The following is a 72089-nucleotide window of genomic DNA, read 5'->3' on the forward strand; positions in this document are numbered from 1 at the left end:
TCTCTGAGGGTGGGCTTGCATGTCATTAAGATGGGCTCATTGTAGTGTCTGCAGCAACTTCTGCCAGCAGACTGCTGAGCTCCGATGATCAAAATACCATATGTTCCAAAATGCAGAGACAAATTTGATAGAACTAATCAAATTCATGCACCTACGCCTAAATGACTTCTGTCAGTTTTCTTCTTGTCAAAATGATGGTAGAGAGACAAGTTCCAGTTGTTTAGGGCAAATTTGTGGGGTGTTTCCTCAGTGTGCTGGAGAGAAGTTTTCACTGACACCCATCAACTGTTCTTTGCATCCAAAAGACATAATGGTGAGGTGGGACATGTACAAGGCCTTGCTTGCTGCAAAACTGTAAGCACTGATACCAAAGCAATTCTGAAAGGCAGCCTGCATTAGGAAATCTGAGGACTTCAGAAAGTTGAAGCAGGAACTGATGTCAGCTTCTGCTGTCTGCATAGGAAAATTCTTGTTTGGTTCTTTCCATTTCCCTCAGAATTTCAAAGGAAACATACATTCACTAAACCAAACATCCTTCATTTGCCTTCAGGTTTTAATGAAATTACTCTTTTCATTTTCTAAATTAGGTAGGAAAATGAGTTTAAAATATCAAGAATGACATTCCAGCAAAAAAATAAATAAATAAATAAATAAAATATTTCAATTGCTTTTGAGAAAAACCCCTCTGGCAATCATGTGTCCTTTAGCTTTTAAGGAAAACGCAGTGATTCTCACTGGCAGAAAGCAAACGGTCCTTTGTCTTATAGGTTTTGTTTAGGAAGCAGTTAATAACATCCTCAGTTCCACTAGATATGTTGACTAGATACATATTGTGTGTAAAGAGATAACAAAAGGTTGACAAAATAATGATTTTCTACAGAGTGCCTTGTCTGAGTTTTACTTGTCTGCTGTCAATATCAGCATGTGAGCAGATAAACATTACGGGGGCAGAGAAGACAGTGAGTGTCATTAGCCATCTACAGTTGGTTGCCATAGGCACACAGCATATGGGCAGGTGGGTCTGAAACCTGTTTCTGGCCACAACAGACCTCAGTGGGGAGGAAATGAATTCATAAGAACATAATGCCAGTATGGGAAAAAAAAGAAGGGATGGAATAATATGTATGTTCAACAGCATTTTGAGGGTCTGACACTGGCAAATCATTCAGGACCACCTCAAGAAATTTGCTTTACTTGAGAATAACCACATACCATCCAAAATTGTCTCTTCTGTGAACGTGGAAAAATTGGTCCTCTGTCTTGCAAGAGCTGCAGTTCAACTGAAATCATGTTTCTCCTCTGGAGAGCCATCTGGTCAATGTGGACAGATAATTTTGGTCTGATTAACCTTGACCACTTCTACTTTAGCTCTGTCCCAAAGCCTGTCAGTGCCATTGCCAAAATGCATATAATCCATGGAATACATGAAATTGGTCTGAAAAATGCAGTCAAGTGCATGTTATGAAAATATTCAGATTAATGTGGGCACTTTCTTAAACTGAAAAAAAATGAACACTTGCTGATCCATACAGAACAGAGGCCCATTGGTGTTACTGGTATGAATGAGGATTCGCAAGCTCAAATTTAATCAGTGTCCAGGGGACATCCAAAGGAATATTCAGAGGAATAGCACTACCTGCAAAATAGGTTTAAGGATGAAAACTAATTACAAACTGACTAAATAGATGAATGTGAAATCAGAAAACAAATGGCAGACTGAAGTGTAAATAGAAACACAGATTTCATATGCTTAAACATGTGCACGATACATGATTTTGAGAGGCAGATGAATTTGTGATTGAGCCAGATGTCTTCAGTATGCTTGCTGTGGTAGAAGAAATGTATCTAAATGTGGTAAAATAACTTAGAAATCTCATCCAAGAGTTTCTTTTATTTGAAATGATTTCTCATATGACAAACATATTAGCAAAGAAACATTAATTTGTCATCTTGTTATGATATTGAATAGATTACTGTACCAAAGTATGAGTCTAAAGCCAAAGAAAGTTAATGAATTTTAAATTTTTAACATAAATATGTATAGTACCCAATAAAACACACTTCTCAGAAAGAGAATGCAATTACTATTTAATTATTTGGACATACATTATTAAACATGAATCCATTTCCACTTCTGAGGCAGTTCACGGCCAAGTTTCACAATAGACTAAGGAATACTAAATGTTTCTAAAAATTAGTGTCTGCCCAAACTAATATCTTAAGAGTGAGTCACTGTAATGTATTTAGCCCAGAAAACATCAGCATTCCATTTCTGAAAATACATTTATATCACAGAGGACCAGAGTTCTGTCATTAAACTCACAGTGAACCATAATTAAATGTCTTATAAAATCTTTCACTTGATACAACATTTCACTGAATAAAATTTCCTATAGATTTCATTATTTTTTTCCCATCAATTATGTGGACATTTTTCCTAAATCAATCATTTCTACTCCACAGAACAAGATCCCCTAATTATTTTGTAAGGCAGAAATGATCCAGTTGAGGAATCAAATGGCAAAGCACCAAAAAAAAAAAAACCAAAGAACCAAACAACAGAAAAAAAACCACCCAAATCTCTTCTCAGCACTCATTTCAGAGCTGCCAGCGGTGAGCTGCACTTCTTACCATTAGTGGTTATTAGCTTGTGTCTTGTTTTTATTTAGTTGTATCTTCACAAAAGTCAACTACCCTGGCTTGGTATTTTCCATCCAGATAGTCATGTCCCGTTAGGTTTCTTGCTCATTTGTGCCTTGAGGAAGGTATCTCGCCTTAAGATGTTTGTAATACAATCTTCTGCAGTTGAAGTAGTCTGCTCTTGGCCCTTTGTAGTCACTGGAGAGAAATGGGAGATGATGGTCTGATCATCCTACATTGGCGGTCTACCTGATGAAGAGTCTCACTCCTCTCTAGACAACATTACGTGTAATGATTTGATCTCTACCAAGGAAACAAGAGTGACTATTTCAGTAAACGCTCACAGACAACATGTTATATATAGTAAGGACTATCTCAGTTTGTTTCCGTTACTACTTTACCTCCTAAATCTCTTTACAATTGCTGCAATACTTTTTCAAGCTTAGACTGCCTTGTCTGCAGAGAAGAAACAGTTTTATTTTATGTTTCACCAAGAAATAAACAAAATATAAATAAAACCACGAAACATCAGCTGGAGTTCATTGAAAATGAAACACTCGACTTAAAACGGAATACTAAAATGTCACCCTTTAAGCCTTTTTTTTTTTTTTTTAAAGACAGATTTCTAAACCAATAACAGCTTTAGAATCAAAAGGAATCATTTTCCCCTCAGAATGCCAAAATGAAATATTTGGTTTTCCTAAATGTTTAACATTTCCTTCACTTTTTTAGACAAATGGGGAATGTTCCTGTCTCGTCCTTCTTCTCCTCCTGGCTTTATTTTTCAGTCATCCTACTATCTGCCAGAATAAGCCTTGCCCATTTCTAACCATAGCACAATTAAGATAGAAGGTCTGTATCCCATCAACATGACAGAGAAAACACCCAATAATAACAAAGAGCCCTGAAGTCTTTTTGAGATCCTTTATTGGATCTGAAAAATGTTTCATCAATCTGGGGCCAGTTCTATCCACACTGTTGGCTCATTTTCTCCATTGGCCACATATCTCATTGCTTTGCTGAAAATGAGAAGCTAAACCTGCTTGCAAACTGGACTTGTATTGAAGAGCTTTCATTCTTCTCTATGTCAACCAGTAACTCTTCAGAAAAAGCGGATGAAGCTAAAGACTGGAAATTAGACAATCGAAGCCACGCTAACAGAAATGGCATGCAGATCCAGATTCCAAAGTCTGGGAGGATAAAAGATTAATGGATACTAACTAAAACTGGATGGGGGTAATGAGGACACGTTGGACGATGAACAGGACTAATACAAAGACAATGTAGTGGAAGCATTCTAAGTGATTATACATCAGCTTCTATCTGTCCATCCCTTACTCAATTACTGAAAATCTGAGTAGAAAAATTCTCACCCACTGCTCCTAGAGATCTGCATGAAGGCATAAATAATGCACTGGACATAAAGTTTGTGTCCTGTACACACATACCAGCAATTGCAGTGACTATGATCAAGGAGAAGAGGAATGGTATCTTACAAATGAGTATAATCCAAGCTACACAAAACACTAGTGTCTCCAACGACCACTGCTTTGAAATACAGAATCTTGGAAAAAGTTTTCTGCAGACATTTCTGGGTAAAAGAATCAAGGAATTGGAAAACATAATAAAATATATATTTTAGCTCAAGACTTGGAAGGTAGTAAAGGAAGAAAATGCAGCACTCCTTGCACTTAGGAATACTACTCAACAGTCAATATTATATACTCAAAATAGTGTGGTCAGGCATCTTCCAAGCTCTTTTTCTGAAGGTTTTATTATTCTCAGATCTGTCAGCAGGTCTGCTCAGCACAGCGCTTTTCAAGCTGTTCCAATTAAGAAGAGATAATTTGTTAAGGACCCGTTTTTTATCTGCTTATTCTTGGTGAAGTTTATTAGGAAAGAGGCACATGCAGCAACGGACTGGCAGGCAACAGGGGGACAGTGATGACAAAGACAGGTGGCTGTTTACAAGCTGCAGTCTATTCATCACTGGAGAAACTGCTGTTAAGGTCATTCTGCCCCTTGATTTAAATACAAGATCGATTATATTAAAACAGAGAACATTTCGAGCATTTATAGGTCGTAAGCATCAGAATAAGAATGTCTAAACAAGACAGACCTGTAATGTTGTCATAATTTATTAAAAACAAAAAAAAAAAGCTCTCATCTAACCTTATAAATACCACTTCTGCCCAGGGAGAAGTTTCTTTTGAAATGAGTGCAAACCCTGGCTGCTGGTTTTCAATAACCATACTGGAATGGCAAGGTATAATTTTTGTGGGAATTCGTGCTGATGTTCCTCAGTGTCTGGAGACCCGTGATGGCAATAAGGTTTAGGACTAAATGTTCTCTGCTTGTAAAATCATGATTAAATACATCATTAAACGTTCTGCTACAGGAATATGGCTCTTAAAAGTGCTTGTTTTAATTGGTATGGACCTCTTAGAAAATTAGTCATTTACTTTTCTAAACACATGCTTACCCAATGGTTACAGTGCAAGGAATTCCAGAAAGGTCTAGAATATTTTAAAAGTTACTTAAAACAAGGAAAACATAAAAACCCCACGAGTTTTACAAGCTCATCTCAATTGCAGTATTCTCTTACAAGTAGATAATGCCTTTTTTTTGACTGCTACACTGCCATGATGTTGGGGTTTTTTTGGTTGGTTGGTTGGTTGGTTTGTTTGTTTTGCCATACATCCCTACCTGTACTTTTGAGCAAAGAATTACCAACTAGCCCTACAATGTTTTTAAGAATTTTTCTCTTGCCTTACTGAAACTCCCCAGTATTTGAAAGAAGTCTTTGTACATAGACCGTGCCTTTCCTAATCAGTCAGAAAGCTTCAAACTATGGCCTTATCCTCCAACTCCTAGTCCATGAAACTATCCATTGCATGGCTGTGTGGTTAGCAGGGCATAAACAGATAAGCTTTGGTGAATAGGAATATTATGAATGGCATCTCCAATTCTAAACATGCATTTAGGTACAGTCAAATGTAATTTAAAAACACAGTTCCTCAATAAAGGACTGTTTCTTTTAGATGTTGCATTTGAGGGTGAGTTATGTTCCAGCCTGGCCTGTAAAAGGAAGGCTGGAATATGCCCAGATGGATGGATGGTCTAACTGAAAATAGCTACATTCTTATGCTGCTTTTTGAGAAATTAAGAATTCTTGTTCCTTACTTAGACTAAACACTGCTCAATATCTTCTACAGAGTGGTTGAGTGCTTCAAGTTTTCCATTTCTTATCTTCACCTTGATGTTTTGCTGCTGGGAAACTGAATACAGACTAATTGAAATTCCCAGAAGCTTGGGCAGGTGATTTTAATAGTCAAGGAAACACAGTAGAAACATTGAGGAACCTATGTTCCCCCTTTGGCACCATGATGTCCTTCTATCAGCACAAAGCCAGCTCCACAGGTAACACTGATGTTAGTCTTTACCTGGTGGCCACCTATACTTCCACACAGAAAGCATGCAGCAAGCTCTGATCTGTTTCCAGACTTGATGGTCCACAAGGTGAAGGCAGAAATTTGAATGCTGGAGGTGTTTAAGCTATGGGCCAAGTTTGTTCTGCACTCCCACAACTCCTCATTGGGATCCTACATGCAAAATCCCTCCTCTTTCTGGTTCTGTGTCTCTCAAGTTGGTATAATCATTCCTTGTATTTCAGATCCTGCTCTGTCAGGGCACAATTGGTGCAAAGCCTCTAATTAAACCTAGGTCTAGGAAATCCAGTCCACAGCACCTCCACAGCAGGGTGGCTGAAGACTGCAGAATGTCTACTGAAGTGTGACATGAATGAAGGATCTGCAGAAGCTCCATATGTAAAACACAAGGAAACTTAATTCTGTCTCAAGGTGCTACGTGTCACTTAAAAATACATAAGTACAGAATGGTCCAGTGGGTGAAGAACTCTTGGCCAGGAATGCTCATTTTTATCTGTGGTTGGTCTGACAATTTATGGGGTAAGCTTGAGCAAGTATTTTACCTCTACATTTTGTTGTAAATGTCCTGAAAAATTAATATATAAGAGCATTATACTACTATTACTACCATTGTTGTTTTGCATTTCTGTCTTTCCAGGCTAAGTATCCTTTTGGGTATGTAAATAACATTGAATAAATTATATTTCTTCCAGCATTCAGCCTTTAAAAAAAAAAAAAAAAAGCGATTTCAATTGCAACCAGTTCAAGAGGTGCAATAAAGTAGTTCTGGCTGGAAGCAATAATCAACTCAAAGATCATGAATGGAAGAATAAAATCAAATCTCTACTTGTGTAGATTTACTAGACTCACATGTACTTCAGGAGGGAGAAATAAGGTCTATATTACAGCAGATCTGTCACTGACATTCTTTTTGCTACAAGCCTTTGCATTTAATGAAGTTTTAATGATCTATTCATCTCTATTCAGTCATGAGGTTTATATGTTACTCTACACACTTATTTTATCCGCATGTATCTTCAAAAGCACCACGCTACCTTTATGCACCATCATTCCCATGCCTCTCATTTCTCTTCTGCTTCAGCATGAGTTAGAAGTAAAAGGTGAGAAGGGAGAATTGCATCATCTCTTGAAAGAGTTTCTGTGTATTGGAGACATCTCCTGAACACCTCAACTGCACCTGAGCTAATTGTAATATTAAATTTTATTTCCTGAAGCTGTGCTAGATATATTTAGGAGACTCCAAGAAGAGAATCCTCCAATCCTAAAGCAGACATCTGTACAGGGCAGGTGATTCACAGTTTGATTCACACTTTAAAATATCTCGGTCTCTCCAATGACTTCAATGACTGCATAAGGTTATTTGCTCCTCCCCTTGATGCTGAGATCTAAAAGTTGATGAGATAAAGTCCACAGGGCAGAATGCTACTGCTGGTTCAAGTTCATCTGACCAAGCAGTTATATCTGCAACACAGACATTTGCTACATGACTTGGAACTTCCTTCTGTGAGCAGAGAGAAAAAGGGGCTGGAAGTGCAAAGTTCATTTCATCATAAGGTAGATGGTCAGTTTATAACATCTGAATTGCATGTTAATGATAAGCCTGTGAGGGGACCTCAGTGCCACTAATTCAGCTGTAAAAGTCATCGCTAAAGATATACAACGTCAATTATGATTAATGTCACCTTTTGCAGTTTATCTTAAGCTAGGCAGCAAACATGTCTGAGAACGAGAGCAGCACTGGGGTGTGTTGATACCTCCTTTAACCCTTAGGAAGCAGATCCCCTTCTTTTTTGAATTTAAGTCTAAATCCATTTTAATAATTAAGCACAGAAAATAAATCTCCTTCTGAAGATAATTTCTCGACCAATGTTTCACTGTGATGTCTGTCCTTGATCTTCTTGGATAATTTATGCTCTAGGTGAACAACAAAGCATGAGAAGCTCTACGCTGAGGCATTGTTTTGCTTTTAATTCTATTAAACACCACATCTTGTGATTATTTGTGCAGGAGCTCTGCAAGATGTGGGAGGAATGAACAAGCAAATTCCTGGCTGTTAATCAACGCAGTGTAACTTGTTACTCATGAAGTGGCATTTTTTGAAGAGTGTCTTTGAATCTTTTCCACCGAGTTTCCCTTTCTCCATCTCTTCATAGGATCACAGAATCATTAAGGTTGGAAAAGACCTCTAAGATCATCAGCTCCAACTGTCAGCCCATCACTCGCATGCCCACTAAACGATGTCCCTCAGTGCCACCTCTACACGTTCGTGTGTTGTATTTATGTAGAGAAGCAATAAACTGGAAACTGGAGCCCTGGGTTCTGAAGAAAGCAAATGCTTCTAAACAGGAGTGTTCCTGAACAGAATAGGCTACCTGTTGGACAACGCTGTCTTAGATGGAAGCAAGGTGACAATAGTCTCCCTGCACATCATGACTTATTTCAGCTTGTTGGTTGAGCAGCTGAATGCTGCTTTGGAGCAGACTGCACAGTTTCCCTCTAGCGAATGAAGAATTCTCTGTCAAAGATGTTTGGATGTCTAGCTCATCTTTTAGTTTCCCCAGTTCCAAGAAACATTTTGCATAAAAGGTAGCTACCATCAGAATTGAGATTTATACTACAATGGCTCAGCTGCTGTAAAGATAACATACAGTTTGCTCTATAAGGTTTGATAAGTCATAAGTGATACTATAAAATTCAACAAAACAAATAGTTGCTCTGTTGAACTCTTCAAGATGATGAAATTATCAAGCTAAAATCTATAGAGATTTCCTTGTCAGTATTTCCAACAGTTTATTATTATCTTAACATCTGGACTATGAATGGGAATAATTAGAACCTACACACTACCTGTGAGATGTGGACATGTCTATGACAGGATGCTGAACAAAGCCCATAGATTTGATTAATTTAAGTAACCCTTTTATATAAAAATTAAATGAGGATATGAGGAGTATTTATATTACTAGGTTTAGCCTTATTCTACACTTTATTCAGGAGAATAATACTGTTTCTCTCTACCCAGTTCAGGTCATGTCTGACCTGATCCATCTCAGGTCATTTCTAGAAAATGACACCTGTGTCAGTGATCCAGTGCTGCTCCTTACCTCTCCAAAAAATTTATAAGCATCATTAATTTCAATCATTTCTATCTACAAATTGTTATATGATTATTTACTGTGATGTGTGTTTATTGCCATGATGCTGGCAAACATTGTAAACTCTACAATATATCTGTGCTATTCAAAACATTATCTGGCATATACTTGTCAGCAGCCATAGCAACACTGATAAATTTAAAATTAATGACTTTTACTTGGTTTGTATAAAAAGGTCAAGGACCAAACAGTGCAGAACACTAAAAGGAGGAGCAGATTTGAAGGATTAACCACTAACAGAGGCTACAGAATTCGATGGGGTGAACATTACCAGTCCTAAAAGCATTTGTCCCAGAACAAAACAGATACAGTAGAGCCTTGAAAGATAAAGTTGTGCTATCTTTTGAATATTTACTGGGAGGCATGCAATTATGGGTCCAATTCCCTCTTAATTTTTTCTCAACATGTGTATCATTTTATTTTTCTTGAAGTTACCCCAGTGACATTAAAACTGCTTCTGAATTGAGACGGTGGTCCACGGTGAGAACTGACTTGTCTCTACACAAAGAGAATTGCATTTATGTGGGAACACAGCATGACCTGTGCTGCACCTCCACCTTTACTGCTATTACTAATACGTGTATTAGTTTTATCAGAGAACTAAGTGTCCTATTATTATCTCATGCTCAGCAAGCAGTGACTGAAACACCAGGATAAGAGATCTGAGTGGTTTCAGTTTGGACATTAAACGTCTATTCTGAAGTCACCTAGATCAGCACCTAAGATGGCTGTAAGTCTAAGGAGCTAGAGAGGGCTGTGGCAAGGGGTCCTAGAGTTTCTCTATCACATTCTAAGAAAAGAAACCTGAGAGATGATTGTGTGTAGTATGGGCCAGGTCTGCCTCTTCTTCAAACACATTGGGCAGGAAGCATGCGTAACAACTGACTTCTCAGAACTTTTTGGTGTTACATGTAGATGCTGTGAAAGTCTGGAGATCATCTTTTCTGCAGTGGGTGTGACAGTGTGCTCAGATGCTTTCAAGGGAAGGCATGGTTAAAGCAGGCAAGGTTTCTAAGTATGCCTCTTCCATTGCTCCTTTGCTCTCTTCCTCCATTCCTCCATTCCTTCCTTCCTTCCTTCTTTTCATCTTTCCTTCTCCCTTCCCTCCCTCCCTGATTACTTTCCTTCCTTCCTCCCTTCCTCCCTTCTTTCCTTCCTTCCTTCCTTGGTTGCAGAACAGGTCTCATCTCACTCTTTCCCTGTTTCACCCCACCTGAATATTGCTCTTAGTGGCACCCAGAGTAGAGGTGGGCAATAACTCCAGCTATTTCCCACCACCTTCACAACATCTGTACTTTGCATAACCATGTTTGTGTTAGAAGAAGAGAAGCAGCTTGCGAATCTCTGACTCATTAGACTTTATCCTCTGCTCCCAAACACACACATAATGGATCACGTGATGAGAATAGACATCTGACATGCCAGACAGCGTGACAGATAGCATGTGCTATCATAAGCTTTCATTTCCCAGCCTCAGGAAATACTTGAACATTTATTTAAATCGCTGCTATCTCACATGCTTGACTATTTCAATTATAATCTTTTCTCAGACAAACAAATAAAAAAGATTATGGAAGTCACCTAGCCTTTTTTTTTTTTTTTTTTTTTTTTTTGCATAACATATGCTATTGCTGTTTCCTAAACTAGCTCTTTATCAATTAAGATTCATGGGAATGGGGAGCAAGAGGAAAATTAAAATATTAATGACAAGAAATATGAATTTGTAAGCCCAAAGATGCCTAGTTCCCAAAAATTAGTTCTTTCCAGTTGGAATCTATCTCCAATTTGTGCAGAAGGACAACATCATTCAAAAGGCTAGACTTCAGAAAGTCACTCTGGAACAAACTTTCCCTTTAATCTTGGTATCCTCAACAGTTTATTTTATTTTTATTTGCTTACTCTAATAAAATGACTGACTATAGAGGTACTTGTTTTTACACTATTGAAAGAGGGACTGTTGGTTTGAGGACCTTTTTTCTTTTAAGTTAGTAAACTAAAGAAATGGTCATTTTAAATGATTTTAATTTGTAAATTACTTTTAGGCATTTACTTTTCAATATCTAGCTATGAAATACTGTTATAAATGTTTTATCATATTGCATTCTGTTGGTTATTATGTTGATTATACGCAGAATAACTAACCTCAAATTACACTGCTATATTTAGGGCTGCAGGAAACTTAGAACTGATCATTTAGCTTGCTTAAAATACAAACTATTATCCATTTGACCAATTTAATCCTTATTTATGTATTTATTTGTTTGCTTGTTTAGGATGATACTAATTGCATGGATTTGGAGGATAAAGGGTAGACCTTAGAAACAAGAAAGCTTTTGACTGGATTTGCAAAAGTAAGTAAATTCTTTGAAGTGGGATCCAGGTGGGATATGAATTCCCAAGGTAATAAAGAACTCTTAAATTTCTCACTTAAGTTATTACCAGCCTACTTGAGAGTAGGCCCAGAGGAGCCCAGCTTATCAGTGTTCTTTCTTTGCAGGTGCTCATTCTTTTCTACTTAGTGGATTTGCAAATGTCCTACTCTTGGTGAGACCCCAGCAGCTTCCTTTCTCTCAGTCCTATTAACTTGTTCAGATCTGCAGGATGGGCTTTTCTCCAAATGTCTCTCTTGAGTGATTCATCCATTATGTGTTTTCCAAGGAACTTGGTACAAAATGTAATAAAACAATCTTCCTCTTTTATTTAATTATTCAAGGAAAATTGTTCTGTTAATGAACATGTTAATGTTAAAGAACTCAATCTGAAAAGAAAGAAAATATTTTGGCTATGACACTGGTGTGTGTGAGATGTTGGTTTGGCTTTCATTAGTCATAGGAGGTGGGAGATGAAGTTCAATTCTTTCCTCTGCCTGCCAGTTTATGAACTTCCAACTATCCGTATAAATATTACTAATAGCTGATAAAGTAGGAAGGGAGGTAATGTGCAAATCCAATACTGGTATCATTCCTTCTTCTGAAAAAAAAAAAACAAACAACCAAGGCATTACTTTGGTGACTGAGAGCTTGAGAGGAGACTATGCTTTAGGTCAGTCGTTTTCATTTTGTTTACTACAGGATCCAGACACAGAAATACACGCTATTCCCACCCTGGTGGCTGGGAGGAGAAGACCCCACTTGCTCCAGTAGATGGTTGTTGGTGGGCCCTACAGCCTTAGCCTACTCCAATAGCAGGCATTAATCTCCCATCACACCAGCCCCCCAGCAGCTGGTACTCTGTACACGACTCTGTAGGACCCTTTCATAGGATCACAGAGCTATTTCCCTAACTACCTCCCTTTCTTTTTATCCCTTGTTGCTGTGGAAAAGGTCCTTGACCAGACACCCTAAAAAGGAGCGGGCGTTCTCCTGCTAAATACCCCTACAGGATTAAGCTGGTAGATTTAGCAACTGAGAAATGCAGGCAGAGATCATAACAAAGGACAGAAGCAACAACTTATCCCTTTCTTTACTCCTCACGAGATAGTGGGTAAAGGAGTCCTGTCTGTGTGACACAGAGTTCTGGGGAGAAATTTGGGAAACAGTGTGCTTAGCAGGTAAGAACAGTGTGCTTAACAGTGTGCTAAGCAGAAAGAACAGAACGCACAACTCCTCGTAGCTTCTAAATCACTTTCAAAATATTGTTCCTGAAGTCACATTCATCTTCTCAGGAAGAAATAGAGGTAGAAGCCTATCTTCCATTTTCTATACAAAACTACCAGCACACGGAAAAGGGTTTAAAAGCTGTGTGCATCAACAGCTGTGAATTGTCCCTTTTCTCACCTGAACGCACCCGTTATTTACTGGCTGTGTGTAGCATCTGTAGTTCAATTAAGTGCCAAGAATCATTCACTGTGGTGGACTTCAAGTGCCCATTCTCACTGTTCTAAATGAGTTATGTGAATGCTCTGGGGTCTCTCTGCCAGCACTGAAAAGCTGACCTAAGTGTATCCAAAAAAAAAACAAAACTCCTAAGAAGTACTTTGCCAGTGAAATGAGCAAAATCTCTTCACTTTTGTTGCTGTTGGAAAAGCTTATTTATTTAAGGTATTTTCAATAAAAACTTCAGCTCTATTGTGAAATAGCACTCTCAGAATTAACACAAACACATGCTTTCATCCAAAATAAAAGGTTACCTCCTGTTTCTCAGAAATTTGATAGATGTTGCTAGAAGGGATTATGGTTTGAACAGAGATTAATATGATCTAGCAAAAGGAAAGCAGAGAAAATCTACCACAGAATGTCTTGGTAAGAGCTCCATTATGTTTATTTTGCTAAGAAATATGCCATCAGAATGCTTATATCTTTTTCAGCACATGTACCAAATTCAGCACAACCTCAATCTGTAGAGAGGCAGCTTGAGCTCATTACATCTTAAAGAAGACATCTAAAATACTACAAGTGAAGCACAACTTAAAATTCTGTGTTGTTAAAAAAAAAAAGCCATTTTGTTCATTGCCTTGATTGTATAGGCAAATAGATAGGCTAATTCATGTGCATTCCTATATTGCATGCACATCTGGAAGGACTCATTAGGCTTACATAGGCATCTTACACCACCTGAAATTGCCTTTTAGGTCCCATCCCCTACTTGTTAGCCTTATGTGGATGCTGAATTTAACCAAAGGTATATTCAGTGCCATTGGATTCATATTTTAGGCAACAAGTTTACAGTGAATTGAGATGAATTCTATGGGCAATCCTTAATATTTTAATATACTGTTTTAACGAGTTAGGATTTCTCTAACTTCTTGAAAACGGAGGCAAAGGGCAAAATTGTTTACATCTACCTCCTTTCAGAGAGGCTCTGTATGCCCCCAACCCTTTGATGGGTATCCATCTTTTTGAGGTTTTAGGCCCAACCAGTTCTTCTTAAATTTCCACAGTGAGGCATCTTGCCTTCCCAACCCTCATCACAAGGCTGCCTGTGACCTTACACCAGCCCTGAAGGAAGTGGGCTTCTTTATGCTTGCTGACACTGCTGCCTTAGGGGACCTCCTGATTAAAGTCCCAGGATGTGGGAAGTTCTGTGCATATTGAAGCCAGGGAGTCTGATTCAGAAACTCTATGATGATCTTCTCTCTAACTAAAGAAGTTTTAACATGAAACTCACCTTTTCCTAAGACCCAGTCATCCTGAAAACGTGGCATTGAACAGTCTCATTTTCGATGCGAACTAAGGGCTTCAATATGAAATAATTTGCAAGCCTTTATTTGTTGGTTTGTTTATTTTCCAAGAAGGGGAGAGAGCTTCTAGTGTATCATCCTTCCTGCTACCTAGGTAGTGGAATTTCAGCTTCACTGTGTCACCATTCACCTGTTTTTATTTGAAGTGCCAGAAGGCATTAATGCATTTCAAGCTGCCGAAGATGGCAGAGAATGACATCAGGCCATGCAATCTTTTTTCTATCTCTCTCTCACCAGATCTATTTTAAGTCATGAGTGAATTTTATGTTTATTATTTATTCCTTTTTTTTTTTTCTTTTATCAAATTATATCTGACATTCTAATTTTTAAATTAATGCTTGACAATATTCTGACATCAAATTTTACTTTATTAAGCAGCTCTTGAGGAAAAGTGGCATTAGCAGCAGCAGCAGGAAATCAGTGGAGATGCACTTATTACCCCCATTGAAAATGATATTTGAATCTACGTTCCCCTGCTGATAGCTAAAATTGATTTGCTAATAACAGACACGAACCATGCAAAAAGAGGTGCAAGAGATACTACCACAGCTACAGAGGAAGACTATTTAAACTGCTGCAGGAAAGAGAGGTGGTGCTGGAGACCCTATTAGTGCCTACCACAACAGCATATATACATCTCAGCTATCTAAAGGGATTGGGCTTCATGAGTATCTGAGCAAACATCTTTCATATGTTCACTCAGTTACTTACCTGCCCCCTGCTCTGTGCAGTGCATATGGTGGGATTTGCCCAGCCTGTCCAACCTATTTTCATATATCTACAATATAGCTGACTTCAGGCTGTCTACTTTCTGTTCACAAGCACAAGAGTTGAATTCACACTGCTCAAATATTTTCTCCTACTGAAAAATGTGGGGCTCATTCAGTGTACAAAGCAAGCCCCTGATAAGGTTCTTGGGTATATTATACCCTTTACATCAGGTATTTGTAGAATCATAGCAGCACAGAGTGGCTTGGGGGTTGGAAGGGATCTAATAACCTAATTGCAAACCCTGCAAGGGGCTGGTTGCCACCCATTAGGCTAGGCTGCCCAGAGCCCCATCCAACCTGGCCTCGAATGCCTCCAAGGATGGAGAAGTTTAAGTCTTGAAGAATATAGTTTATTACTGTACTTCAACCTGTTTTTTGTTATTAATACTTCATTATTACTCAGTGTATACTGTTTTGTTTTGGTTTGGGTTTTTCGCTGCAGTAATCATGTACATTTCTGAAAGTCATGTATGCTTCCAGTTCATTTTTGATTCTTACAAACTGCTGCTTCTCAGTTTCTTGTGGCAATGAGATCTGCTGCCTGCTTTACATTTTAACAAAATATTTCTGCCTTTCAGATTCTCACTGGTAGTTGAAGTATTGATGATTAAACTGCCTGACTGCACAAAAAATGCAGATGGGAGCCAATTTTGAGTTGCTGCTGACTTATGGCAAAGGCTACATCAGTTAACCTAACTACAGAATTATAGAATCACCAAGGTTGGAAAAGACCTCCAAGATCATCCAGTCCAACCATGCACACCTACCACCAATATTTCCTACTAAACCACGTCCCTTTGTACAACTTCTAAATGATTCTTGAATAAAAGTGGATGAGTGGATACTTATTCATTTAAACTGGGGCAGTGGGCAGAGAAGATGCCCCATTCCTGGAAGTTTCAAGGTCAGAGTGGATGGGGCTTTGGGCAACCTGGTTTGGTGGGAGATAGCCCTGCCCACAGGATGTTTGAGCTAGATGATCTCCAGAGTTTCTTTCCAAGCCAAACCATTCTTCATTTTTGAAAGTCTGCATCATCCTATTAGAGTACTGCTGATTATTGAAGTTTGTATGCCTTCACTTAAGCAAATAGTGCTCAGGGAGGACTTTCGCCATTTTGATCTGCTGTTATGTTACTCACTTATCATTAGTCTATTCTTTTTTATTTTTTTCTTGAAAGATGGCCTGACACAGCCCCTGATTCTCAACAGCAAAGAAGTAATACATATTTCTGTATCTTTGCTCTTTTTCAAGTTTTTTTTGTCTTACAGCACTTCAGAGAGGCGAGGAGTATTACTGCAGAGCTCAGTTGAATTGTAGCCTGGAAAGCTCATGACTTGAATTCACTTGAGAAAGAATATCTGTGATAGAGCATGGAGCAGAGCCGTGGTGCCCATGTCTGCTTCTGCCAGCTCCAGCCTCCTCCAGTTGTTCTGCCTCTGCTTCTGCTTTTGCAGTTTTCTCCCATCACAACAATCAATGCCAGGTTGGATGGGGCAGTGGGCAGCCTGCTCTAGTGTTAGATAAGGAGGTTGGCAGGCCTGCCTGCAGCACCGAGGTTGGAGCTTCATGATCCTTGAGGTCCATTCCAACCCAAGCCATTCTATGATTCTATGATATTTCTATGATACGATTCTATGATATTCTATGCTATTTTATCACAGTGATAAAGGACCTCTCCCAAGTTAAGCACTTTGTTTACTATTATGCTCCTAAGATTCCATGCTTTTCTGACTGATACAGCTGAATAAGATTTCTCTGTCGGTCATTTGATTATTGCAAGACCCTGTGCTTCCTTCCACTTGGACGTCTAAACAAAAAAGGTCTTTCCCAAAGAATTTGAATAACACTCTATCAAGTTTTAGGATTAGCATTTTACAAGCTTGAATACCAGCTAGAATCCACTGTCTATTTTTCTCCATGTCCACCAGTAACCAAGCAGAAATCTTCAGCTCAATTTATATGGACCATACCTCCTATTGACAAGACTTCTGCAGCTGAGAACTCAATCTCATCCTGGGCTGGATACAACCAGACTGGTAAAGACAGCACATTAAGATGCCAGTGCATGCTTTATAGTAACTTTCAGTTGGTTTATATTTGCAGTTAACAGCTTTTTTTGAAAGTATCTGTCAATCAGAAGGAATTCTAGTACTGAGATAGATGATGCTCTGACATTTTATGGATGACCATCTTTGATTCCCAGTAAGCAGAATAAGTGGTCTGAACCAGAACAGTGCTCTGTCCTTACCTTGCACTGCAGAACTCAATGCTCAGAGTGATTCTCATCCCTGATTTTTCTTAGGTACATTTCTACAACACTCTTCCTCCTAAGGCTGCTCTGGGGCTTGGTTAGCTAATGGTTTAAACCATTCAGAATGCACTACAATCTTTGTGGATTCTGTCAAAATGAGAAATGGTCACATATTACTAATTGCATTTCGTGGGATGAGCTCTCAAGAATGACAGTAGGTAAAGTTCTTCTCTAACACTGGAACATATTGTACAGTCTGCTAAAAACACTTGCAATTGTTGGCTTATTCCCTCAAACTGTAATAGGGAAGCAGTCAGATCAATGCATTTGACTGATTTTCCATTAACCCAGGAAAGCCAGAGTAATTGTCCATCTTCATGAATTCCTAAGCTGCCAGACTGATGCGGCAGCAAAATATGTTGAATATAAATAGTAAGTTTTCAGTTCAGCAAAATGATGTCATCAAGAGGGAAATAGCTGGTAGCTAAAAATGAGTAAACAAATAAAATAAACAAAAAAAAAAAAGCCAATATAGCCAGAGCAGACAAGCTCAATTTCTACACGATGCACATTTTACCTAAGTGTCTGCATTGTAATTAACTATTCCTAAGTCCCTCACAAGTTTTGAAGTCTATGTATTTTGTCTTGAAGAACCTTAACCATCCAATGAGCTCTTTCTTCTTCTCATGTTGAGGGCAAAAAATCAATATTGTTTATACTGTGATACATATTCCTATCAATCAGTTTGAACTCTTGCTCTCAGTATCTTTCAGCAAAGTTCTCTCTCCCATTTTTTTTTTTGTTCTTTCAGGGTTTTTTTTGCCCTGCCACTTTAAAGCATAGACAAAAAAGGACAAAAAGTTAGTCATAATTTCATAGTATGTCCAAATTCAAATTGCTGTTTTAATGTGTCTTTTCATCACACATGAAATGTGATTATCTGGGTCTAAGGGCTACTGTGACAGTTCATCATCAACACCTAAAGGTCTTGTCTCCTTGAGAGATGGGCTCATTGTGAAATATGTTGCTCATAAAAACATTTTAAATGAAACCAAAATGGCCATTAAAAATCACAGTAAGCAAGCCAATATAAAGTTCATCTTATTGCACGTAAGGTTATTTCTTCCAAATGACTCACACTGGATTAATCTCAGGTTCTCTAAAGGAGGAATATGCACACATGCTCACAGGGAGAGAACCCTCAGCAAGTTAATAAAACTATATGAACTTATCAGTTAGGAACATGGGAACCCATACAGCCCAATTTCACATGAGAACACACTGCCTGCAGCAATATCAGTGTGCATATTTACTGAGCTGATGTTGAAAGCAGAATGATTAATTTAACCAACTTGTGCAACCTCAGAGAGACACTCCAGACCCAGAGCAGCACGAAACTTCTTTCTCACTTCATCTGCATCATGCAGGGTCGGTATTTTGAAACTGGATAGCAGAGACTATAAGATTATTAAGTTATGAATTAAAGGGTAATTAATTAAATTGCAAGTGTAAAACATTCCGTTCACACCATAGAGGTCTTTTTCACTTTTCCAGGGCTACATTTATGCTGTCTACACAACATGAAAGCAAAGTATTGGCCATTATATATACAAAGAAAATGTTTACAACTAATAAATCAACTAGCACCAGGATTTAGGCTGAACATCTCAGTGTCTATGCTCACAGATTCATGGAATCACAGAATCATTTGAGTTGGAAGGGACCTTTAAAGACCATCTGGTGTAGCTCCCCTGCAATGAACAGAGACACCTACAGTTCCATCAGTGCTCAGAGCCCCTCTGACCTTGGATATTACCAGGGACAAGGCATCCACCACCTCTCTGGGCAACCTGTTGTCAAATTGCAAACAAGATCCGTGTCACAAAAATGGCTCAGGCCAATTACCATCCTCCAGGATGATTTGGGCATGGTCAAGAAGATATCATAGATCATAAATCAGTTCTACTTGCCAGTGTGGCTTTGGTCTGGTTTTGGCTAAGCACCTTGAGGACAATAAAGTTTAAAATTAAGAAAGCAGTCAGATTTCACCAGCTGGCATCACAGATAGGTAATGGGGTCCTGGCCATTTCCCATCCTGAAGTATTGTGCTGGAATTATATGAATGTAGAGAATTATTGTAAAGCAATTTTAGCTTTACATCTTATAAATGAATGAAGGGGTATGAGTGCTTCAGCTACAGATCTTTGCTCAAGATTTACAAGGAACTGCTACAGTTCTCAAAGTCTGTTTTGGGCAAGACACAGAGACAACATAATGACTAAAAATGATAATTAGTAACGACAGTAATAATAAATTGTTCATTAAAATTAAGCCCAGTTTCTGTATAGATATATAAGTATGTGTTGGATAACATCCGAGGAAATCTCAGATCATTATTGTGTCTACCTCAGATAATGACTAATCCTAATCTGCCTCCTTACATAGCTATTCAAATTTAAGTGACATTACTCCTAACAGATGCAAATCGACATTAGCAAAACTAATCCCTTTAATTTATATGAATCAGAACCTCTGAACAGCTAAGCCAATGCTTTCATTCAGATTTAAATAGCAGTACAAGATTAGCCAGTTAAGAAAAGAGCCCAGGGAATGGCACCTATTCCTGACTGACTCCTAAAAGACTGCTCAGCTGGATGTATCTCAATGAAATAGCTCATCCATCTACAAGGAAATGTGACATTTCCCACACTGAAGTATCTCAGAAACACATCTAAACTTTCCTTTTTAACATGTCCTTTGTATGTATTCAGGGCTTAAAAAAAAATATATATATATATATATATATATAATATATATATATACATAAATATAAATATATATATAATAAAAATAAGAACTTTAAGTTTTTATTTGTTTGTTTCATTCTCTCTTCTGCTTTTTCCTTGCTGAGATTAAAATTGAGACTTGTGAGTCTCATGCACCGACCTTGCTTTTGTGCTTTGGGTAAACTTTTCCTCAGCAGGGAGCACTGGAAAGATACCAAGCACAATTTATCCACACAGGTGATTAGCTTCTATTTTCTACTGAGCACTCCAGGAGATGTACAAAAAAACGAACATTTAATGTAGTTTTCCTCAAAGCATAGATTCTGGAGTCCTTGAACTGAAGTACACCGCTGTGGGTTTGGCTGGGTTTCTCACACATGGTGCGGGAGGGGAGTGTGAGGCAGCAGGGATCTCAATTCAAACCCAATGACAGTGCTACTATTTGACAAGGGAAATGCATCTCCCTTTTTCCTTCTCTGTCCTATGAAACATCCTGCTGTGATCGTCGTGTCTTTTCGCTTAGATAGCCTTGACCTAATTCTTAAGGATAGGAAGCCTTTACACATACACACAAATCTGAAATTTTGTGATAATGCTGCTAGGGAGGGGTCAAAATACAATAAGAGGAAGGAAAAGACAGCAAGAGATCATAAAGACATGCAGTTATTTAAATGCCTAATTCTCACCGTGGGAAGTAGAAGGGAAGAGTTTCACTTATTACAGAATCTTAGAATCATAAAATCATTTGAGTTGGAAGGAACTTTTAAAGGTCATCTAGTTGAACCCCAATGCAGTGCACAGGGACACCCACAGCTCCATTGGGTGCTCAGAGCCCTATTCCCTGACCCTGAATTTCTTCATGGATGGGACACCCAGCTTTTTGGCAATCTGTGCCAGCATAAATATTCTCAGCAGAACTATTTAGCAAAATGGATGGTTAATATAGCCGGGCTCATAGAATCACCAAATAATAGAATCTTGAGTTGGAAGGGACCCACGAAGATCATCGAGTCCAAATAGTGGTTCATTGTGATTCATCTTGCTAACTGAAGAGCAACTGCTGCTTTTTCATGAAAGCTGTATCATTTTCCAGGCAAATTCAGGCAAACCTGTGCCCTAAAACCAACGTATTCTTACAGGTCCTGTCTCATTAAAATCATCTGTATAACAGGAATGACCATAAATCACTGGTCTTGATAATGGGGAGAAACAGCTTCTTCAAAAGGACTTCAGAGTAGGTTGTTTGGATTGTGGTGTTGTTTGTTTTTTTTTTTTTTTTCTGGCACTCACCTTCTTGTCCTGATTTTGAAAAGAAATTGAGGCAAAATCAAGCAGAATTAAACAAGTAAATAAATAATGCCATATCTTTATATAGCCTTTTCTATACACCAGTTTCACAGAGTGCTTGTGATAGTGCTATTTCAGGCATTTTGCATCTTATATAACATAGCAGTGCTACAGCTGACTCTGAAATCAATTTTATTTGACCTCCACATACTCCACTGACAATATTCACTGCAGTTCCTCAGTGCTCTTCCAGCAAGACTTTATCTTTCCCTGTGGTCCTGTTTAAAAAGTGCAAAGGAAAAAGGAGCGTCTTGCTTCCTCCAGGTGAACATTCATCTGACAGATGCATATTAATAATGGCAAAACCTTGAAATTTTAGCTCCTGTCATTCTTTATTTTTAAAGGAGAGTTCCCAAGGGGTCAGTGCTGGAGCCTGTCCTATTCAGTATCTTTATTGATGACCTGGATGAGGGCATTGAGTGCACCATCAGTAAGTTTGTAGATGACACCAAGCTGAGAGGAAGTGTTGATCTGTCTTGGGGATAGGAGGGCCCTACAGAGGGAGCTGGATAGGCTGGTCATTGGGCTGAGGCCAATGGAGGATGAAGTTCAACAATACCAAATGCTTGGGCCCAAACACTTTGGCCACATCAACCCAGGCTTGGGGCAGACTGATTGGAAGGCTGTGTAGAGGAAGTGGACCTGGGGTTATAGGTTGACATTTGACTGAACATGAGCCAGCAGTGTGCCCAGGTGGCCAAGAAGGCCAATGACATCTTGGCTTGTATCAGAAATAGAGCTGCCAGGAGGAGCAGGAGGTGTTCGTGCCACTGTACTCAGCTCTGGTGAGGCTGCACCTTAAGTAATGTGTGCAGTGTTGGGCCCCTCACTACAAGAAAGACATTGAGGCTCTGGAGTGTGGTCAGAGTAGGGCAACGAAGCTGGTGAGGGGTCTGGAGCACAAGTCTTATGAGGAGCATATGTATACATATATGTCCACATATGTACATGCATACGCAAACATATGCGTATATATATGCATACACATATACAATATCTCTGCTTAGTTCTAAATAGAAAACTGACCATACTTAGTCCAGAAAGTTTGAAAATTCTTAAGGAGAGAGATTTGCTGTTACAGCTTCATTTTCTTATATTAGTTTTTTACATGCCTCAGGAAAGAGCAGAGTGTTCATCTGAAACCAGGATGGCCTGTGCTGATTAAATCAAAGTATTTAAATAGTAGTTCTTATTATTCTGCAAAGTATTGCATGCATTTATTCATTTTTTATGATTATTCTTCCAAGCTGAGATAATCTACTGTACCCACTGATGATATGCTGTAAATCATTCTGCTCTACATCCTAACATGTCAAAAGAAAGCATACTGTATGATAACAAACCAGTATCCATTTAACCCAAGGACTTTTTTACTGTTATTCTTCATTGAAACTATTTTGTAAATAGTTATATAATTGATGAATAGCCCTTATTACTACAAGGGAAATTGATCCTGAAAAGTAATGAGAAAAAAACTCTGCAAGGTCATTTCAAAGGGTTCTTCTTTTTTCTTGCGAGCCCACCAGGGACTGTTGTAATCATGCGGTCTGAATACTGGCTGAGCCTGAAATGAAGCATTTTATGTAAACCAACTGAGTTGGGCAGAATTAGTCTTCTCTGCCACGTGAAATCAAGTATGACTGAGGAATATAACACAAAAGCACTTGTGAACTGTCAGAGACTCATTAGCAAATTGGTTACAAGTAACATGATGGAGCCAAAGCAGAAAAAAAATCTGTATGGCACATTGGAAACATTTAAACAAGGGCAAACTCATGGAAATTTTATTTATTTGTTCATTTTGTATTGCTACAAAACTAGCCAACTAACTAGGGTTGGGCTTGAGGCTTAGGATTCAGCATCACCACATGACAGCAAATGCTATTAATTTTTTACCCCTCTTTCTGGATGCTTCTGTTCCATACAAAACATTTTACCCCCCAGGCTATGCCCATCCAGGATCTGAGGGGTAGCAGAGCTCTAGAACTGCTCCCTGTAGGCAGGGTGGGTGGTGGGACTGCATTCATTTTTGGGGAAGAACTGAGTTTAGAGACACATACGTGAGCAGTGATATATTACTGGCTCTCAAAGCCAGAGAATGGGCTTTGACCTCTTTAATTTGTGTACAGTCCATGGATCTTTCATCACCCATTTGTGAACTGTCATTTGAATCATGTGTCATGTTATTGCAAGATCAGTGCCTTGCTGTTGCAAACTAAATCTCACAACGTTTTAGCTCTGCTATTTGTACCCCTTTCTTTAAATGCATTTACTTCAACTCAGGCTGTGAGATGCTTATCATTTATGGATTTGCAAACATTCTGAATTGGTTTGTTTGTACCCAGGCTATGCAAAAGGGTCAGAGGTTGGGGAGAAAGGGATTTGGATGTTCTCACTGACAGCGAGCAATGTGCTTTCGAGCTAAAGGGGCCAAATGTACCCCAGGGAGCATCACGCACAGCACTGGGTACTGGGTATAGGTTGGGTGCTGCCATCTCAGAAGGACATGAAGCTGTTAAAGAGCATCCAAAAGAGGTCTGTGGAGATGGGGAAGTGTCTGCAGGGCAAGGGGTGTGAGGAGAGCTGAGGGCTGTGGGTTTGTTGGGCCCAGAGCAGAGGAGACTGAGGGCAGAGCTACAGCTCCTTGTGGCCATACAGCCATGGAGTTTGACTTTGGGGTGGTGCAGTGTGGAGTCAGGGGTTGGACTCAGTGATCCTTGTGAGACACTTCCAACTGAAGATATTCTATCATTCTAAGAAGTATGCATTCAAGAAGCCTGGCCCTGACATGATACACACGCATACCAAGAGGATTTTTAGGACAATGAAATGTGGAGCAGTTTGTTTGCTGCAAGTAACTGAGATCTCAAACAGCAGCAAAAATATATATAATTTCTCTCAGTGTTCACATGCATGGTCTGGAAACAGTGTCATGAGGGAGTACTTCATGTAATCTGTAAAATAAACATGGCATAAGGATGTAGTTGGAAAGGAGAGAGGATGAAGCTCTGCATTTGTGATTTTGTGTTTCTAATGAAAGCTGTTCTTCCTCTAAAGCTCTCCCTAAGAGAATGATTGCCAGAAGCCCTCCCTAAAGTGGTGCTCCCTCTGAATTATTTGGTCCTTTCAATACTCAAAACCCTGTTCACCATTATTCTCCCATCCCAGAGCAGCAACTGCTCCCCTCACAACTACATCCCTGGATGCAAAGTGCTAGTTAAGGGGAAAAAAGTCACATTCAGTCACGCACTTAAAAGTTCTGAAAGCCTCTAACTGCGGTGGTAGCCATGCAAGAAATATTACATTCAGCTTGGTTGACCTGCTTACAGTTTTGAAATACAGTCTCTTTCAATTCTTTGGGATACATTTGGATGTAAGGGAGAAGTTTTGTACAATAGGATGGTGAGGCGCTGGCACAGGTTGCCTAGAGATGTGTTGGATGTCCCATCCCTGGAGATAGCTTCTGTTAATCTGTGAGGGTGGATGGGGCTCTGAGCACCTGATGGAGCTATGGGTTTCCCTGCTCACTGTGGGGGAGTTGGATCAAATGGCCTTTAAGGGCACCTTCCAATATTTTCATGATTCCACTCTTTTTAGGAGTGCTTTACCAGCTGCCCCTCTGTGCCTTCCTGTGCTGCATGTAAAAATTCATTTCCTTTCGCCCTCTGGGTAGAGAAACTGAAGACAATAATGATTTAAAATTGCACAGTATTTAGGGGGATAGAGAAAAGTCCTGCAGAGAGACTAGCTGATAAACAGAGTCATGTACAGACGTTGTTGCTTTTCTTTTCTCCAAATCATAGTTTGAATGAAGAGAAGGCAGTCACTTAGGAAAAATAATCATCTATTACCCCAATGGTGGCTTTAAAAGAACGTGAGCAGTACCCATTGTGCAGCACGCTCATATCCTGGTTGTAGCTGTGTGACTGTTCAATCCTTATTCTCACCACTTTTCTCTGTTCTTTTCTAACCCCACATGACAACATTCCTTGAGAGGGGTGTGGGCAAAGAGATTTGTGGAGCAAAAGGAGAGAAACTGTGAGAAAGAAGTTGGGAAAAAGTGAGGTTGTATAAGTCAAGTGCTTTGAATTCAAAGCAGAAAGTGAACAGAAGAAGCTCGAATGAGGGAATTGATTTCACATGGGTGTTGCTTCATGTTACTCAGTCTTTTTTCCCTTGTTGTCACAGTGCAAATCCATCACAGTTGTGTCATCTCCACATGTGTCTCATCAGACCAGAGTGTGGGAAATGATACAGCAATGTTCTACTGGAAGTGAACTCCTCTGAAAATGCAATGGGAGTTAATGTAATCAGAAAGAATTATAACTTGAAACAGCAGTGATGAGGGACAACAACACGTACCCACCTTTGGCCTCAGCAGGGCTGTAGAGATGGTTAGCTTTTAGAAAACTTTGAGACAGGAAAAAACAATGGATTTTGGCAAGCAGCACTGTGAAATGACAGATTAACAGAAGACATTGATTTTAGTAGTTTCCATGTGACAAAGCTGAGGGTAAAACCACAGGGGCTTAGACAAGATTATGTTTAACTGCAGCAGTTATCCTAAACCACAATGGAGTTCAGCTTGTCTCTTAGTAGATGAATTTTGAATCCTGATAAACCCCTGTGCATACTTCAAGCAGCTTGAGAACTACCATAACTAAGACCATATTGTATTGCAAATTAATGCAAGGTCGTCCTAGTTAAACCACAGAATTTAGAGGTGAAACACTGATGCATTAACAAAATGAGGCAGGAACAAGAGAAGATTGGTTTTTTTTGCATTTAAACAGACTCCCATAGAAGGGCACACTGTAAATGTCAAATCAGACTCATAAAACTGCTGTCAGAAGGGTGCGGACAGATTTCACCATAGTTCAGTTGGGAAAGGTGAAGCATAGAGAGGTTATGTAATAGAGCAAAAATCTGAAAACCCAGTTGAACTATTTGTTCTTGCCACTATACCAATTTATACTCGAGAATGAATGATGGTTGTAAATACCCCTGTATTTATTTTTACTTTGTACATGCTGTATGTCTACAAAATGCTTTCTCCCCATGAATGGGTTGAAAGGGACAAAAAGCAATTGTTAATATATTTAGTGGTATGTTATTTAAGCACCTACTTTTTATCTTTCGCAAATATTATTTATCCACCCTTATTTATCCACCCTTATAATAAGTTTAGTGACATGGCAGCATATCAAATATTATTCTGATGCATTATGTCTCTGTGGCTGTCTTGAAAAGGTTAAGATGTTAATGATAGAGAACAAGAATGATAAATGGACAATATTTGATTTGCTTCTTCCCAGCTAGAAAGTTGTGTGTAATTGTTTTCTTCAAATAACAACAGAGCTGGAAAACTCTGCCAAAAGTCCAAACTTAAAGGTAAATATTAGTGTCAGAGAACAAGTAAAAATAGTACTTTTTATAACACTTTTCATCCAAGAGTTTCAAGACATCTCCTAGATATTGATCAAAGCTTTCTGAGGTATTTTATTTTTAAAGTTATGCATGTCAGTACAATTTTCCCATTGTAATGTAAGTAGAGAAATGCAGCGAGAATGGAAAGAACAGCTTCTGCATTTGGTTTCTACCTGATAAAAAAGAAAAAACAACAAACAAACTAAACCAAACCAATTTTAATAAGTACTTTTTTAAAATAATATTTTCGTTTATGTTCTTGCGAGCGTTGAAGAGTGTCTTTGGCTAGACACACCTACAGAAAGATTCATTGGAATGAGAATGAGCACTATTACATGATCCCTTTGAGATAAGATTATTTTTAGACTCAATTTAAAGTCTGTTTTGTAGATCCTTGGATTAGCAGAGGATTAAGTGATACTGAAATCATAGGATCAGAGAATCGGAGAATCAGAGAAAGGCTTAGGTTGGAAGGGACCTTAAAGATAGTTTAGTTTCAACCCCCTGCCATGGATATTGTTGCCACCCACTAGATAAGGCTGCCCAGGGCCCAATCCTTGAATGCCTCCAGGGATGGGGCACCCACAGCTCATCTGGGCAGCAGTTTCAGGCCTCACCACACTCAGAATAGAGAATTTCTTCTTACCATCTAGTAAGAAATCCAGTATGCTTCATCTCATTCATGTTCTTTTCCCCTGCTAAATTCCAGCAGCTACTCAACTATTGTGACCAAAAGCTTTTGCCTTTTTCACTGCTCATGCATTTGCTCTTTAACTAGTTTTATTTAAATTGATGCCATTATTATCAATGTTTTCAATAAGACATCCTTTCCAGCTCGATTCATTTTGACTGTGAAGGGTTGAACGTGATTAAGTTGACCAAAACCAATCAAGAATTTGGAAGATGACCTAATGCCATTTGCATACACTGGCAATTAGCTATGTATTTCTCATTATGAGCATACAGTACACTGATAGAGAGGCCAGCAGAGATAATGTAAATCTGCTTGTGTCATCTGCTGGGAGACCACAACAAGCTTCATAGAGAGGGAAGCGGCTGGGAATTCTTTTCCAGACAGGGCTGGAAGAGGCTTTGAACTTTATGAATGCTGATTCACACCAAAGGAAGTGATCAAAGTATGGGTTAGATATTATAATTAGTTTAGCTCTCCAGAGATGGCTCAAATCCACATGTAGTACATAGGATCAGGGAGTTTTAACCAACTCTACCAAAGCAGACACACTTGTTCCATCTGTAATCAAAATTTGCCATATCAGGTGGAAATAATCATGAAGATAACTGTGCCTCAACATACCTTTCTTTCCTTAGCCAGGTTTTAAAACTTTTTTTTCTAAGGATTTTTTTTTCTCTTCCATATTTATGTTGTCATTTCCATAACCTCAAGATCCTGGGAATAACGTACTGTCTTCTAGTAGCTCTATCATTTTTCCTCTCTCTCCTCCTAAGGCCACTGTCCTCCCAAGGCTCTCCACTAAACCTGTCTCAGCATTTCCATGCAAATCCACTTCCCCTGCATCTCATCCCCTCTATTTTTCTGCTTTTCTAGGGTTCACATCCAGTAAACACCGAAAAGCTCCAATTTATGCTATTCCCTGAACTGATAATTAGAAATAGATATTCTGACATGCAAAGTCATGAAATAAACTTGCTTTTCAGGGCCTTTAACTAGACGTTCCCTTCCATATTTGCTTGAAATGCATTTTTTATTTGTGACCAGAATGTTTCCTACCCATGCTGGAAAATGATTATGGTACAGAAATATTTTCTTTTGAATTCTGATACATCTCATTATCAATGCAATTCATAACAATTCATTGTTCAGTATCAGTATCAAGCTTTTGCTTATTTGTGTGATTTGTTCATTTCAGAGAAGGGACAAATAATATTCCACGCACTGGTAAGATGCTATTTGTTTTTGTAAAGCCTCTTAAGTATTTGTATTTATAAAAACTATTTTTTCATGCAGTTAATGAAAAGTAGAGGAGCCAATATCCACTGATATTTTACTATTCTGTTTCTTTATTGTCTTTTTTTTTTTTTTTTGCAGAGAGAGAACACAATCACCACTGTTTATTTCAATACTATTTGGTTACAATATTGGCAGTTTGATGACTCTTGACACCCAGAGTCCTTGAGAAAATGCTCAAGAGCATAAATGCTGAGAGGAGACCCTCTTCTAGTAAAGCCAAACAAAATTTTGCTGATGACTTCACAAGCTCAGAATTTCACACAGAATTGTAAGTGCTGTTCAAACAAACTTGAGGATGCACTTCAAACCTTGATCTCAACAGAAAAAAAAAAAATGAGCCAATCTTGTATCCTTGTTTCATCCCAGGACTCTCAAGTTTCTTACAGTGATAGGCCTTACCACTGGTTCTCCCTCCTCATTCACTACTGTACAACAGCTATACTAGTAGTGCAGGCCTGATGTGTTTACCCTTGATGCAATAATGGAAACAAGAAAATTGTCTCTCCAAATGCAGTCAGAATCTATAAGTGTTTATAAATATTTTCTTGCCTGCCATCAACTGTTTAAAGAATGTTGGTAATGTTTTATGGTGGTTTTTTTTCCTGTTTATGCATTCTGGATATTTCAAAAGTTGCATTAAATAAACAGGAATTTCAACTTGCAAAGTGGTAGGTGTTTGGGAGGGAACAGGAGAAGTAAGTGTCGAAACAATTACACAAGAAATATTTCATATTTATTTTTGTTTTAAGGAAAGCCATTTAAATTCATAATAGAAAGCATTGAAAAAAAAAAAAAAAAAAAGTATCTTTGGGAGTTAAATGTCAGCACAAATCTCTCCAGTTGGAACGCTGTACTCTATGAGTTCTTAGACCTCTATCCAACATGCCATGACTTTGTCCTGTCACCCACGGCAGCCTCAGTGCATGAGCTGTTCCCTGGGACATGACTTTACCCATCAAGTCAGTTGTTGCCTGGGGTCATCACTTAACTGCCTGATGTTCTTTTTGCCAGAGCTGAAAGGAGACAGAGGGTTTTTTTTGCCAAATAGGCAGCTGAACAAAAGCAGACAGAAACAGGATTCAAAACTAGGATTGATTTTCTTTATAACAGAAGATTTTACACTTTGTTCATCTCTACAAAAACCGTAATTTTTGAAGAGAAAAAGGCAAGTATCTTAGAGAAATAAAGATAAGACTGTGATACCGCTCTTCTTATTTTCAGGTTAAAATGCCTTCAGCCTATCTATCTTGTATAACAGCAGCTTTTAGTGCCTGTTAGGGATGTGGGAATGTCTCTACAGCTGCTAAAAATAAAGGTTTTACTCCAGCAATAATGGAATGAAATTGCCATGTAATCCATTTTGTCTGTGCTTCCAAGTATCATATGCTGGAAGTCATAGATGAGATTTTACATAAGAAACGGGTGGAAACAAATGGCTTTGCTTTGGAATTTCTATGAGGAGTATGTTTTGTAAGAAAAAGGAGACTAAGATCTTATATACAGACAAAAAAAAATCTGTAATATTTTGATCCAGAAATATTGCAATGTTTTAAACATTTTGTGTGTTCATATAATAAAAAAATAGTATCTATACAAAATGCATACAGTGTAGAACTTTTAAATAAAGGAACTAAAATGAAACAGTTAAAATGAAACCTAAATGTCTCAACAGTTGGTTCCAAAAGATGACTTTTGCCATTTTCTCTTTGCAGTTCAAGTCTGCGTGGTTCTGTAAAATATTTGGATTTAATTCAGATTTTATCCTTTGATGAAAGATTGTCTTAGTGGATATTTTCCAGGGTTCTCAGCACCACCTTTAAATGGAAAGAAGGATTTTCTAATCGTTTGGTATTTATGCAATTCTGTGACTGCAGAAAGACCTGCCTGGTCCCTGACCAGAAGTCACAGTGTCCTTTATGGCCTTTTTTTATGGTCATCTCTGCTCTTTTCTCCCCCATAACATATTGTTCAGTGGAAAGTCATAGATTCAGAACGTTTGTTATATCCCTTCAAATCCCTATGAAGCCTAATTTTCTGAGAAGCCAAATGAGCAAATTTTTATTGATGGCTAAAATGGCTAAAAAAGTAAAATGAATGTCTCTGAAGGATGTTTCATCCCTGAAAGTAGTTGCCCTTTGCATTGGAAGAGGTGTCTCCTTCTCTTCTGTGACTACACAGAAGAGCAGGTGATTGAAAATGGACAAAGAATGTAATTTCTAGATGGATGAAGTAAAGTGAAATTTCAATTTCACCTTAGAGTTCCATTTCTAAGTATTGCTTCTGCTGCAGGGATGCTGATTTCAATACTCCGCTGCTTTGGATTTTTCTTTGTTGCTTTTTTGGGAGAGATGGAGAAGGAAAAAGTCTTAAATAGTAAGACCCACCACTTTAGCTGTTTGGGGTTTTTGTTGTTGTTGGTTTTTTTTCTTTTTTTTTTTTCTTTTTTTTTTTCTTGAGATGCAATTTTTCTTCACTTACAGGGATTAATCATTTTCCTGGAATCTATAGAATATGGTGAGCTTTCGAGAGCAAAGGAAAGAAAGTGAATGGTCTTTCGTCTTTCACACAGTGAAATCTAATTTACTGGGTGAGACACAATACTTTCATTTGGTCTGCAGATCATAAATGATGAAGAAGACCTTGCCTGCTGACCTTTCTGAGAGTGCTTTAAAAAATAATAAGAAGAAAATCCATTCTCTTCTTGATATCTTTCTACCTTAGAATCTCTCTTTCTGGCATTTTGATTCATCAGTGTGTTCTTGCACTGACAGCCTGAGAAATGCCAGTGGTTATGTCAGCAGCTATGGCTCTGCTCCTGAAGAACAAGGACATTGGGTGACATTTGCCTGCCTCTCCTTCAGGTGTCTGCAAGGGCAATGCTGGGGGCTGGAGAGTCATAGCACTGTGATCCACAGTTTGTTGTACATGTGGGTCTACAGTAACATCAATTTGATCGGTTTCTGAGATTCTAAAAGGAAGTTATACTGAGAAAACTTTGTTTCTTTCACTCCTGCTGAGCTAAGTGGAAAGGGGTCAAAAGTACCCCAATCTTTTGAATCTTTTAATAGTCACGTTCTGCTCTACAAAAGTTCTAAAGAAGTCAAATCCATTAAGAAGAACTTGTCCTTATTGGATGTTTGATAATATTCCACGGTACTTTGTTATATTTTAAAGTCTTCTCAGTGTTTTGCATAACTTTTGGTTACTTCAGTGGCTGAAAATATTCAAGTGTTGAGTCACCATCCCTGGATATGTTTAAAAACCACTTGAATGTGGTGCTTGGGGACATGATTTAGCAGGGAGTTGTAAAAGTTAGGGTAGTATGGTTAGGTCGCAGTTGGACTTGATGATCTTCAAGGTCTTTTACAACCTGAACAATCCTATGATTCTGTGACTCTAAGTGAATGAATCCTGAGCAGGTGGAGAGAATGAAGGCCTGATTTTCTCCACCTGCCCAACTCTTTTCTTAAAGAGCCAAATGCTAATCAGAAAGATTTGAGACTGTAGCCACAGGCTATCCTAGGGAGAGATGATGTTCCCATGTGCTCTGAAGGGAGCTGAGGCAAACCTGCAGCTCCATAACCTCCTGCTCATTTCAGTACCCACTTCATCATTGCTGCAATGAGGATTTTCCTATCCACTGTGATCTGTAGGTGATGCCTGAGTATTACAACATGATGAATTATAAACCCACCTGGATGCTTTGCTTGCATCCTACTGTAGGGAACTGCTTTAGCAATGGCATTGGATGAGATGATCTCCAGAGGTCCTACAGCTCTGAGATTCTGTGAATCCCTTCAGTTCTGTCATTCTCTGGATTTATATCTAAGAAAGGACATGAGGCACTGGTACATTGGCACCTCCTACCATTGTCTTTGCTGCTTGAGACAACTTTTAGAGCTGGCTTAAACTTCAAAGAAGTTTAAATCCTCCTCAGTGCATTGAGCAGAAGGAACTATTGTTTTTTAGGGTATTTTGTCTATCTTTTCATTCTATGTCAGTGTGTTTGTGTTTAAACCATTTTAGCTGTCAGAGTACAGAGACACGCCTCTTTGTTTTATTCTTCATGCTTAAATGAGTTTCACCTTCACCTTGAACTTCTATGTCATCTCTCACTTGATTCAAAGGAAAGCAGGGCACTGTTCCTAGCAGTACATAACTCACCAATATTGCACAAAGGAAAAAGATATTGCACAAGCCTGGGACGGAGGCTCAGATAATGGATCTCCTTGTTTTCAGATGTTTTCTTTGTAAAGCCTTAGCCAGAATGTGACACCCTTTACAAACTGAGTAACAACTTACTCCCTGAGTGACCCCACTGAAACTATAGGAACTGTTTGTGGAATAGGTTCTGCTGCAAGTGAGCAGAGGCAAAGATATCTCAACCTGTGAAACTGTGCAAGGGCGTATCCTGCCAGACAAGACTTGGGCAGCCAGATGGGTTAGGAAGCTTGTGCTAGATTGAGGGACATATCCTTCATCTGACATGGTTTGGAACTAGTTGTCTTTGATGGTCCCATCCAGGGATATTCTGTATATTCTGTATCTGATGTTGTTCACAGCAGAATGTGTATGGAGTTGATGCCATTCCCCTTGTTCATGAATGAGTTCATTACAGACAGTGAAAGTAACCCTTCTTCACATCTCAGGCTTGACTGCACCTTTCTCTCAACAGGTACTCTGCTATTACCTTTTTCTCTAAGCTTTTGCAGAAAACCTTTATCCTGAGCCCTGTAAGAATCCACACTTGGAGGTTATTCGTACTTTGTGTGTGGCGTTGGACTGACTGATCTTTGCAGGCCTTTTTGACATAAATCTTGCTTTGCCTTTAATCCAAATCAGGGAAATTAAAGATGTAGCTCAAGTCATTTCGCCAGCCATTCCAATGATGGTGCCAACATTTACACTCCGGTGAGGAATTTGTTTCTCCCCCATCATTCAGAACAGCGCTGCATGTAACCAGACAGAGATAATGTGCAGGGGACAAAGGAGAAAGGAGTGGTGCTGACTCTGGATTCAAGTTTTCTCACCTTTCCCAAAACAGAACTCCTCAGATAAGTTTACTTCTCTCAAACTGAGGCCTAAATCCTAGATGCTAGATGCTTGCCATCTGAAGGTGCTGTTGATTTGCAGACTGCATGTGTACTTTTCCATGGTTTTGGCCATCACAAGACAATGTAGATGGTGTAGACTTGTTTGTCCTTTTGTATCTACAGAGTTACTCAGTAATCTTTTTGATATTAACACCAGTCTGATTACTTCTCATGTAGGATCTAACCTAGGACAGAATTACATGGCTATTTGAGACATAGCTGGTACCACTGAAATCAAGTAGCAGTCAATGCCAGAATAGACTCACTTTTTGAGGGCTTCCTAACAATGATGAACAAAATGCCACCCTTATTGTAGTCCTAGAAATATCAGAGTACTTTCTACATTCATGTCTATTATTCTCAGTAATCTGAAATTCACCCCCTGGCACCCATATCAGTGTCTGTAAATGTGTCAGCATCTGTGCATGTACAAAGGTGAAGAACAGAAGAAAAAAAGGAAAATTTCCTTTCCATAGGACCTGAAGCACACAAAGGAGAGAAAACACCTTGTCATTTCTCTACTCCATAACTTTTGATCCAAGCAGCTCTGCTTCACATATTAAGCATCTTTTCCTGATCTCTTGCAGAACAGGACTTTGCTGCAGGCAGACTCTCATTTGTTATGCACAGGAGAGAAAAGCCTTTCCCAGATTTCTTATCAGTTCTTGACCCCCTTAAATTCTGCAGATTTAAAGTAATTCCAATTTGTGGGCAGCTTTGTTGCCCTTAAGCTGACAAACCGTGCACAGACCTTTAGTTTCAGGTAGGAATCAAAACGTTTTTATGTGCGTCGGTTCCTAAATGCCTACTATAAAAAGCAAGGAATAAAAATGAGAAACAACAAATGAAAACCTCAAGGAGCTGTATTTGCTTTTCCACGACTGTGATTCTGGCATCCCATCATTTCCTTCTGGTCTTTGTATCTATTTTGCTTATTATGGGAGTGGGACAGGAGGCAGAGATGTTGCACATCACAGGACCCAAACCTATAGGAAGGACATGGCTGGGAAATGTACCTAAATCCAGGAGACAGGAACCATTTTCCACTTTCTAAACTTTAGAGGCTGCTTTTGAAAAGAAGGGTTAAAATGCCTAACCTGGCTCTGCTTCACTTTACCCACAAGCAAAATGGAGGAAGAAATACTTTGAGCAGCTGAAGTTCTTAATCAGATTATGGAAAAGAAACCCATAGTAGACTTATGTTTTGAACACCAAGATATTATTTGTGAAGATAAAATCAAAAATTTCTTACATCCTCTTTTACCCATTTGTGTACTATGTGGTAAACTTGTCTGAATTATGACTTTTATTTATAGTGTATCCATAAAAATGTGTGAGCGAGAGTTGTGAGTGATGGTCTTAACAAAACAGACCGGACTTCTTGAGTGTCCAGACCTGACACAATGCAATAGAGAATGATGCAGATTAGATTTCAAACGAGGTGTTCCTCTCTTCAACCTTAAAAAGACAAACAAACACATAAAAACAGCATGCGCAGGTACATCTGCTGTTATAACAGACTGCAGCAGCCTCAATGCAAAAAAGAACCTCTCTGTTTAGTGTTAATAGCAACTTCAGGTGTTCAATATAGAAAAAACAAATGTCTGACAATATCAAGCCACATACATCAGAGCAATAACAAACATTGTTTTGCAGTGATATTTTTAGTCTCAACCAGAATAGCTGAAAGTCAGCGCTGGCAGCAGAGCATTTTGTTGCAGAAGTGATTGATACAGCAGGGATTGTTACTGCCTTTAATTAAAATTTATACTTCCATGTAGTTCACACATCTCCCATCTAATCTCTTTTGACATTGCTCTGTATTTATTAAGCATATAATATAAATAGCCACTGAAATGTATAGCTTATTCTTGGTCTGACAAGTTAGGTTTGACCTTGACGGAAACAGAATTTAGTGCCAGCAAATTTCACACTTTTCCACCTCCGTTCATTTCATACAGAAGTTCATTTCATTTACGTTCTATTTTTTTATTATTTCAGTCATCCATACAGTTTACTTCATTCTGATGCCTTCTATTTCTGTAGCACTCTCCATTTTCCCAGTATCTTTTTTCCATTTGATATATGCTCTTTTTCGAGGCTTGATTCACAGCAGGATATTTTACATTAATCTGAATTTGATCCCATTTCTACCTGTACCATTGACCTAGCATTTAAATTGTTCTTATTTTGCTACATCTGGCTACTCCCAATTTCTGAATATTCCACGTTTTCTTGAAACATGCAATTTTCAATATTGTAGTCACAATCATTAATAAAAGTATCAAAAACCTGGTGACAGAATAGATCCTTCCCCAAATCAGAGACCCAGATCTGCTCTGAGCTGTTTTCAGATGTACGACATTTACCATGACAACCCTTAAATCACGTTGGAAAAGATGAATATGTAACAAGAAATATTGTTGGACAATTTATAACATTTAAGTCTTTTCCACTGTGCTTGGAAGAGAATCCAGAATCAAAAAGGAAAATCTTCTATTGAAATAGTGTGCTAAAAACAAAAAATTCTGAATGTCTAGCTCCAGGATGTCAATAACCCCTTATCCACCAAAGGCCATAATTCTCATGATTTGTCTTTTCAGGAGTGCATGTTGGCTTCTAAGCTTGGTATGGTGGTTGGTGACCCTGCCTGTGGCAGGGGCTTGAAACTTGATGATCTTTGAGGTCCTTTTTCAAGCCAGGCCATTCTATGATTCTGTGATTCTTTTCCTTGGAATATAACTTCTCCAGGACTACAGATCTTTACGAGTTGGGTGTTTGGGGAGGGAGCACACCACTATTAAGAAAAGTGGGGGCAAAGCAATCCCTAGCAGACACTATTCTAAACCCAAATATTTCCATTTCCTGGACACAGCAGGACTTTTTTGATCATTACATTTGTACTGTAATTTGTGCACGGGAAGCCAACACTCCCCGTCTTACCTGCTGCTCATTTGTAATTTATGAATTGGGAACCCTGTGGCATATTCTGCTGGGCACATACTCATGCTGGGTATAGGATCCAAGAGATTTTACTGCTCACGGGGTAAAGCTCAACTCGGTAGCAGTGCTGTGTTGAATCTGTCTCATCACTTTTGTGACTCAGCTTGTATTCAGACACAAAGGACATACACACGAAATCCCACCTTTTAAAAACAGAACAGATATTTTTTTCCCCACTTCTAAGACGTGTAGTGAGTCCCAATTAGCTGACTATAAAAAAACTCTCCTGTTGTTAGATGAAAGAGGCTGCATCAAAACACAGTATCATTGTGTCAAACGCTATTATGTAGCAGTCAGCTCACAGATCACTTGAAAATTCAGGATGCAATGTGCCAAAAGATTGTTAAAACACAGCTGTTCAGGGGCTTCTTGAATGCTGCAGCTAAGACCCTTCTTATTTTGGTATCAAATTGTACATCTTTAATTCGTCTCTACTTCTATATATTCAGAGTTTAATACCTATTAAAGGTCCCAGTGTTTTCCTTGAAAAACAATAAAAGGTCCTTAAAATTATCTCTGTAACAAAAATACATGGGAAATGTGTCCATTGTCACTCTTCTTCTGAGATAATTTTCAAGAAATCTTGTAGATCTGGAGCCTCTGTACTGCCTGTCCTCACAAATTCTACCTTTCCAATTTATATAATGTGACTGCTGTTTGCTCATATTCACAAGGGAGTACAAACAATGATCTGATGTGTGACATGATTGCATAGCAGATGACATTTCAGTAACAGTTAAGACACTTTCCATGCTGTTTCTTTCATTTTTCTACATTTTTTAACAAGGCATAAGCTTGTCATGTTCCATAAATGCATATATATCCCCAAACACTGTTGTCTTAATTATAATTAAACCATCCTGGAATAATCTGCTTCGAAGATATGGAAAGAAAAGGAGACTTCCAAATAATCCAGTTCCATTTTTGTTTGTCAGAATCTCTGTATTATATAACAACATTCAGAGATGTTTCATTCCCTGTTTTGAAGGTTGTTGTCCTTTGTTCCTCCTTTTTTTGAGAGGCTGTTACAAAACCCAGTTGCACTGAAAACTGAAAACCTTATAGGCATGCGTCCATATTCCATTTCCTCTTGTTTCATCCTGGCCCTCATTACCTTTTCTGACAAATTGCACTACCCTCTGCTTTCACCCAACCTGTTCCTGCTCAGCTTTCCTTTTGCAAGGCCAAACAAGCCGTGCTGTTACCTGCTGTCTTGCTCCTGGAGGGCTGCCCACTCCACTGCCCAACATGGACATCTCTGCTGTGGCTTGTTCCAGCTTGGCCTGCAACTTCAGGCACAGCAGAAAGTCCAAAGGATCAAGTCAATAACCCTGATTACAGAAAATTCATGGCAGTAGTTGCTTTTTTTTAATGTGTTTGTGCCTGTAAGTGAGCTGATGTTTCATATCATTGAGGGAATTGTAAGTACAAGATCATACTCATAGCTAGGCTAGCCTTCAGGATTGGGCCTGGATTGACAGTTGATGTATGACTACAGGGAACAATCACTAAAAAAAAGAAAACATTTACAATTGTTGTTATTCCCATGAGATTGTTTGATGAAGTTATACCAAGCACATTCTCAAGATGAAAAGTTTTCAGTGAGGGAAAGCACAGTAAATGATGACAAAACCAGAGATCTTCCACCTGTGTTTGTTTAGATCTTACTGTCCAGTACACCATGTGGCATTCTCAGATGAAGAGGAGGTCATTGCTACAGTGAGGCAATTGCAACTACAAAATCTTTCCTTCTTGACTTCTGGACATTGTATGATATCCATAACAATTCAAAGAGACGTGTTTACTTATTGCAAATAAAGTATTGGCAGGTGCTGAAAGACTTTTCTTATTTTGGAATTTAATTTGTTTAGTTTATATGAAAGGATCTCTCTTTTAAGATAACATTGAGAAAACAGTTTCATTTTGACCTTTAGAATTACACAGAAAATCTGGAAAATCATTTTCCAAAGCAATAAATGAAAAAAAAAAAAACCAAAACAGATCTAGTAATAATGCAGCACATAAAGTACTCAACAGTTGTATTTTTCCTCTCAAAACACTTGGGTCTGCACAAACAACACGTGGAGAGGATGTGGACTAAAGAATTCAGAGAAAAAGAGGGAGATGAAACTGAAACAGAAGAGCTCCCCATCTCTGCCAAGAGTTGAAACAATTGTTGGTGTATAGGGAACAAATTGTTATCATTTCAAGCCAATATGTTAGGGCTTAGCTGACGGGTGGTAAAGAATTTACAGGACATGTAAAATGTAGGCAAATAGAAGTACAACCTACTTTTTTCTTTTTCTTTTTTTTCTTTTTTTTTTTCAATTCTCTTCTGGGGTCTCTGACACCCAGAAGCAATTAACATGCAACGAGTGGTTAAAAGTAGCTGTTAAGAAGTTGAATTTTGTTTATAACAGCTGTGGCCACAGAACTCGACAGCCCATCTGGGCAGAATTGGAATGCAGGTGAGAGCTGTGTATGGAATAATTACATTATTAACAGGTTGTGGCACTTTTCTCACCTAATGCTAGATCTTCCCATCTGAACTACGTGCTCAGGTGTCCCCTTGTAATTCAAGGAGAAGAGGCTTTTCCAGGAGCACTTCAAGATGTCTTTACTCATTGCTTCAGGACCGATTAATTGCTCCCTATGCTTCACTATTGACTGCCTACTGACAATAATGGGAATCAAAACTGATTGATTTCATTCACATAATTGTTGTGTTGTTGGTTTTGGTTTTTTTTTCCCCAATTGTTTGCTATTTATTTATTTATTGCTTTACTCCTCCAAGTGAATTGCAATGATGATGGAAAAATGAGTTTTTGCACTCATTTAACTTCTGAGATGTTTGACATTTGCTTGACTGTGGTTTCTTGTTCTATATCTGCAACTTTCTGGGTCTTGAGATAATCTCCCATGTGCCACTTGAGCCTACAAAGGCTTTGGGAAGTAGAATGATAAGATATGAAGTGTACAGCATACTACAAATGATACTATTGTGCAGATTGCTTAGCAGTTTCTTTAAGGAGATGTTCCCATGTTACAGAACACTGCAAACTGCTTGAATTTATGATGCCATCAAACATTAGGTATGATGTCTGGTTCGGATTTTGGAGAGCTGCAGGACAGAAATTATATTCATGTAGAGACTAAAATGAAAGTTGTTCCCAGTATCACACCTCATGGACATTACTGCTCTTTGAATAAAGCCTTTTTGTTGCTAAAGCATTCATCAAACTTCTAACCCACAAATTACCTGTGTAAATATTCAGTACATTACTGATAGATTGGATGACCCATATGTAATAAAAGTGAATAGAGATTTATTGATAGGAATGAAAAACATGTTAGAAAGAAAAATGAGCAACAGTCAACTGTTAATGGGTGTAGCATTTTGAAAAGAGGAAAGTAAACGTAGGAAGTATTTTGCAAAGAGAAAACTCATCTGTCAAAATGAAGCTGTGCGATGTCTTGACACAAATTTGAACGTAATTACTCTTTTGAAGTTTAAATGCACACATACTCGAGAGTGATAAAAAATAAACACAGTTCTGAGTAAATAAAATGAATAGTCATAAACACAGGAAAACATGTCTATATAACAAAAAAAAAATAATAAAGCTTTTTGCTTCAATGAAATATAGAGCACATAAATTTAATGCTACAGTAAGAGATGAAAGAAAGATGAAAGCACTTCTGGACATCTGTAGAAAGGAATAATAAATGCTGAATAAATGCAAGGCGATTGTAATATTTGATGACAGTGCGATAATGAAAGGAAGATCAGTGAGCAGGAAAATGATAGAAACATTAAGATTTAAAAAGACCTCTGAGGTAATCCAGTCCAACAGTTCACCTACCACCAATGTTGCCCATTGAGCCGTGTTCCAAAAGAAAACATGTATCTGTGTAAAAGCTAGTTCTGTCATATCAGAATCAAAGGTTGAGAAGTAGGAAGAAACTTGGTGTAAAAGCCATAGTATAACTATTTTGCACACATCAGGCATAAATCTGTTGGTGTTTTGCACAATGAGAAAATTCATCAAAAAGAATCCGTATTTCTTTTTTTGTGCCCAGAATCTCAGAGACGTCTTGATCCTCATATCCTTGCCTTCTCCTTTCTCCTCTTTTTTAAATTCCCTTGGATGTAATGCAGACTCCTTGGTTCAATTTGTGATTAACTCGAGTCTTTTTTTCAAAAAGTTCTGACATACAGTTAAAAAAAATGTATTCCAAAAGACAATTTGTTCAGAAGTTGATGTGTGCCAAACATATCTCTCAGTCATCAATGACTCTGCTGTTGGTTGTCTTTGTCATGGAAACAGCTGGCAAGAAATTTACTTGGGAGAGAAATCATAGATTTATTAATTAAGTATCAAATATTTTCTGAGAGCTAAAGTAGCATTTAATTAGCTCTTCCAGTGTGTTGCAGGAAAAAAATCTTGTTGTGTTTTCTACTAGTCTTCCTTCTTATAAATTGGGGATGCAGCAGAAGCCTCACTCATGATAAATCAAAGGTCTTGGAGCCTTACTGTAGCAATACAAAGCACCTTCATCTCAGCTGAAGCCCTGCTAACAAGGCTGCATTTCTTCAGGACCAGAGCTTAATCTGGTCAGGCTCACTCAGACTAAAAGTAATTTCTCCTACCAGTATTTTTTACCCAAGAACCACCAAAACTGCAACAGGATAGCTTATTTTTCAGACTTTTTCTTCTTAAATGAGCTGTGAAGTTTTGTTATGAAAACGGACATGTATTCCCATTTTTAGAGTGATGGTTTATCACTGAAAAGAAAACCAACTATTTTCCATGGTTTGATTTCAATAAAGCATTTTCAGCAAGCTCAGCTACTTGATATCTCCTTTCCATAATGTCATAAGTGTAACTTCCACAAAGAAGGGAAGGGCATGATCCAAAGTAATGATGTTTAGTGCTAAGAGGACCTCATTTCCTTACAATATGATTTGTCTTTATTACATCACCCGTGTGCTTGAATGGGAGAGGAAATATGAGCGTAACACTAAGTATGTGAGCTTTGTCATCCTGTGGACTGACAAATGAAAACATGCTGACACAGTGTATGGATGTCATTTTGGGGAGCAAAATGTTATGGGGAGCAAATGTGGTAGATTTACTTCACAGAGGCAACTCACCTTGTGTCTTCTGCTTGAAACATAAGTAGGTTTTTCCAAGTACCTATAATACAGTACAGAAGTAATACCATGGAAAGTGGCATCGTTTCTTTCTTTTTCTTTTTTTTTTCTGGAAAGCTTGGAAATTTTTCTCCTAATTTACATATACAGAATCCCTCTTCTACATTTCCTACTTCTAATCTGAATCTTGTTTGATGACTACGGTTCAGAGATGGAACAAACAAGAAGAATTCTGAAAAAAAGAACACACAAAGATGGCTCATACTGAAGTGATATTTTTGTTAAAAACAAGAAGGGAAATCCAGGAGTACAGATGAGATGGAGTAACCACACTGTTGTGACCAGCAGGTGAGGACACATAGGCACACTTAAAAGCACTCCCATGGTCTTACGTAAAGGGATTGTCTGGAAACACTGTCTCCCTAGTTATTGTGTTTCTTTCATTACTCAAGTAAAACAATCAAAATCAAACCACAGTGAAGGAAAATACTGAAAATATCATATTGATACTGAGGGTTGGAATATGATATTCTAGGGACAAGATGATCTCTAAGGTCCCTTCCAACTCAAGCCTTTCTATGATCCTATAATATGATAATTTGGACTCCCATTTTGCCACAGAACCTCTTCAGACATAAATTTAGAACTCATGAACTACTTGGCATCAGGAATCTACTGACTTTTAATATGGGTTGGATGAAAAGGAACTTTTCTTCACCAACATGAAAAACCCTACATTTGAGATCAGGTGAAAAGCATCTGCAAAAACAGTCAACATGGAGGCAGTGATGCAAAGAAAGCCCACACTCATCCACAACATAACTGTCTATCCATTTATTACATAATCTGTACTTGAACTTTGAATTTCATTACCTTGCTCCAAAATCCCTCATCTCTTATTATATCTGTATTACTATAGTAGTAGTAGTATTACTGGTTTTCCTATTGTATTATTATTAGCTGTATTGCTATTATTATCATTGCTATATTGCTAATACGTGCAAATTCTTCTCTGATACACTTGGAGAAGCTCTTTAATTTAGAGGACTTCTGACCGTTCTTCCAGTCAAAGAAATCTGACTGTAGCAAGCAGTTCACTTCAGGTCCCATGGAACTATCACTATTTTGGAATCTTGGAGAGTTTCCAGTTACCCTCCTTTATCAGTAGCTTTTCTTACAGAATGCAAATAACTGCCTATTTGTCAGCTGTGGTATATAGACATTACATAATATATTGATACGTGTCTTCATGCCAATTAAAGGAGTAGTAAAAGGATGTCCTTACAGGAATTACAAATTACTCTCTTTATGGACACTGAGAACCTCAGGAGTATTTTAAAGTCTGAAACAGAGATGAGGCGAATCTTGGTATCTTCAGCTGGGGTTTGTTTTGAGCTTTGTCACTGTACTTAAAACTGGATATTGAAAATCTAAGGGATGTGAAATACTTGTACATAAAGTGCTTAAATTTTTCCCTAGTGCCTGCTGGATGAAACAAAGAAGCTTCAGTAATGTGTTGTCATTGTGACTTAGCTTTGGGGAACTGAATTGGCAACTGCTGACATGATACATCTTCTCATTCCTTCCATTGACACAAACTAAATTAATAAATTTAATCCCACAGAGAATGAGATTCTCTTTGAGATTCATAGCCATCACTGAAGACTAAAACTGGCCTTGGTTTTGATCAGTGCTTTTATGTATTTATTGTCTGGCAAATTTTTGAATGACCTTTAGTTTTCTACTATACTTTCTCTGTTTTCCTGATGGATCTATATGGGAAAACAATATAAACTCATTAAAAAAGAGACAATAGCATTGTGGACCTTTCCTTGGATGTCATGCAATACCTGAGTGACAAGGGAGAGTAGAACTGAAATAAGTGCACTCCTTCCACTATACTGTGGAAAATTAGTTATCACTGATCTTCCTGACGGAGTTAAATGAGGCCTGGACAGAATCAGAGGCATCAAACATCAATCATGTCAAATCTATTTTCTAATAACTGAGAACATATACAACAGAACTTTGTGAAGACAACTGAGAGTTTGAGGAGATAACTCAATGGGTTTACTAGTCCAAATGCCAAGCTGCAAACCTTTGGTAAAGTTCTGTCTTCGTTCTTAGTACCTACTCCATATGTAGGTCTTTGAAATGCCTTTGTAGCTCTAGTTCTTGTAGCAGTCCTCTGAACTGCAAATGAGACCATTACAGACCTTGTTTCCCTTTTTCTTCTTTCTCTTACCCCAGGAAGCTGCAGTGTTACACTCTTCTCAACTGAAGGAGATAGAAAAACTTGTTATTTTCTCTGCAGCGAATGACACAAGCAAATTAAGCCAAAGTTAAGTGTGGAATTCAACCAGAAATGTACCCTGGATAGGTAAAGACCCTTCACAAATTTGTATGAGCTGATACTTAAGCTAAGCAGTCATTCTGGATTTCCTAGATGTGATGCTAAAGAAGTACTGTCTGGAAGCTATTTGTCTACCCAGGCAATGGTTCTGTGGCAAGAGCTATGGGACTTCAATTATGAGTGATCTCTGGGTATGGAAGTCCTTTATTTACAATTGTATTGTAGCTTGATATCACAATTGCAGCTATTCTCACTCAGTATACTTAAGCCATTAATTTTCTGGGTGTTTCAGGGACTGTCCATAGTTATCTATACAGATAAGATGATGGATTAGATTGAGGCATTGGCTAGAACTGAAACAAGAACTGAAGGCCGTCCATCTTTCCCACCACCTGTTTAACTGATGGTTAAAGGAGCTCCCCATAGGGGAGTCTTGAACAGTTTGGCAGAGTCACCCTGTGCACAGCCTGCTCAACCCAGTAAACGTTGTATGCTTAAATATGCTGATTAGCATATTGGGTACACTAACTCACTGACTTCCAGACATTTCCTGCTGCAGAAGTGGTAGATTTGTACACAGGTACATGTAAAGAGCTAATACAAACTTTCCAGCAGGCACAGAAATAGTCATGTAGGACAGTCTTTATAAGTATATAAAGAGAATTTTGAAGTGTTTTGAATGTAATTAAGGTTACCGATAGAGATGGACTGTAGATGAGATGAAATGTTCACATAGGGCCAGAGGCCGTCCTCATTACAAGTGAGGAGAACAGAAGTTTAGGAAACCACACCAGATCCAACCAAAGACAGCACTGTAAGGTCTCTTACAAATGAGTCTATTGTGACAACAGGACAGAAATCGTTAGTTCAGTTTGAGTGAGTTGATTTCACTGTGAGTACTGCACAATGGCAATATCCTAATTAATCAGTTTTCCTTTCTGATAGACATTAGTTCTGTGAACATCTGTATAAAGCATCTATTTTAGAGAGTTTCATTTCAGACTCCATTGACTGTAATGGCTATATCTCTGTTGACCACAAAGGGAAAGGCAAATAGGAAGTGCCACTACTGTACACCAAGAAGGAGTACTGCCCACATATGGCAAGATGAATTCCATCCATAGGGAAGCATTAATAATTACCATGTGAAGAAGTGGCAAAAGAACCAACAGATCTGTCCATATGGGCCCCGAGCCATAAGTTCTCCCTTATCATTTGAGCATACTACATTTCATTTTCACTGTTTGGTTATCAAAGCTATATTAGATGAGCGTTCCTTACACCACAGCATATAAAACATGTCTTAACATGGCCTCGAGGAGTACTGTTAGCATTAATATGCAAGCTGAAAAATCAAAATCACACTGCATTCAGTAGTATTTGAAACAGAAATATCTTCACACAGCCACTGTAAGGGTGCTTGGTGTTAGCAGCCGTGTTGATTAATTGATATTACTAAATGAAAAGATAGTAGCCTACAGTTTTTCAGAACATATAAAATTCTGTATTCATATTTTTAAGCTCACTGCACCTTTTTTTCAGCTATGCATTTGAATGAAGTAGGATTAAATCAATTTATAAAAACAACATACAGTTATGTCTTCACTTCTGAAGGTCCTCATTCTGTGTACCTAAAATATACTGTTATTAGTATATATCAAGCTTCATCTGGTGATGCAAATCTTTGTCAGAGTTTCTCTGTGCTATTTCCAATGACATATAGCAACGGCATATGAACATAAATACATTTCATAGCATCCTAGTTCTGACAAAATTGTTTTGCTTCTCCAGGCTATATAAATACCTGATGAAGGAAGAGTTCTACGTGCTTGGAAAATTATCTCTGAACTCTGTGGAGAAATATGCCTACAGCCATGTTTCTTTAACGTATAAGATTGCCCATCTCCAGCTTTCTGCTCAGCCTATGCATGGAATCACTGATGATCTGTCTCCAATCAAATCTTGGCAAGGATTTGTTTCAAAATTGATCTAAAATTAAACCAGCATAGAATCATAGAACATCCTGAGTTGAAAGGGACCCAGAAAGTTCATGGAGCCTGACCCCTGGATCCACGTAGGATGACCTGAAAATCAGATCATAGTGCAGCTAAGAGCATAAAGTTCCTTGAATGTATTATTGAGAAATTATGGGTGCTTTTTTTGGAAGTTTCAGGAACTTGATTCGGTAAAGAAGCGTTCATGAAAGTATTCCCATAATAGGCTGCAATATTTGCATCATTTTATTTCTTATTCTTTTAGTGGCATATCCTCTGATAATGGCACAGTACGCAAAGAGCTAAGGACTTTCAGTTTGATGAAATTTCTACAAGACTGTGCTTCAGCATGGAGCTTAGTGATAAAGTTGAGATTGGAAAGGAGATGCAGACTTGAAATAGGAAACCACATCAGGAAGGAACCATCGTGCTGTAGGGAAACCATCTGACTGGTAGTGTGAAGGCTCTACTGAAGTCAAGGATCTCAAGACATCCCCAATTCACTTCCTTACTGCAAACCCTTGCCACAAACACTGGGCTAGGCTTTGCATTACTAAAACCTGCCTCTCCCTTCATCTCTGTTTTTCCTCTTTTTCCGGGGGGGGGGAGGGGGGGGAGGGTATTGCAAAGCAAAGTTTGCAATCTTGGAAATGAGAAACCACATGAAATGCCACAGTGAAGCTGAGCATAGTACAACAGGCTTAAGCTTTCGTGATGAAATCAAAAGGTTTCCTCAGGGCTGAAGAATTATTCTTCTCCTAGAAACTTCACTTTCTGAAATAATGAAACGATGAGAAATAGTAACTTTCTGATAGGAGAAAAACTCTAAGACTTTCATCTTTTGCTGCTGTGGAGGCAGGCTTGGTAAGTGTAAGATGTAACAAAAAAACTCAAGCGCTAACAAGGGAGTATTAAGCACAAGATTCCCATGATTTATTTACAAAAGCTCCCAAAAAATCATTGCTCTTTACATTCAGTACATTTTCAGTGGCTGTAACTGAAGAATGGACATGTCTGCTAACGAAGCTATGTTACTGAAGCTGATATGGCACTTCCTATGACTTGGTGATTTATGAGCAGCTTGCACACAGATAATCTTCAAATTGATTCCTGCCTCTCCTTGGATCTCCTTCTCCACCTGGCCTTGGCTGCTATGATTTAGAATTGCTGTACCATAGCTAAAAGTGAGATTTTTTTCTGCTGTAGTTGTATGATAATACAATAGGAAAATAGGAGCAGCAATAAAACCCGGTCCTGAGAAATTTGTCAATCAAAAATGTCAAAATGTTCAGTTTGATGAATAGGGTTTGAGTATATAAAACAAAGTATGGAAAATGCAACATTTATGACCTTCTGCTTTTAGCTTTGATGCTCTCAAAGAAAGTCAAGCTTGCTTTCTCCTGGAGTGTCTCTTAGGTTGTTTCAAGTAAGAAGAGGACAAACACTACTATATAGGGGAGGTAGTGGTTTGCTCAAGGCCATGAACGAAAGATTAGTTATTGGCCTCTACAGAGCTGTAAGTTCAATTATTTTAAAGACTTTATGGTCAGAAATGTGTTTTAGTGCCCCAATTTCATCTGAATCCCTATACGGAAGTTCCTTTCACTTGTCTGTACCTGTACGTCCCCAGTCTCACAGAATTTATTATGTATACCATATCAGATATAAAGTTATCAAGTACTGCAGGAGTATGATCCTTCTTTTGATTGTGAGATCTATTATTTCACTGTATATCTGTTATACAATTATGTTGGCCATTAATTAATCCATTGTTCCATTAATTGATTAAATGATCTATTGATGCACGCATGGAATCCCTCACATGAATCTTTGCATTTCTTTATAGGGGTTTCTCATGCAGATTTGGCTTTTATCAGATCTGGGACTTTCACTCTCTGACTTATTTTTAAGGAGTGTTGATTCCTTTGGGAATATTCATTTTTGGCCAATAGAAAACAAGAAGCTTATTTCAACTTTCACTCTGCTATATCAGCACTACAGCAGACCATTACAAAAGGATGAGTCTTAACAGCATCCCAAAAACATGCAAGCTCAAATCACATCACTTCTCAGTGCTGCCAGAGTTTACAAGAAGGCCTGGGATGAAGGACATAATGCAATAAACATGGATATGTTTACCTTGGCAAATTGGATTTACTCAAGGAGATTGGGAGAGTCCTCTTAGAGCAGCACAGTGGTCAGAATGGATTTATAAGATTAGTGCTGTAGAATGAGCCCTATTGTGCTGGTAACACACATCCTACATTCTCCTCCTGTATCTTGTGCAGGTTTTTATGTCTGAACAAGAAGTGGTGAAACAGGAGACATAGGTTTGTACATTCTGGACAAATAACTAAGGTCTCAGACAGCTTATATAAACACTGTGAATTTGTTTTAAGAAGCTGCTAGTCTGCCCCTCCAATACCTGCTTTCACAGCTGAGTAATGAATTTCAGGTATTTTTTTTTACCATAGACAATAGTAAAAAAATCTCTTAGAAAGAAGAAAATAGTCTAACTTTTTAGTCTTAGTGTCATCCAGTCCATAGTGGATGACCATCTAGTCTACAGTGGTTCTGGATATAGACCAAAATATCAAAACTGGGAAGATCATGCAGTGCTACATTCCTAGAGTTTTCCTCTAGCCACCAGCAACTTCTGACCTAGAATTACAGGGAGTAACTCAGTGTTGACTAGACTTTGCATGGAATTGTCCCATCACATTCTGACTCCATACAAAAATCTATTGTCTGTTACATCTCGTGGAAAGGATTTTGGCAGCTATGTTTGAAAGTTTTGAATGTTCTTGGACACATAGCCCTGATACATCCAAATACCTTTGAGCGTTTGATTTTTGGTTTTTAACACCCTAGTGATCAAAAGTGTCATCACAATCTGTATTGGGAAACCAAAACTTGGTCCTTCCTATCCAAATCTCTTATTTTCCCACTTTCTTTAGCTTTAAATTTCAAGCTCGTTAGCTTGAGTTTTCAAGCTCGTTAGCTTGAGACTTTGTATCCAAGAGTGCTTAGCACTCGACATGGACAGTAGTTACTGCTGGCCTTGTATTTAGCCTGTAAATCATTACCATTGCAAAGAAGGTAGCTAGTGTCTCCTGTGCCCAAATAACTCAGTGTCAAGCAAGTACATGTATTGGAGGGCATAGCTAGCCCACACGTAGAAATAATTGCTTCAAGATGCACCACAAGTGTGTGTACACTGTTTTCATGTATTTCAAACAACAGTCTTGTTGATTTTGCCATCTCGAGTGGTTTCAGTGAACCCAGTTTGCTTTGCGCTATAATTCCTTCATAGCTCATCCACGGCCAGTCACTGGATGTCTGCTGAAAGATGCTAACATTCAGATACGAGAAGAGAGAACCTGAAGAGTTTCTGTCAGCTGGTTACCCTGACTGCAAAATTTTGTTTTGCTGGGCAAAAAAGTTGTAGCGGAGCAAGTGGATGAAGAACTCACGAGTCACTGAGCCAGCACCAAGCTCAGCAGAAAGAAGACAATGGCTCCTTTGTGACCATAATGTCTCCATTTATCATGCAAACGATTAGAGAATGCTACTGCAAAGTAAACTCAACCTGCAGAGTTCTTTTTTTCGGTATGGCAAGCTAAGGTTCAGCATATCATCCTCAAAAAGTCGCATTTCTGTATGTAGTATCACAGAATTATAGAATCACCGAAGTTGAAAAGACCTCAAGGATCACCCAGTCCAACCGTCCACAATATTTCCCCATAAACCATGTCTTTAGTACATCATCTACACATTTCTTGACCACCCCCAGGGACGGTGACTCCACAATCTCCCTGGGCAGCTCATTCCAACGCCTGACCAGCCTGACCAAACAGATTGTGTAAGAGCATAGGTAGATTACAACACTAGGAAGTTTTATGTATTTTTTTAGCTGTTAAAAAAAAAAAAAAAAAAAAGAGAGAAGAAAAGAAAAGAAAAGAAAAAAAAAAGATTTTAGGTAGGATCTGTGAGTCTTACTCCTAGAAAGCCATCAGTCATCCATGGAGCTCTCACTGTTACAGATAAGCAATCCTTTTATATCAGTGGAGGTAAGCAACCTTTTTCCAGGTCCTTCTCAGTCTCAACGAGTTAATCAGAGGCCAGTAGTTGACATTCACCCTCTTTAGGAGCTGAAAGATGAGCTGAAAAACTGAAAAAGAGTATTTATGTGAGAATTTCCTAATGGCTGGATTGGATTATAGGGAATTATATTAAGTCAGATAAACATTCCTTTTTGGAGATTGCCTATTATTAGACTTGGTTTCTACATCTCAGTTCAGCAGTGTATAACTGCATTATTCGACTTATGGCAATATAAATACTTTCAAGGAATGCATGCATGTGGGAAAATTACTTTTGAAACACAGGGAATAAACCACATTTACTGTGCATAAGCCTGAAAGTGTTTCCTCTAGATCAACTTGTAAATGCCAGTGATCTTTTACAGCTAAAAATGTAATAACAACGTGGCTCTCATCAAGATTCCCAATCCCTAGTTCCCATATGGTTCGTGGATTTATTGCCTCTTGTTTTCTGCAGCATCTGAAATTTGCTGTGTCGTGCAAAAAAATTCTCATCTGGAAGTTTGCCATTTCCTTCTTCCTCCCTTGCTAAGGTGTAAATCAATGCAAAGCAACACTATCCATCATAAAGAGGTGGATTTGAGAAGATGATTGAGAAGTGCTGCCCTGGACTCCCAGTTGCTTACATTTGTTGAAACAACTTGCATTTACAATTGTGTTATACATGGAAATGGTACACATCATTTCAAAGCTGCAGATCACAACAGGGTTTAATCCATACAAGAATATCCTCTAATGTTAATTTTCATTCTGGCTTTACGAGAGCCTATTGAGCCTTTGGCAGAACTAATTGAGAAAAGGAAATTCATTTTGGAGCAATCACACCAGGATTGTATAGATGGAAGCATTTTAATGACAGTTTTCATAATAATTATGAAATGACCTTTCATTACTTACTGAAGCACAAAATTTATGGGTGTTTTCCCAAGAAATAAGTACCAGGTGGCATAAAAGTGTAAAAGAATATATCGAAGCCTCATTTGCACTTCTGTGTCTTAATCTTGAGATTAAACTTGTCTCCAAGTTTAATATTCTGGTCCAGCTTGAAGTTGCCTTCTGCTCGCTATTGGATGCAACACGTTCCAGTGGGTCACTCCAGGAGCTGTGTAATTGCCACTAACTACCAACAATTACCTGCCAACAAGCTGCTAAGTCTGGTAGCTCATAGCAGTGCATCTGCTTCATCTTCCTCCCCCAGGTCCAACCAGGAGCAAGGCTAAGCTCATATTGCCGATGTACACATATGTAAGAAGTGCACAACATCTACAGAGAAAGCAAACACAGCACAGACAAGCTCAGCACCAATTACCTCATCTTGTTCCCCTCTGTACCAATGACCTACAGCTTACATGCAATTTTTTAATGTTTATTCCTCTTGCAGTCACTTCAATCCCTTCCTTTCCCTGCCTGTGGTCTCTCCTCTAAACATTTCATAATGTTTTTCACCTTTACGAGATGCTATTCCCATGCATCCCCTAGTGATTAAACCTTAATTCTAACCCAAATGGGAAACACTGAATCCTAACCCAAAAGGGTAACCCTTAAATCTTGACCTTAACCCAGATGGTTAACCCTTAACCCTCAGCACAAATGGGCAACCCTTAACTCTATCAGAAAAGGGTAACCCAGAACATTAATTCCCCTCAGTAGGTTGGGTGATTCATGGACCCTCTCCCACTGATTCATCTCAATCCTTGTCCATGGATTCAGGTTTCTCCTGGAACATCCCTGGAAGCAGCCAGGCTTGTTTCTGTGTCCAATTATTGGAGTTCTTCCAATTGCTCTTATTCCTCTGCCTTTGTGCACGTGAGCATTGCAACACAACCAAACCACCACCAACTTTGCAGCAAATCCTTCAGCTATCAGCAGGTGATTCTATCACACTGAAAAGACTCCTTAGCCACTGCCATGGCACAGCATAACTGAGACCCACAGGTGGGGAAAGTTCTACCTTAGAAGCAGCACAAATCAAGGCCTAAATCTATCTGCCTCAGATCAAGGAGAGATGTAAGCTTTCATATTTCCCATTCTTAATAATTTCTGCTGGCCATTAAGATATAAGCGCATATGTTAATCTAAGAGCACTTTAAGATAAAGCAGGCAGAAATTAATTTTTGGGCAGTCTCAATTCTGAAAGATGTATTTTAGATGTGCTTTATGGATTGTCATTGCATTTGAAGGAGAGGAATGTGCAGCTTTCCAGTCTCCTTTGCAGATATCAGAGTGGCTCAGGCAGAGGGAGGTACACCTGGAAGAAAGGGATGCATGAGAGTCAGACAAGGAGTCTGATGGCTGTAAGTACGTAGGCTGCTCCAAAAGTAATGTCTCCTATTTATTTCCATGGAAACTACAACAGATACAAAGAGCACAGTAACGCTATTTGATTGAACAAAGTCTCAGCTACAAAATACAGTTTTTCAACACAGCCATCACCATGAACTATCTATTTTAACCAGTGATGAACAAGAGCCTGTGTGCCACACTTACGCAACTCTGCACCAGCAGAGGTGATCCACTGTTGCTGTCAGCACTGCTGAAGCACACCGTCCACCCCTTATTGTGCCCACATCCACTGTTTGATCTCCGTAAATGCTCACAAGCATTGATGAATGTCAGTGGTTACAATTATGTCTGCATGGAGGAATTCTATCTTTGCTCCATATGCACTTCCAAGTCAGACACCATTCTGTCAGACTGCCCCTCTGCTGCCATCTGTCACTTGGCAACAAAGCGTAATGGCATATTGGTGGGAAGCTTCAGTCTCTACTGCCATACCACCAACATCCACCTCTGATGTTGTAGGCCAACATAATAAAATGGGAGGCGTGACTTTTGGAGCAGCACTCGTACTTCCAGTGTGAGAAGCAGAGTTTCTTTTGGCTTACTACCTTGGTTTCTCTTGCTTCTCTCCAGCTACTCCTTTAATTTTCTGATTATTGTTAGAAAAGTGACAATCTCCAATGGCATTTATGAAATACCATGGCCTGAAAACAACTGTTGGTATTTTCCCCGGTCCACGCAAGTAGGACAAGGAATGGCTTGGGTTGGAAGGGACCTCAAGAACCATGAAGCTCCAACCCCCTGCCACAGGCAGGGCCACCAACCTCCACATTTAATACCAGACCAGGCTGCCCAGGGCCCCATCCAACCTGGCCTTGAACACCTCCAGGGATGGGGCAATACTGAAGAACAAAGACCAAACACATTTCTTGTGTTGCTCTTGTTGAACCTAAATGCTTATTGTCCTCACAACACATTTTCATTTAATCAGGTATCTCTGTTGTCTGAGAGTGGGTGCCCAAAGTGGGAGCCTTGAGCATGAAAAGAGAAGATGAAACACGCTGCTTGAATTACTCAGGTTGATGGCATTATTTTTTAATAAATTGCTGTTGATTGGGGAAAGTACAAGAAGTCTGAATAAGAGCAATTGTAGCATATAAATATGCAGAAATATTGCAGAGCCCTGCAGTGCCGCAAGCACATAATAAATAGCTTGCAGTCATTTTTATCTTGAAGAAATATAGAATTAATTCATGATGATATATTTCTCTGAGTAGAATAATTGGCACGAAAGTAGGTTACATTGATTACTGCATGTTAAAATGATTAATTAAAAGTTTTATAGGTTTTCAGTCTCATTTTGTGTGGCAATACCATAAATCAGGCTTTAACACTGATAGATGGGCACTGGTTTAAATTGAATTGAATGAATGAAGGAGGACGTAAGTGTAAATACCTAGAGGAAAAGTAATCATGTCCTGAACTGATACAGATCTGGATCCTACTTATTGGACTAAGATGATCAGAGAGCTGGGGCACCTCTCCTATGAAGAAAGGTTAAAGAGGCTGGGCTTGTTTAGCTTGGAGAAGAGAAGGCTCTGGGGAGACCTCATTGTGGCCTTCCAATATTTGAAGGGAGCTTATAAACAGGAGGGGAACGGCTGTTTGTGAGGGTGGATGGTGACAGGAAAAGGGGGAATGGTTTTAAACTGAGACAGGGGAGGTTTAGGTTGGATATAAGGAGGAAGTTTTTCACCCAGAGGGTGGTGAGGCATTGGAACAGGTTGCCCAAGGGGGCTGTGGATGCCCCATCCCTACAGGCATTCAAGGCCAGGCTGGATGTGGCTCTGGGCAGCCTGGGCTGCTGGTTGGCGACCCTGAACATAGTAGGGGGTTGGAACTGGATGAGCATTGTGCTCCTTTGCAACCCAGGCCATTCTATAGTTCTATGATTCTATGACTGATGATTCTGTACTGATTTCCAGCAGAAGGAACTGAAATCCAACTTTGGAAATAAGTCCAAAAGTAGAATAAGTGGTGTCTCAGGAAATAACTATATTCTAGTAATTCTCATATCGAGATGGAAGTTGGCGCCTTTTTGCGTGTAACTAGCAATTGGACGAGAGGTGATGGCCTTAAGTTGCACCAGGGAGGTTCAAGTTGGATATCAGGAAGAATTTATTCTCTGAAAGAGCAATGAGGCAGTGGCACAGGCTGCCCAGGGAGGTGGTGCAGTCATTGTCCCTAGTGGGACAATATGGATGTTGCACTGAGTGACATGGTCTAGAGCTGTTGCAGTTATGGGTTGATGACTGGACTAGATGACCTTATCAGTCTTTCCAACTGGAATGATTCTATGATTCAATCTAGAGCTGCAATTTGATTGCTAATCATTCAGATTAAAAAAAAAAAAAAAAAAAAAAAAAGGAAAAGAAATTAGGTCATCTTTGTGCAAAATTAAGCACTTCAGAAGGATGAGATCATTGGACCTGAATTCTTTTGAATTAGTCACCTCAGCCTGTGCTCTGCATGACATCAAATTAAACTTGCTGGACAATCTATAGCATTACTATACAATACACTGAAATCATGGGATCAAGAGTTAAAATTTTAATTCAAACAGTTTTAATCAGACTGGGCTGCTGAGGCCATCAATAAGGAAAATAATACTCCAGTGGTAATAATTCATGCTGCACATTGAAGTACCAACAAGCTATTTTAAAATAGCATTGCACAGGGGAAAAAGCATGGAAATGGCAAGGACTAAAATAGCTTTATATAGATCACAGGATCTGGTAGTATCAGTCTGTTGGGTTTGTGAGCATTTTTGCTTTCTGTCAATCCTAGTTCATAGGCAAAGGGAAGAGGAATAAATACTTCAGGAAAAATTGAAGTGATTATATGTAATGTGTAAGAGAAAGTAGAGTGCCTGCTACTTTTCTGGTCCCAGAAATTTTTTTCAAGCTAGGCTATGTGCGTGAGGATTTCTGGATCAGGTTGGTATGGAAAGAAGGGGGAACAATAAAAACAGATCTGGGAAGGCAAAAATTGAGACAGTGGCGAGAAAGAAATCCATCTCATGGATTGGTACTATGTTGAACTACATCACTTTCAGGAGGCATTGTGGTGAGGACCTGAATCTGTATTCTAAATTGGAGTCTAGTCTATATTGAGGCATTCCAAACAGAAGCATCATGAATGGGACAGTTGGAGAGGGATCTTATCTTTAGCTACAGCGAAACCTGCCAGTACAACTGCTGAAGGAAAGGAAAAGCCAATTTGGTTGTTAGCTCACTGTTTACTAGGTTAGAGGGAGTTCTGCAGCAAGAAGCCTGGCATTGGCCCAAGAATTAATATAATCCCTCCAAGTCCTTGCAATGGTGACATGTCTATAAAGAAGGCTCAAGCCAGCAGTGAAAGGGACGGTATTGTGTAAGAGCTCTGCAAGCTTTAAATTGGTTACATAGCTTCATTCTCACATCTCCTGAGTGAAGGTGTTTCATTGTTCAGAAAATGATGCTGTCTTTCATCTGACAGCACTGACCAGCAATCGTCTTTAAAGCCAGGCAATTTCCAAATTTGTTTTATCATAGGGTGCGTGGAGATATCAAGAAGTAGCTTATTTCTAGTGGATTTATTTTCCTCTCCAAACTGTTTATACAGCAGACTGGGAATGCCTCATTTGATACACTAAAAGCATGTGGCCAAAGGAGCCAAGAGCCCTGAAATCCTCACTAATGTGTTTTGAGCCACTTTTACCCAAATGGGCAAATGCATTGAATATTCACACAGCAAACCTTCAATTCCAAAGAAAAATTACCACCAGTTGAGATTTCCAGGTATGGGATGCACTACTGCTGGAGATGCAGTGACTTTGAGTCTCTCAGCCATTTGGTTGTGTTGGGGTTGGGAAAGCTGAGTCTCCTTGGGCTGTCTGATGACATCTTATTTCCTCTTTAATGTAGGTGTTAAAGGAATGGTTAGGATTTTAAATCAGCTGCCTGCGAATCTTAGAATCATTAAGGTTGGAAAGTTCCACTAATATGTTCTAGCCCAATCATCAACCCATCCCCACCATGCCCACTAGCCTTGTCCCCAAGTGCCACATCTACTCTTTTCTTGAAAACCTCCAGGGATGGTGACACACATTACTTGGGGATCCAGTTCCAAAGCATTACCACACTTCCTGAGTAGAAATTTTTCCTAATTTCCAATCTGAAGGTGAGCATAAGAAGATAAATGCATAGATCTAGCCTCCATTGATCCAGTACACACATAAATGCAGCACATAAAAATAACTCACTATGGAAGAAGACCTTCTGTTAAGCAAACATCCCACATATGCCTGAAGCCTGATTGCCTCGATGATGCTTAAAAACACTGGTTTAACTGTAATTGATGTAGTAAAGAAGCTGTTAACACTAGACCAGATTCAGTCATCATGTCAATCTGCAAACAGAGATAAACTTGAAATGGCGATATGCTGATTTATATTTACTAAGGAACTGGCTGTAAGTTTCCCACAGAGTAAATATCAGCAAAACAGATTTCAGCACAGTGTTAGCTATAGATTTCCAATAGTATTTGAAATTGGTCAAAGGTAGAATACAGTAAGATGGTAAAACAGATTAAAAAAAAAAACATAAACAAAGTAGAAACTAGTAGGCTCAGACAAGTGTCCTTTTCGTTCACAAACATTCATTATATTTTGTACCATGAAGTAATAAAATTCTGGTTTCAAACAGCTCATAATCTTAATCCTTTCCAAGAATGAAGTAAAACTTTGAATGGATCAACTATAATTGTTTTTGTTGGTGTAGTCATTTTGCCTACTGTGCCTAAACACAGTAATAGCAGTAATAATGTGTATATATGTGCTCAGAATATCTGTGCTGGGCATTTTATAAAAGTGACAGCTCCATCAACCCCCACCTCATCCCCTTTGTACATGTTTTTTGCAGACATTAGTCTTGTATGGAACCATCTTTTGTAAAGATAATTGGCTTGCCAGGTTGATTTTTCCTATCAAAATCTCAGCCCCAAGAATAGCCCATAATCTAATAATCATAACATTGAACAAAGTGAAACAAACAAACGTTGAATTCCCTGGATTCAGAGGTCACTGACCCAACACAACAATGAAAACTGAAATAATATTATCTCCCATGTTCATGGGTGTGTTCTATTTAGTAGCGATGAAAAATCAAAAGGTAAAAGTATTTGATTAAATACAAATGCCTGAGAAGATACTAATTTTTCAAAGAATCACAGAATGGTTTGGGTTGGAAGGGACCTTTCAAATCACCTGGTTCCAACCTCCCTGCAACAGACAGGGACACCAGTCACTAGACCAAGGGGGAAGGGGACAAAATGAGGGCCACTGGGGCTGAGCAGGTAGTTTGAGAGCTCATACCAAACTTGATGGGCAAGGAAGGTGGAGTACAAACAGGTGGATTAGGTCAGGGCGATGCTGGGGATGCTGCTGTTGTAGGGTATCCTAGATCCTCTATAAACACAGTGAGACAAAAAGCCCAACACATTTTATTTTGCAAATATTGATGTTTTCCTTTCCCTCAGTGTGTCGATGAATTGCTTTCGCTCTGTTGCTTTGGCTCACAATGTTGTGTATATCTTGAACAGAATAGTATCAGACACTCAGAAGTAAATTTAAACCATGCTCTAAACCTGATGCACTGCATCAGACTTCTCTTAACATAGGTAAGTGTGCTTATTCTTTATAAATCATAGAATCATCAAGGTTAGGAAAGACCTTCAAGGTCTTCCAGTCCAACCATCCAAATCCAGTCTAAGGAATTTTTTGAATGAAGCAGATAATCTCCCTTCAATAAGGAAATCTTAAAGAAGTGTGTGGCTTCCTTCTGTTTGGAACTGGAATATCAGGGACAGTCAACAGGGACAGTGCTTCTCAAATGGTCTTGAGAATGAAACTTTTAGCCTGCTTCCAACCAACTATAAATCCTAGTTAAGGAGACACAGCACCTCTGGTGGGCCACATCTGACTCTCATCTGAGCTTTAAACCCTTTCACGTGTGATTTCTCTCATCCTAGCATAGAATTCAAAAGTAGGTCAAGCACAGCACAGCCTACAAGCACTCATCTCTCTTCATCAACCATAGAGTCAATACAACTGGGCTCGACAGAAATACCCATGAATGTCTGAAGGCAGGAGAAGTTAATCCTGCCTCCTAAATACTTTAGTACTGAAATTATTTATTCTTCCTTGAGATCATATTGAGCTACTGTATTTTAGACTTAGCACTTGCAAGAGTACCCTATCTAAAATGGGGCAGGAATTATACTCTTTAAGAATGTTGGCACAGCACAGCTCACAGCTATTCAGCTAAATCCTTTCCCTCTTCAGCACATATGGCCTCATCCAAACTGCTCTAAAAAAAAATAAAAATAAAAAATAAAAATAAAAATAAAAATAAAAATAAAAATAAAAATAAAAATAAAAATAAAAATAAAAATAAAAATAAAAATAAAAATAAAAAAAAAGATAGCCTGGCTACTTAATCTGAACAAATATGGAAATTGCTTGGAATATGTGACCAAAGCCATCTCAGTAGCCATAACAATTCAACAGTGTGTCATCAATACAGCCTGTGCTCAGGCCATGTTTGTTTATTTTGCTAGACAGAAACTATGATGTTTGATTTAAACAAAGCGAACAAGAAGAAAAAGACATCAAGGAAATCCTGTTCCAACAAGCCCTGTCAATTGATCTCAAAATATCATCAGTTACAAGAATCCACATTGGAAGTCCTAAAACACAACAAGAGCATTTTAAAAGTTTCAGGGTAGACAAAGAACATTGCAACTTCACAAATCTTTATTTAGTGCAACTACTTGAGCAGTTACAGATGTTGCCTAAGAGGCATATTTATTAAACTAATGGATTGCTTAATGAAAAAAGCCTAATAGTTCCAACTTGCAATTAAACATGCTTCTCCAGACAGGATAACTTTCTATAGAAAGTACTGCTTGAATGTGACCGTTTCATCCATCATTGAAAATGACAGCTCCTAGTGACACGTCAAGAATAGAAAATAAAACAGGATGAATCCAGGCTCAGTGTATTCTGTAACAAGATCATCAACAGAACCCAAAGGAAAAGTATTTGTCAGAGACTGTCAGCTGCCACAGCTGCGTAGTCTCAATTTTCTCAAAATTATAAGGTTGGATTTAAGTACTTTCTGTAGCAGACTGAAAAAAAAAAATAACGTAATAAGCAAAACTTCTTATCAGGAATAAGAGATCCAGTCAAACTTGCAGCACTAACCCTACAACGATGATGATTTGCAGGAGGTACTGCAGCTCATACTGCACTGTGCAAAGTACTACAGACACACAACATTCCCTACAGCAGTCTGCAGCCTAAAGACACCACTTGAACCAGGGCTGTAGGCAGAACACACACTGAGCATGGTCAGATCAACAATGAGCAGTTTTAAATAGTTAATAACTACTGTTTCACTGAGAATGAGATGCAGCTGGTAGCTCTTGATCCCAGGGTACTGAGCAGCCAGAGTTGCACATGGGTGTGACATGACACAGAAAGCATGTCTGCATCCCAAAATAGAAGATGTAATGCAGGCTTTCTTCCAAGACTTTATTATTTTTTTTTTCTAAGAAAACTGAAGATTACACAGATTAGGAGAACATTTCAAATGAGTTGCCATTACGTTTTTCTGTTTTACTTTTTAAGTAAAAACTGTGCTTATTCAAGAGAAAGCATCCAAATCTTACTTATCAGGCACTATGATCATTTTGAGTAACTTTTGGTGAGATTATAACAAGCTACACCACTCTCAACATGATCTGTTTTGTTACTGTGGATGTCAGTGCTCAGTGTACAGTATTTTTTTTCTCCCCATCATTTTTTTTTCCCCCTACTCTTTTGAGCAGGATTTACAATAGAAAAATAATGGCTAAACTAGTTGTCTAGACTCAAAGCATGTCCAAGAAGAGCAAAGAAGTGGTGAGGGGTCTGGAGCACAACTCTTATGAGTAGAGGCTGAGGGAGCTGGGATTGTTCTGTCTGAAGAAGAAGACACTCAAGGGGAGATGTTATTGTGCCCCACAACTCCCTGAAAGGAGGCTCAGGTGATGTGGGGGTCAGCCTCTTCTACAGTGTAACTAGCAGTAGGACTAGAGGGAATGGCCTCAAATTGCAGCAGGGGAGATTCAGGTTGCACGTTAGGAAAAACTTCTCTGAAAGAGTGGTCAGGTGCTGGAATGGGCTGCCCAGTGAGGTGATGGAGTCACCATTCCTGGAGGCGTTCAAGAAACATGAAGATGTTCCTTCATACACTCGTGTGTTTTTGGTTTTTATTTTATTTTTTGAAGCATGATTTAGAGCCTCAATTCCAATAATCCCATGTGAATATTTCACTATTACATCTTTAAAACAAAACTGTTTACCTTTAAGAATGTGCTTCCTGTTTGGTCAGTTGTCCCTAAATGTATGAATTGTGGAGTCAGTGAAACACAACAGATTGAACATTTCAGTAAAGACATTAATAAATCTGGGCTTTATCTCCTTTGTTCAGCTAACTTTAAAGGCAGGATGATGTATCCCTGTCTCTTAAAAGAGCTGTTGAGATTTAAAAAAAAGTCTGTGAAAAGAGATCTGTGACAGATCTCTTCATAATGGAGTCATGTAAAAATCAGAATTAGATAAGAAATTGAGACAATGTTGATATATTACAGGAAGATTGTATGGATATTCCAGCATGTCCCATTTAAACTATAAAAATATTTTCCTAATGTTACCCTATGGATCCAAGTTGAAGGAGGGAAGATTTAGGTTGGATGTTAGGGGGAAGTTCTTTACAAGGAGAGTGGTTGGGCCCTGGAACGGGCTGCCCAGGGAGGTTGTGGATGCCCCGTCCTTGGACGTGTTCAAGGCCAGGTTGGACGGGGTCCTGGGCAACCTGATCTAAATGTGTATGTTTGGTGGCCCTGCTAGGCAGGGGGGTTGGAACTACATGATCCTTGAGGTCCCTTCCAACCCGGGTGATTCTGTGATTCTGTGATTCTGTGATTCAATAAGAAGAGAAATCAGTCTCCCAAGATCAAGCCAACTTTAAATCATCCAGAATAAATGCCAACGTCAGTGACAATATAAACACGAAAGAGAAAACAGAATAAAACACATCTCAAGCCTAAGAGAGGATGAGAGCAGTACAAATGTACTGTATGTGTCCAATTCAACTATGTTAACTTGTTGGTTCAAAAGAAAAAGCATTTGACAGCAGTGGGGGTGAAGTAACTCTCAGGCTGGTTGCTCCAGTGAAAGCAGCAAGGAATGGGATACTAACAGCAGCAGACCTGCAGGAACAAGAGAGACACTCAGATATCTGAACATGCTGTACTGTCAAGTTTATTCAATTCATACCAATATCAACCTCACAAATGTAAGGGCCAGTATTTTAACTTGTAGTGTCAAAAAGAGATAAATTTCAGTGGGCTGGTGGCCAGCAGGGTGACCATGAGCCAGTAGTGTGCCTTCATGCCCAGGAAGGCCAATGGGATCCTGGGGTGTATTGCACAGTGTGGCCAGAAGGGTATGCAAGGTGATTCTCCTGTTCTGCCCTGGGGAGAACACATCTGGAGTGTTGGGTCCAGTTCTGGGCTCCCCAGTTAAAGACAGGGGATTTCTAGAGAGAGTCCAGCAGGGGCCACAAAGTTCCATATGAACATGAGAAAGACCTTCTTTACTGAAAGGTTGGCAGAGCCCTGGAACAAGCTGCCCAGAGAGGTACTAGAGTCCCCTTCTCTGGAGATGCTGAAACCCACTTGGATGCTTTCGAATGCAACCTGCTGTAAGAAAGTGCTTTAGTCAGGGGTTGGACTGGATGACCTCCAGAAGTCACTTCCAACCCCCACAATTCTGTGATAATACAAATGTTTGTCAAATTCCAGAGCAGAGGACAATAAAGAAATCCAGTAGTAATGCTAGTATATGTATTAGCTGTACCTAAGAACTTAAGTCCATTGGTTACAGTGAAAATTTGAAGTCCTGTACTGAAGCTGCAATGAAAACCAGAACACATTCACACAAAAGTCTCTTGGACTTTACTAACTTCTACAAGCCTCCAACAGCCTCCAAGAAGAGAAAGCACAAGTTTCAGGATTGCACTCCAAGTTATTTTGAGGCTGAAATATTAACTTGTAGTAAGCCACCTTGAAAGTATTAATGCAGAAAATTTCAGAGAGTAGCAAAGCCACAAAGCAGTTCACTCTAGTTCTTAGTACTGGAGAAAAACATGGAAGGGATATTTGCACTGCAACACAGTGCAAGACTTGAGCTATATCCAATTGAAATAATAATTAAAAAAAACTACAGCACTGGGCTGCCAGTCTGAAAAAAAAAAGCTGCTTCTGTACAAGAAAAACACAACTATTTTTGACATAAGTCAATGCAAAGCTACCACAAAAAAATCAAAGGGAAAGTAGGGTGAGCCTAAATCCTTCACCTTGATAAAGAGGGAAGAATTTGGAAAGACTGTTTTCCTCCCTCATTTTCACTCCTAATAACCTGTTAATTTTGGCTTGATGGGATATCCATCCCTATCCTCTATTATAAACTTTGCACAATGGAATTGTGGAATAGGAGAGCTGTAGAATTATAGAATGGTTTGGGTTGGAAACCAAAGAGAGAGAGACTAGTTAATGCCAGGAGAGCATTGCAGCTGTAAGGTTTCCATAGCTGCTCAAGAAAAAAGAGACTGTTTTGTCATGCTCCCACCTGGGAAAAGAATGGAAAGAAATCTGGTATTATGCAAGGCCAAGTAAAGAGCCTTTTACAAAGTCTTTCAAAAGTGAGAGATCACCTCCTGTGATGGTTGGATGTTCAATGTTACCAGAGAAGTGCATGAGTTCAATAAGGTCTCTTGCCACTGCTTTCTAGAGGTGAAGCCTTTGAAGGTAAATCAAGGCAATGCTTTCAACAGCTGAAGTATTCAAACTCCTCAGCTGCTATTAAAACACCTTATCCAGTGATAAGAGTTTACACACCAGATCAGACTGAAGACCCATTGAAGTCTATGCTTACTTATCAGATGGAAGGTGAGAAATCCAACCCTTAATTGCTCATCTAGCTGTCTCTGCAGGCAACAGAAGGACTGAATCCTTTCTCAGTTGTCATTCATCCCTTCCAATCCAGCCTTTTTTCCTCTGTCTATTTCAGGAAAATTTCAAAGAAATTTCAAAAAGGGAAATTTCAAAGAAAGATCTTTCAGACAGCGGTACCTTGGAAATAGAGGAGAAAATTAAAAAAAAAAAGTAGTTATTGCAACATGGTGACATTCCAATTGCATTTGTAATTGCAGATTATTGAGACTCCCTGTGTCATATAGGCAATGTTAGACCTTTCAAGAAGGGATGCAAGATGAGCAGGAGATGGCAGGTGAAAACCAGTAGGTAACCCTGAAGAACCATGACCAAGATTTCCTCTTGAACTCTGGGCATCTGAGTTCATGAAGCAGACACTATTTCACATTTCTTATGACCTAAGAAATAGCTGATATGAATTTCCTTTAGGAAGTTATCAGATTTACAACAGGACCTGTCCTGTACCTCCTCCCTTTTTCTTTCAATAGTGTTTTCTTTCACTGAGCTGCTCAGCAACAGACAGTGGATCAATTTGGGACCATGAAGCATTTTGGGACTTAGAAGTAGATTAAGGTTAAATGGTAACTGTTAAAACGGCTTTAGGATGGCACATTTAAAAGTAGAAACAGGTGCCACTCAGGGACAATTCTGGAGCTGTCCCTTGGGTCTTAGCTTTGCAAATGGGTTAAAACATATCAGTAGTCTTCACAGATTGCATCCCTAAAATTAATGACAGGTATTGCCTGCGTTACCGTGAGCAATTAACACTCCACTTAATATCTGTCAGGGTTGAACACTCTGTGGAACTGGCCTTTCTTACCTTTCACAGAAGTGCACAGCAGTGCTTTTATGGAAATGCCAGTCATTGAGCTGTCTCTGTCTCCTCTTTCTCTGAGCATCCCTAGAGCAACATTCCTCTGCCCCTCAGATATCAACTGCTCGCTTCTAAAGCATTTCATTGACTGGCCAACTTGATTTCAGCTCAGAGCAATTGTTCTTAGTTTGAAGTTTGCTGTCCCTTGAAGCCGAGAAAAGCAGGACACCTATCTCAGATGGCCTGATAAAAAGTTAATACATCTCACCCAAAGCTCTCCTTTCATAAGATGGATGTGAAATATTCCCCCTGTGAATACAACCAGAAATGGAACTCTACATTTATTCAAGTCAGGAAGTGCAAGAATTTGAAAGGCCCTTTGATCTTTACAGCTATGTCTAGGAGCACAATCAATCCTGTTGTCTTTAATTTGCATCATCGGTGGCCGAAATGGCTCCTTGCAGAGATGTTCAGATTTTTCCTATGCTCTTCACAACAGACGCAAAAAAACCTGTATGTATGCAGAAGGCTACTGGTGTTTGCCATGAAGAACTAATTAGGGATGGCCGACTAGATATAAGTCAAGAGCAGGGAAGAATGTAATTGTCTGACAGATGCTTATGGCTGCATGTTAATTGATCAATACTGCGTATTCTTTCATACGATTATGATTTTACTTCATCTTACTTTACCTTTCAGGTTCAGCTTGCTGACAGCTTTGCTATGCTTGATTTAAATCCCACTGTAATGTCATCACCAGAAAGAAGAAATTCAATGAATATTTCTAAACATAATGAAATTAGTGATACTTGGAAACCAGTAGCAAATTTCATACTAATGTTCCTTGCTGCAGAACTCCTACACTCCCTCCTACTTTGATTCAGTGGGACAGAAGATGTCCAACATGAGATTCTTGATCACATGAATGTGATCAAGGTGTGAAATGTGATCACGTGATCTTGCATGGAACAGGTTGCCCAAGGAGGTTGTGGATGCCCTATCTCTGGAGGCATTCAAGGCCAGGCTGGATGTGGCTCTGGGCAGCCTGGACTGCTGGTTTAAGACTCTGCACATAGCAGGGAGTTGGAACAAACTGATCATTGTGGTCCTTTTCAACCCAGGACATTCTATGATTCTTTGAATGTCAAGCAGCCTTCAGGCTTGAAACCCTATCAGTGTGGTGAAAAATTGGACCCTTGTCTCCATGTTCTAAGTAGGTGAGTAAAATCCTCCCACACCTGTAATCATACTGAAGATGTTCTCTTCCAGTCTTCCATGGCATTACATATTTTGACATTCAATACTAGAATGGAATGGAATGGGGTGGAATGGAATGGGGTGGAACGGAACGGAACGGAACGGAACAGAACAGAACAGAATAGAATAGAATAGAATAGAATAGAATAGAATAGAATAGAATAGAATAGAATAGAATAGAATAGAATAGAATAGAATAGAATAGAATAGAATAGAATAGAATAATTAAAACTTTCTTGCTATTAACATCAAACAGCAGAAACAATGACTTTAATGCAAGAATAATTTGATGGAAGTAATATTTTCCACTAGAAAAAAGTATACTGGAGTCCTGAAAAGCTTCTTTTTTCCTTTTTATACTACCTAGTCTAATAAAATTTTATTACTGCACAAAAATAAACGGTCTGTTTATAGACATATTCTTGCTTCTCTCCATGGAACATCACAGCTCTAAGACTATTGCCATTACGACCTCTTAGTTTTCCATCTTTTCTATTCATTAACGATGTGTTTTCAAAGCTGGTCACTGGTTACCAGGTTTTCAGCAGCATTTATATGCTGAACTGTGCATGTAGACAAGTAGCGATGTCATCATTAGATATCTCTCATACTTCCATTCACACTTAGCATTTAGCTCCACTGACTCCCATAGCACTTAGGCACCTAAGTCCTATATAAATTGTTCTGTTTTTCCACTAATGGGCTGCTAAGCACAACTGTGCTGTTCTCTCACTACACCTAAATAGAACAAAGGGAGAAAAAAGGAAGAAAACATGGGTTGAAATAAGGACAGGGAGATCACTCACCAGCTACTCTCAATGCCCAAAACCTTGCCATATAAGCCCAACGGTTATATCTACTTATAAAAGTTTAATTTGCAGTCTGCTGGGGAATTATCATGGAATAATTAATGCTTGGCATTGTCAATTCTATTGCAGATTAATTTTCTGCAACTGTTTGTATTCCAGTTCCACTGGAACTGCCCATCCTGTTACAAGTACATACAAGTATTATTTTCGTCCTCCAATCCACACATCTGTGAAAACCTTAAACTATTTCTAAAGGTGACACGAGAAGCTAAGCATATTGCAAGCTAGCTCAAAGTCACTAATTAAAGTGAATAGGAAGGGATGTCTAATCAGAAGAGAGCAAAAAGAGACTTGTGAATCCTCTCCTAAGCAGGCACTCATCTCAGGAAAGGAAAAAAAAGTGAGGAATAGAATTCAGGTAAAGAAAATAAATAAAAATAACAAAAATAACAACAAACAAATGGAAATTCATGGTTTCAGAGGCAGAGTCACCAGGACTGGAAGATCAAGCGGGGACCCAGTTTAGAGGCCAAATTATAATGTAAGAAAAGTTATTTAACAGCCAATGGGCAGGGATATGTGCCTATCATTCCCAATAACTTAATGGCTGTTTTATATCTCTTACTAATTGGTCTCAGTTTCTGGAAAGCTTGCTACAGGCTTGTTTGCTTTTTTTCTACAGATTGGCAGAACATCATTTGCTGAAAACAACACATTGCTCACTCTTTCTTGTCTGTGCCCTATGACACAGGTCAGAACATTTCATCGGAAAGAACTTTCATTATCAACAGTTAAGTCTTGCAGTTGCTGTCATTTTCATTCAAAAAAAAAAAATAAAATAACTGGGATACCAAAGTTGACGGCACAGACTCGTTCCACTTCCTCCTGGTCAAGGTCAGAGCCCTTTTTGTCCTTATGGAACTTCTTGAGTTATATAAGGATTCCTTCATAAACAGTATTCATACTAATAGATACTCCAGAGGAAAAATATCCCCATAACTCCAAAAGAAACAAACTTCTAAAAGCTTGACTGCAGTAGAAGTGTGCCTGTAGATATCAATTCATATCTTTATGCTATTCTTCAAGAAGATGGAAATATGACAATTAATTCATGACTATGTCTTCATTGTGCTAAGAAGCTATAAACCATATCCAAATCTGAAAGAAAGGAAAATAGTTCAACCTTTGGCTAGCTAGGGCAGATTAGAGGCTTTGGAGATCAGAAAGAACAGTTGCAAGTGGAAGATTCTGGGTCAGAGATGCAAATGCAACTTGTAAAAGGGAAAGAAATATTTTAAAGAGCTGGAAATGAAGCAAGTTAATGGGAGAGGAAAAAAAGAAGAGCAGATATTAATACATTATTAAGATCCCCTGGACAGCAAAGACTATTTCATTGACTAAATTAAAGAAATCATGATAATGACAATACGTAGCTGATGGGTCCTCCTCCTCTTCTTCCTTTAATAGTTTTCTATGTCGATAGCCATAATTACATGCCTCAGCTCAGCATGATCCTCTTCTCCCTAATATGTTGAGTGTCTTAAACCAGTGTGACCAAAAGCCTAGAGACAATTCACTAAACAGAGCAGATCCCCTAGCTGAGGGAGCTTCACTAAGAGAAGCCTAATAGACTGATAAATCACTTTCTCTTTCCCCCTGCAGCTGAAATTCCCATTAGTAGCTGTGAGTGGATGGCCAGTAGGTGGCAAGAAGAATAGTAGGGTTGGAGAAAGATTAATGGCAGTGCACAGCAGGCACAAGCTGGGATCTACATACCAAAAGATGGATGTAGGGGGCTGAACTTCATCGTGTAATGGAATACACATCCACAATGGACATCTGCTTAAGTCTGCTTGTTTCAAAGCAATCTACTGAATTAAAGAAAATGCCCACGTTGCAGTGGTAGGGTGTAAATCATGATGTCTCCTATCCATCTCACAAGGAGACAGGCACAGACTTTCAGGCCTAATAGTTTTTTAAGATCAGCATTTATATTCTAAAGCACTCTGGGGATTAGTGAAAAAAAATGTTCTGCTTTGAAATACTGCAAAAGAATCTCAGCCAGTCCTGATAAGCTTTTATGTCTGTCTTCAGTGACTCTTCCAAAGGATATTGTCTCAGAGGTCATGTGCCTGTAAAAGCACTCATAAGCTGATTGTGGTTTCTCCTTCCCTATGTGTCCCTGACAGCAACCAAACAGCCTGTGCTATGGGCTGACTGTGCTAACCCATCCCTGCATCCAGGGGTTCAGAATCCCTTTCTTACCTTGCTGCTGTTAACAGATTATTAATAGGCCATTAGGTTTTGTCATGCTGGTGGGTTTCATCTGGGCATTTCTCTTTTGGGATAGACTCAGCCAATGACCCAACTGAGATCTATCCACACATAACACATCAGCACAAGAAAGACATAGGTTGTTGGAGCCCATCCAGAGGAGGGCCATGAAGATGCTCAGAGGGCTGCAGCACTTCTCCTATGGAGATCAGCTAAGGGAGTTGGGCTTGTTCAGCTTGGAGAAGAGAAGCATGTGGGAAGACCACATTGCAGCCTCCCTCTACTTAAAGGAATCTGATATACAGGAGGGACAACAACTTCTTATGCACTCTGATCACAGAATCACAGGATCACAGAAACACCAAGGTTGGAAAAGACCTACAAGATCATCCAGTCCAACCATCCACCTATCAGCAATAGTACTCACTAAACCACGTCCCTCAACACAAAATCCAAATGTTCCTTGAACATTTCCAGGGTCAGTGACTCCACCACCTCCCTAGGCAGCCCATTCCAGTGCCTGATTTGTCTTTAATAGAAGTAGTATTTCCTAACATCCAGCCTGAATCTCCCCTGGCACAACCATTCCCTCTAGTCCTATCAACAGTGATAGTACAAGGGGGAGCAGTTTCAAACTAAAAAAAAAAAGGAAATTTAGGTTAGATGTGAGGAAGAAATTCTTTACTGGGGAGGCTGGTGAGCTCTGGCATTGCTGCCCAAAGAAGTTGTGGCTATCCCATCCTTGGAGGTGGTCAATGGTTGGCCATGGATGGGGCCCTGGGCAGCCTGAGCTGGTGGGTGGCAAGCAGCCCACAGCATGGGGGTGGAACTGATTGGGCTTTACAGACCCTTCCAACACGAACCATTCTGTGATTCTATGATTCTCTGATACTTTTCTTCCAATAATGAGTATAAGTGAAGTCCTAAATGAGTGTAGTCTTCTTGTGCCAGTAGCATCCCTGCTGATTGTTCCTCGTTTTTTACAGCCTCTCGATAGTTAGAAGGAATTATTCTAGGGCTTCTAGATTTCATCTGGGGATAAAAATATGGCTAATCCTGGAACATCTCTGCAGCCCTCAGAAAAGCCTGAACATGTGGTGAAGAGAGGATGCCTTTAGCATAAATGGATGCCCTTAACATAAATGGATATTTTAGGCAAGTGATGCAGAAAACAAGGCTGAAAGAAAGACAGGCAATCTGGGTCATCAGGTGCAATGCTTTAAAGGCAAAGTAGTAGGAATTACCTGAATGAGAATGAAACAAAAGGACATAGCTATTATCTGTAGATATAACTCTCCTTAGTTAGTGGGGAACACAGCAGAAAATTCTGTACCAGATTTGTGTGGATGCATATAAACTAACAGACATTGAAGAGAACAACATTTCTGCATCAGTCCTCTCCAGACACTTGTGCTTGGATTTGACACAGCAATGAGAAGGATCTTGACAGTTATATTTCAAAATAGAGACATGCCAAAGTGTTCAGCACACTGGGCTAACAGGTTCCTTAAATGTGTTCACACTCAAGGATGCCTGAATTCATCCATATGCAGAATTTGGTTGTGCAGATGAAAAAATGCAAGGAGAATGGTAAGAATATGAAATGACAATGCTATGGTCAGGCAAAAAGTTCATTTCACACAGCAGACTGTTTCCAATAAATGGAGAAAGGACACAAGTATTAGACAAGATTCCTTCCAATATTCACTATATTCAGCTGATACTGCTAGAAAAAACAGGAAAAAAAAAAAAAGGACAAGCTCTCATCTATCTTCATCTCAGATGTAATAATAAATAGCATTACTTTTTCCTAAAGACCTTGACTACTTGTGTCCAGGCATTATACCTGCTACAGAACTGTCATTGTTTTCACAACAAAAAGCTGAAAGATGTCTTTCAATATTGTTCCTTCATTCCATTCATATGAGAGTAGGTAATGGATGACATTTTTCCTTACTGATCTTTGGATGGAAAATATCTATTTTTTCCCTATGTCTACTGTTACTCAAAACTAACATTTAAACAGATCAAAACATTCCAAAAATAAAAAAGGCATTCCCCCACACCTGCCCAGTTTTCCTGTGTGGGAGGTGTATGCATTATTTTAATGACAAATCTGATGCATCTTTCTGTCTTTCTTTGATGGTGACTCTCCAGGTTTGAAGGAATCAGAGCAATCTGGACAGGCTGATCTCTGAGCTGAAGTGAATGGGATGAAGTTCAAATAGGGCCAGGTCCTGCAATTTGTCCACAACAAACCCAGACAATGCTATGGGATTGGGACAGAGTGGTTGGAAGACTGTGTGGAAGAAATGGACCTGGGAATGTTGGTCAGCATTTGGCTGAGCATGAGCCAGCAGTGTGCACAGGTGTATTCCTAAACATTCCGTAGCAAGTCCTAAAAAAATACAGTAACAAAGAAAAAAAATGTCAGCCCTCCAAGGCCTTGTTTTAATCAGCTGTGTTAGTTCATGGGTTTAGGTCATCAGCCTGATCTTTTTCTCCCTATCTTATCCTGCCAATCTTCCCTTAATCACCTGTAGGCTAAATGAAAACTTAACAGGTCTCTTAGAGACTTTCTTGCAAGCAAAATCAGTGCTTGCCACAGCGTGGGACTCTTCTAATTACAGCCTTAATTCCACTTCTCTGCCAGCAATGGTCATTCTAGATTAGAGCATAAGTGATTTTTAATACAAGAAAACACTCCTACAGGAAAGCATGTTCCTACTTCAGCAGCAAGCAGGTGCATTAATGATATTCAGAACAGACAGAGCGAGGGCTTAAAGAAGAGAAGCAGTCACACAGCATTAAGGCAGAAAT

The sequence above is a fragment of the Tetrao urogallus genome, assembly GCF_951394365.1.
Source record: "Tetrao urogallus genome assembly, chromosome: 7".
Taxonomy (NCBI): Eukaryota; Metazoa; Chordata; class Aves; order Galliformes; family Phasianidae; genus Tetrao; species Tetrao urogallus.